General features: G+C 35.4%; 4 protein-coding genes and 1 non-coding gene across 6 annotated transcripts; 4 read left to right on the top strand and 1 right to left on the bottom strand.

The window, feature by feature from the left end:
* The first annotated feature begins 10898 nt into the window (after positions 1–10898).
* On the top strand, positions 10899–12573 carry LOC112733395 (uncharacterized). Its single transcript, XM_025782338.1, has 2 exons — positions 10899–11697; positions 11750–12573. Exons 1-2 carry the CDS (start codon positions 10899–10901, stop codon positions 12571–12573), a joined length of 1623 nt encoding a protein of 540 aa, XP_025638123.1.
* Positions 12574–15037: 2464 nt separating this feature from the next.
* LOC140177545 (serine/threonine-protein phosphatase 7 long form homolog) lies at positions 15038–16402 on the bottom strand. The gene is made up of 3 exons (XM_072210666.1): positions 15699–16402; positions 15597–15624; positions 15038–15445 (listed from the first exon to the last, which is right to left on the bottom strand). Exons 1-3 carry the CDS (start codon positions 16400–16402, stop codon positions 15038–15040), a joined length of 1140 nt encoding a protein of 379 aa, XP_072066767.1.
* A 3985-nt stretch (positions 16403–20387) lies between these two features.
* Positions 20388–21632, top strand: LOC112737985 (uncharacterized). Its single transcript, XM_025788186.3, has one exon. The coding sequence runs from the start codon at positions 20634–20636 to the stop codon at positions 21393–21395; it is 762 nt and encodes a 253-aa protein (XP_025643971.1). The 5' UTR covers positions 20388–20633; the 3' UTR covers positions 21396–21632.
* A 19349-nt stretch (positions 21633–40981) lies between these two features.
* On the top strand, positions 40982–45931 carry LOC112737984 (uncharacterized). Of its 2 annotated transcripts, none has more exons than XM_025788183.3 (7): positions 40982–41494; positions 42222–42305; positions 43275–43415; positions 43968–44033; positions 44318–44485; positions 45034–45363; positions 45504–45931. In XM_025788183.3, exons 1-7 carry the CDS (start codon positions 41198–41200, stop codon positions 45615–45617), a joined length of 1200 nt encoding a protein of 399 aa, XP_025643968.1. In that variant the 5' UTR covers positions 40982–41197; the 3' UTR covers positions 45618–45931. The 2 variants fall into 2 exon arrangements, with proteins under 2 accessions (XP_025643968.1, XP_025643970.1); XM_025788185.3 differs by having other exon boundaries at positions 41045–41494; positions 42235–42305.
* A 20284-nt stretch (positions 45932–66215) lies between these two features.
* Positions 66216–66323, top strand: LOC112738620 (small nucleolar RNA R71). The gene has a single exon (XR_003169570.1). It is a non-coding gene; the product is annotated as a small nucleolar RNA R71 (small nucleolar RNA).
* The last annotated feature ends 2113 nt before the right edge of the window (positions 66324–68436 follow it).

Genomic DNA, 68436 nt, shown 5'->3' with positions numbered 1-68436 from the left:
TCCTTTTCAATATCTAAAAAGAATTGGGCCGGTGGTGTATCAGATAGCTCTGCCACCGCATCTTTTGAACTTGCACGACGTATTTAACGTCTCGTAGTTTTGGAAGTACACTTCTGATGTCAGCCATATTCTAGAACCAGAATCAGTTCAATTGAGAGAGGATCTGACACTTCAAGTAACTCCGGTCAGAATTGATGGTACCAGTATTAAGCGATTGTGCGAAAAAGAGGTGCCATCAGTTAAAGTTGTTTGGAGCCAGGTTGGAATTGAAGAACACACTTGGGAACTCGAATTCGAAATGAGAAAGGACTATCCACACCTCTTTTCAGGTAACTGAATTTGAATTTTGAGGACAAAATTTTTATTTAGGTGGGTAGGATGTAAACCTTGCGTAATTAGAAAATAATTAGCCAATAAATTATTTATTAACCAAGAAAATTAGAAAGTTAAATTTTATTGATCCAGAGAGATAGAAACATTAAAAATATGAATTTTGACATTAATTTTAAAGATTTTGGCAAAAAACTGGGCCAACGGGCCAAACTGGTTGGACCAAGCCCAAATTGGGCCTAAAGCCCATCATATGAAAAGCATAATCAACATCTCTTCCCCAAAAAAATCAATGGAATCACGCTGAAGGGGGGGGGGAGCCACAGCCAAAGAACCCTAACTCAAACCCTTACTAAATTTCAATCTCATATATCTCTCAATTTGGAGCTTCGATTACCGCACTATTTTTGGCCACAAGGCCACCACGTCGAACTCTACAAAACCATCCAAACCATTTGGTAAGGAAACTTCAAATTCACACTTAGTCTCTCTTCCCTTAATTTCAAAAATTTAGACATTTGGGTATCGAGGTTTGTGATATTTTGGTGTTTAGGATCAAACTAGCTTGAGAAAATTATTGGGTTTTATTTAATTGATACATGAGTAAAGTAAGAACCCTCAAACCCTTTGTAGAATTTTTATTTAGTAAGATTTGATGTTGATTATAGTGGTATGCTGTGGAAATAGATTGAATTATGTTGATTTAGAAGTCCATTGGTGATATTGAAAGCTTGAAAATTAACCTTGGAGGTTGGGTTTTCGTTTGGTGAGAAGCTAGAATTTTGGGACTTGAGAAACAGTGAAATTTGAGGTGTCTTCGGCATTAGAGAGGAATTGGCCAAGGTATGGTTTTGGTTTCTCGTAGATAATATATAATGTCACATGAAAACTTAGGCTAGTTGACCGTAGGATAAGTTGAATTAGGTAGAATTGTTAAATTTTAGTGATTTTATTGCTAATGTTGAGCTCATTATAAAATTGTGTTTATTAATGTTGTTGATGAGGTATGGTGAATGATAATTGATGATTGTGATATTTGATGAGGATAATAAGTGGTGAAAATGATAGTTTGTGAAATTCGTTGAGTAATACATATATGTAATTGTGCAATACTTGAATGGTTTGGATGAGGATATGTTGTTGAGAGGAATGAAAGTGTGTGTATATGTTTTGAATGACTTTAGCATTGTTTTGAAGTATAGCACATTGGTTTTGAAATAGAAATTTGGTAAAAATAGAGGTATAACAATTTTTTGTAAAACTTGATTTTTAACTAACTTTGACGAGCCATAACTTAGCTTCCGAACTCTCAAACTTTATCAAACTTGTTTTAAATGAAAATTAGATCTGTGAAGTTTATGCCGTTTGAAGAATGGACTAAAAATTATTTTTAACAAAAAAATTATGTGCGTTGAAAATTTGGGGTGTAAAAGTATTTTCTGCAGAACTTAACAGCATTTTACCACATTTTATGGGCTTGCGTACGTGAACACACACGAGACGCGGACCTTGGACTCTGTCCAGATGTCCGGCATATGCGGAAGTGTGCATGCGTACGCGAAATGGGAAGAATACAGGCTCGCGTACGTGGGTAGTACCATGCGACACGGGAAGGCTTCCCTATCCAAGGGGCTCACGTATGCAGATACAGGTCGAGTACGCAAGATGGGCAAATTTACACCCCCACATACGCGAGACATGACATGCATATGCGGAAGTCCTATTTTGGAAAAAGTGTATTTTTGTATTTCAAATATGTTTTCTAACTTCTAAACCTCTATAGTTACCTTCTAAGGTCCCAAATTTAGTTCCTAATTATAGGAAGAGAGGTAAACCTAGAGAGGGAGTTAACTTGGTAATGAAGAAAGATTATGAAGTGATGATTTAAGCTTGAGAAGTGTAGAAATATTGAACACGTAATGAATAAAGGTTGTGATGAACATGAATGATTGACATTGAATGATTATATGGATTATTGCACTTCCATTATCTGAGATACGAAATTCCCTGGGTAGATGCAGTGGCTAGCCACCACTCGCTCCAGGTTGAGACTCGATACTCTGTTAACTCTAAGTTACAAGATGTGATCGGGCACTTTAACGCCCCAGAAATTTCCCCAATGAGATGGAATTTGATGATTGATATATATAAACATGCATAGACTCTTGGGGATGCTGGTGCAGATTTCAAAAACCACAAACTAACCGGCAACTGCATCGGGTTGTACCAAGTAATACCTTAGGTGAGTAGGGTCAATCCCACGATGATTGATGGATCAACAACAGTAATTGAGTGATTTACTTAGTCAGACAAACAAAAAGGAGTGTCCTGAGTTCAAATTGTATTAAATAGTAATTCAGAAGAGAGAAGAAAGCAAATAGTAAATTGGTTGTGAGAATTATATGAGAAAACAGTTAAGGTTTTAGAGATGTTCAGATTTTAGGATTAACAATTCTTATTATCTAATTTGATTATGCAAAGATTCAATACACAGCAAACATTAAGTGATTAGATTCCAATTCCTTGGTAATTTAATCCTCTTCTAACTTAATCAACCGCCAATTCCTTAGTCACTTAATCTAATTAGAGGGTTTAGGTTCAAATCCTAGTTTATAAGCCACATAAAACCCTAATAATCCAAAGATGATATGATTATATGTAACGTATCACATTAAGTTCAAATAGTTAGAAAGTTATGAAAAATTAGTTTCAAGCTATTATTTAGGTGAGATAACTTTTCCAAGATTCAACAAGAATTCAAGTTAGAAAAGAGTTATTTTCCAATATACTCTAATCTGTAGGATGAAGAACGAAACTGATTCTTGAATGTAAATCAATGCATTAATCCGAAGTAGAAAACAATAGTTATTAATCCATCCAAATAAACAGAGCTCCTAACCTTAACAATAGTGGTTTAATTGCTCTTGGTGTGAAAACCCTAGCAGAGAAAAAAATATAAAGTGCAGAAGAGGAGAAGAAGAAAACTAGGTCATGATATCTTCTCCTTTTATATCTAATCCTAATAAATATAAAATATAATTTCTAAACCCAAAAAATATCTTTTCTTAATTCAAAACTTATTTTAAAACTAAATTAAATCAAAAGATTTGATGTGATTCACGCAGAAGGCCTTCAATTTCAGTATGCTGGCGCCAAACTTGAGCTGGGTGAAGTTTGGCGCCACGTTCATATATGAATGCACGCATTCCAACATTCTTGGCGCCAAACACCGGGCGCCACTATGGCCGAAACAATTTGGAGCTTTATTGTGATCCTGGCGCCAAACTTGGGTTGGATGAAGTTTGGCGCCACCTTTTACATGAAATTGACTTCTTTTCTTCTTTTTGAATTCTGCCAAATTTACCCGAATGCTACCTGAAATCAATCAAATTGTAAAACAAATCAAAGTAGCATTTATGGTGGCTTAAAACAACTAAAATCTTGATTTATTTCAACAAATTCAAATGCAAATTCACTAAGAAAAGATAAGAAAGATGCTCACGCATCAGATGCGCGCACGAAGGGACTGTCCGGGGTTAGCTACAGAACATGTCGAGTTTGGCTATATAACCAACAGATGAGACTCATCAGCCATAGGACAGGTATACATCATGTGTATTTGTTTATTTTGTTTGAGTGTGCATTACTTGAGTTTGCCTATTTGATTAACTATACCTATATGCTATATGTCCTACTTGCTATAACTGCATTCTATCTGTATTTTTTTTGTCTGTATTGTATGTCTATAAAACTGAAAGATCTCTTGTCTAGCGAAGGAGTGACGAGGGTAGTTTCACCGGTGTTTTGGAGGGCTAGAGGAAGCAGAAAGTGAAGTGTTGAGTTAGAATTAGATTTATAACTTGAAAACCTTAGATAGTTTACCTAATATCTGGTTTAGTTTATCTGTTAAGTTTAATTCTGAGTATTAGAGTTCTAGAATTGCCTCTGGCTTTTCCAGGACCTTATATATTATGTACGTGGGTACCTTTACCATGCTGAGAACCCCCCGGTTCTCATTCCATACCTATATTGTTATTTTCAGATGCAGGTTAAGAAGCACCTCGCTATGCGTCTGGTGTTTCCTGTGCAAACGGAGTTTGGCTTTTGGGATTGTTGTATTTTGTGCTTATATTTTGTACATAGACTCTCCTTTGTATATACTTTATGTTTGTCCCTCTTAGAAGTGGCATGAAGAAACAGGATTGTCAACTTTCTCTGTTTTGGAATATTTTGGGTTATATATATGTATATATGTATTCTCGGATCGGCCTTGACTTCGCAGGTCGAGTCTAAAGCTTGATACTTTGTATTTTTGCATACTCTGCTCTTTATATATATATATATATATACCTTTTCTTTCTGTTCAAGTTTCCGTTCACATCGATGCGCTTTTCTCTTTGCTTAAATTTTTTTTCAAGACTCCTCGATTATGATTTTTTTTAACTATTATTATGTATATATTTTATTTTAGAGGTCGTAATATCTTACCACCTCTATTTTATGACTTAACCGTAAAGTTCTGTGTGATAAAGTGTTACAGAATTGCTCCTTGAATTTCCACCAATGTTTGAACTTGATATGTTTTTCAGAGTCCCAAGTCATGTGTTCCAAATCATGGAGAATTCTAATACAAGTAAAGAGTCTCCAAAATTATTTGTTGAATAAGTTCATTTTGGGGTCCTAAACTTTATAAGGCAATCCACTTTCTTGTTCCTTATTATACTTTATTTGGAATGGACAAGATCCTAAATATTTATTTAAACTCCATATCTTAACCTTGACTTTTTGAACTGAGCTTTGTACCATTCTTGTACCTAAAATCTTGACTTTCTACTCTTATTGAATCTTGATTCATATTGCCACCCAACATCTAATTCCTTCTTGCTTAGCATTTCTAAGAAGAGTTTTAAGTTGGCCATCCATTTCTAATAGGACATATTGATGTGGATCAAGAAAGTTTATGAAGAAGAGAGTTATCCCACTAAAATTGTATTTTGGATGGTGACAACTTAGAAAGAGAGATTTTCAATGGTTGTGCTATGGTTGTTCCTACTTCCTTTGACTCTTGCTCATCAGTCATCAATTTTCAACTCTTTAAAAGATTTTTCAAGTTTCATTTCTTGTTTGAAAACTTCCTCGAAGCTTTCCTCCATATCAAGAGATATATCCATTGGAGGGTATGTACATCCTCTCCAATAGAATCTTTACCTTGTAATAGTGAAGGGCAACAAGGTCTTTATTATCAAGCTTGCTTGCTATCTCAACTTGTTCCAAGCCTTCAACCACCTCACAGTCAATGCACTTAACATTCTCATCTTTTAGCAATGAATTCTTCAACTTCTCCGTTTCTAATTAAGAACCCAAGCTTTCTTCCACACCACTCTCTTTGGTTGACTCTATTTTCGCACATTTATCCAATGATAGTACAAGAGAATATAAGGTAAATAGGCTTGTAGCAAGGACCACTATATCTATTGGGATGGTATGCACCATAGAGAGGATTCTGATCATGGTAGTATGGAGGAAGTAGATGACATGAAAATTGTACATATGAATGTGTCTCCCTCCTCAAGTGATTTTCTATCTCATAGTGTAAATCATTATTTAAGTTATTATTTTCTGCAACACACTCACAACCATACAACTCAAAGGCACAAGCATGAAAATTCATGAAGAATAAAAAAAATTGAGATACGATAAAATAAAATGCAAGAGCTAACTAAAGATGATTATAAATGACTAATAAAAATATGCACAAAAATTAGTGGATGATGTGATAAGAAACAAAAGATAAAAGAGGAATGAAAATGTGAGAAAAATACATAAAAAAATAAAAATAAATTGAAAAAGTGGTAAAAAACGATGGAATTTTGCAAAAATGGGCTGGAGCTTACATAGTGAATCTTGTTTAGAATGTCCAAAAATCTTGGAATACCAAATGTTAGAAAAATCTGGGTTGGTCGAAAAATCAGACAACACCTATTTATGCATCAAATACCAAAAAGTGATCGAAACAGTAAAAATTCATATGCATACATGAATGGAGAGCAAAATACAAGTATATACATACCTACTATATAACTAGACTATAATATTTTTTAATTTCAAAATTTTCTATTTATTTTCTTTTGTAATAAAAGTGAAAAAAAATGTATATTAACAACATTCATATTATCTTAGGATATCAAGAAATAATAAGAAAACTCCTAACTATCAACAAAAATCAAGAAAATAAGTAAAAATAAGTTATTCACACTATTCACATATTAACAATAGTCAATAATAAGCACACATTACAAATTTTTTAGTAACGACGCTAAAAACTTGATTAGTGCTAAAAACCGGTTTACAAAATTTATAAATTTAAAAGCTCAAATTCATTGTAACTCTACACCAAAATTTAATACTCTCAAAATTTAGTTAGAGAAATATCACAATTCCAATCAATAAATGAGAGTTTAATTTCGAGCCGTTTTTCCTTGGAATCACAATGTAGTGCATGATCGTTGGATATGGAGAAATCAAATTTAAGTGCAATTGATAAAAATTTAAGTAGCAAGAAGTTAAAAGTATAATTAAAGATTAAATGAAAAAGACATTAAATTAATAGTAATTAAAGCAATTAATTAAAAAAAAGTAAATTCAAATACTAAAAGATCTTGGCAAGAATTGATGAGGGTTAAGAATCATTATCTTTGTCAATAACCATAACATGATAATTACAAAGAGCAAACTCAATTTGTCAATTTCTACCAATTGAGGAAAGTTAATTAGGCTTAATTAATCCAAATTCACAAATCCTAACCAACTTACTCATTGAATTAGTAAAAGATTGTCGTTAGTGAAAATATAAGATTAATTAACATCTCTCAATTACCAATCAAGTTGGATATTAGTAACTCAAAATTACCTAAGTTTCCAACTCAAACCAAGAATGAAAATCTACTGTATAACTTAGTCAAGCATTTTATAAAACACCTAGAGTACATAAACATAAAACTTTACAAATTACAAGAAATAGTAAAAATTATGACTACCAATTATAAAAATTTAATGATAATAACTCAATTAATCAATAATAAAGCAGAAAACATCAAATTTATAAATCAAAAATATAAATCCAATAGAAATTCGTAAACTAAATGACATAACAAGAAACTAACAAAAAAGTGCTAATGAATTAAGATAGTAGAACAAGAAAAATATAAATAAAATTAAACTAAAATAAAATTAGAAACTAAAACTAGAAAAAAATTGATAAGAAATTAACTAAATTTATCCTAATTCTAGAAAGAGGTGAGAGCTTTTCTCTTTAGAAACCTAAGAATATCATACTAAAACTAATCCTAAACTCTCTTCTTCTTTTTTTCTTTATATTTTTTCTTTAAATACTAAAAAAATTTGAAATTTTAGATTTGGATTCTCTAAATTTAAAATTTCACTTTAGAGAGTAAAATATGATCTTTCACTATTTATTTTATAGGTGTGACCAAGAGAAAATATGGAAGAAAAACTATTTAAGGATGAAAGATCACATTTTATCCTCTAAAGTGAAAATTCAAAATTTAGATGATCTAAATTCTAAAATTTTGGGCCTTTTAAAAGCCTAAAATATGAGTCACATAGTTCATTAATAGTGTCATGTGGGGCTTGATTCGCGGCGCAAAAATAGTGGCCTGCGTAGCTCATATTCAATGTTCACTCTAAGGCTTAGTTTAGTAAAGTTTTTACTTTTTTTAAAGTAGCTTTTAAAAGCTAACTTTTAAAAGATGACTTTTTAAAATTGTAACATTTATGTTTGGTAAATTAAATTAAAAATTGATTTTAATAATCACAAGCAACAACAATTATATTTGGTAAAATAGCTTTTAAAATTTAAAAATACTATAATAAATATAAATGCAAGCATTAAATTTAAAAATGAGCTAACATACGAGGTTATATTAGACTTTTAAATTTTGAAAAGCACAAGCCAACTTTGAAAAGCTCTATCTTAGGTGCTTTCAAAAGTATCCCAATCTTTTAAAAGCTGCAAGCACAAGCACATGGTCTTTTTTATTTACCAAATACAAAATGAGGAACTTGAGCTTTTAAAAAGCACAAGTACCTCTTCGAAAAACTTTACCAAAACCAAGCCTAAATATATGCATATCATTTTAAAACTCCGAATGTTAGTTTTTAAATATTATTAGAATAATCTCGTTTGAATATCTATAATTTAAGTTATAATCAAATTAGTACGAAGAGATTAAAATTACAGCATCGAAACTAATTCTTTTTTATTTTCGGTCTTTTAAAAAAATCTTTTTCTATTTTTCTTTAGCTTAAAATTAATGTTATATTTTTGTTCTTTTCTTAAAATTGATGATTATGCCTTTTAACCTTATTCACCTTTTTAACTCAAATCTTTCATATAATGACTCCTAAGTTCTGAAACTTCAAAAAATTCTTTCTTTATTCTTAGTCTTTTCACAAAATAACCACTATGTCCTCTAATTTTTTTTTTTTTATCATTTTAGCCTTAATATTTTTATGGAATAACTTTTATATTTGACGTAGTTGCTAATTAACTTGGGTCGACAGGTGAAACAAGAGTCAAGTTCGCTGCGCTGTTGTTTTGGGTTAACATGAATAGAGTCAGAGACTGAGGGACTCGCTTTTGCCATTTGCTAATAAACTGACGCCATATTTAAGGGTGCACTACGGTGCCACATTGGGTCTTTTTTTTTTTTGTTATGGAGGAGGGTTTGGTATTGTGCTGCGATATGGATAGAGTGGGTGCTACACTTGAATGTGGGACAGATTTTGGTCAGATATGGAAACGAAGTAATCGAACCCTCCGATTTCTATATTATGAAAATTTTGCAAGCAAATCGGAGGGTTCGTTTTGCACATGCACAAAAAAAAAATCGGACCGTGCGAAATCACCCCAGCAAAACGGTGGGTCCGATTTCTTTGTGTGAGATGTATTTGGTTCGTCAAAGTAATCGCTGGGTCCGTTTTGTGGTTGAGGAAATTTTTTTTTTTAATTTACACTGATGAAAATCGGACCGTGGGTTTTTCTTATTTAATAATTTTTTTGAATTAGGGTATTCACCACTCGGACCGTCCGAATTGTGTGTGTATATATAGGTGCTCAAACCTGCGAACCAAAGACAGCCGACCAGATCCAACTTTCTTCTTCTTGTTCGAGTTCTCTTCTTCTTTCTCTGGTCTGCAATGGGGTAACTTGGTTTGGGAAGAAAAATTGATGCTAAAATTTCTATTTTTGTTTAAGTGAGTGGGAAGAATGGATGATAGAGTTCTTTTGAAGGTTTATTATTTTGGTCAGATTTTATTGCAGACACCTGAAGGAGTAAAATTTGTTTGTGAAGATCCATTAGATGTTGTTATTCCCTTCACAATTTCATTTGAAGAGCTTAAAGGAGTGATTTGTGAGAAGATAGATTCGGAGATGTCAAGAAAAATATCATGTATTTTATACAAATATCATGTACCAGTATTTGGTGGATTCGTCCAGTTTCAGACTAAGTATGTAACCGACGAAGCAAGCATGCAAGAGATGTTTTCAATGTACATTGAAAATCGTGGTCAAATTTCCTTCATCGAGTTGTACGTTGAATTCGAACAATCTGAGACCGACCGAAATATTTTGCGAGAAGACTACAATAGTGACAGTGAGGAAGAGTTTGAAAGCAATTACGAAGTTGTCGGTGAAGATGGAGATGTAGATCCAGCCGACGGCGGTGTGGCTCCGAATGTGGCAGACGTTGCAAATGCACTCGCGAACGAAGAGCCATTTGAGGAGCCATCTTTCATGTGAGTTTTGGATTTAGAAGCCATGCATGCTCCGGAGTTTCCAGACTATATGAGTGCAGGTACTCGTTTAGCATTTGCAAAAGAGGTTATTTAGAGAAGTTCAAAATAAAAATACTTTAAGTGAATTAGTATTTAGGGTCCAGTATTCATTTAGTTAATAAGTTAGGTAGGATTCATTAATAAATATTTCTTAGAGTATTTTCGAAGATAATTTGGGATTATTTAGTTAATTTATATTTATTTAGTTACTTAGTTAATGAGGAATTATTTATTAGTGAATTTATTAATGAGTATTTATTATAGTCTTGATGAAGTTACGAAGCCGGTTAGCATTTAATTTTAGTTATTTAGTTACTTTGTATTTACTTAGGTGTTTAATAATTATTTTTAGTTATTTGTTTAATTTGTATTTATGTAGTTATTTCGCTAATTAGGGTATTATTACTGATTGTTTGTAATAGTATTTATGAAGTTATCTGGAAGTATAGGTATTTATATTTAGTTATTGAGGATAATTTGTTTTAAATACTAACGGTGTGGTTGCCTTCTTGGCAGAAGTTCTTTTTTTCGCAGATGGTGAGTTCACCGTGGGGATGGAATTCAGTTCCAGGGAAGCTATTATTAAGGCGATGAAGGAGTATACCCTCCGAAGATCTGTAGACTACCGTGTGTATGAGTCGGAGCCGTTGACATTTTATGCGAAGTGTACACAGTATGGGTCAGGGTGTGATTGGCTTATCAGAGTTAACATGACCAGCAGAAAGCACTGTTGGGTTATTAGGAGGTACAACGGCAGTCACACTTGTACCAGAGCAACCATCTCTCAGGATCATTCCAAGCTGGATTCAAATACGATTGCCGAAGCCATAAAGCCATTGGTTGAGGCTGACCCCTCTTTAAAGGTAAAATCAGTTATTGCAGAAGTGCAATCGAAGTTCAACTACACGGTCAGCTATCGAAAAACGTGGTTGGCAAAGCAGAAGTCCATTGAGAAGATATTTGGAGGTTGGGAAGTATCGTACGAAGCGTTGCCCATATGGTTCGAGGCCATGTGTAATAAGGAACCATCAGCTGTCGTCCATTTTGAGACTATGCCTGCATATCAAGGGGATGATCTGGTAACTGATATCCGGGTATTGCATCGAGTCTTTTGGAGCTATTACCCATGCATTAGAGCATTCAGACACTGTAAGCCAGTTGTCCAGGTGGACGGGACTCACTTATACGGAAAGTATAAGGGTTGCTTGTTAGTGGCCGTTTCGCAGGATGGTAACAACAATATTGTCCCTATTGCATTTGCCATTGTCGAAGGAGAGACCTCTGATGCTTGGCACTTTTTCCTCAGTAACCTACGTCAACATGTTGTGACTCGGGATGGTGTGGGTCTGATATTGGACCGACATGAGTCCATAAATGCAGCGGTGGAACGTAGTCACGGAGCTTGGTCACCTCCTAGAGCTTTCCACATGTTTTGCATCAGGCATATAGAATCGAACTTTCTGAGAAAATTCAAGGCACCCTATCTGCAAAAGTTTGTCGTCAATATAGGTAACATTGTCTCTTGATACTTATATGTTGTTTGGTACGTGATATTGTTTAGGGTATTCGCGGACGGTTCGTGAGTATGAACTGCGTTACCAGCGTTTACGAGAGCGAGGCGAGGCGTATACTAACTGGTTAAACCGTATTCCCCGTGAACAGTATGCGTTGGCATTCGACGGTGGCTACCGTTGGGGTCACATGACGACTAATCTTGTGGAGTGCATCAACTCAGTATTGAAGGGTGCACGCAATCTCCCAATCACTGCACTTGTGAAAGCAACGTTCTACAGACTTAATGAGTTGTTCACATGGAAAAGAGCAGAAGCGGAGGCGAGGATTAATGCAGGCCATGTTTTTACGGCGCATGTGACCTCCAAAATTCATGCAAATCAACTTGCATCAGGAAACATTCAGGTTAATTGCTTTGACAGGCAGAATGAGGTATTTGAAGTGCGTGAGATGCCAAGTGGAGTGGTATATGCTATTGATCTCCGTGGTCAGAGATGTGACTGTGGTGAGTTCCAGGTGGACCGGATTCCTTGCCGGCATGTGTTTGCATGTTGTGCAAACCAACGACTAGATTGGCAAGTATATGTGCATGACGTTTATAAGATGGACCAGGTCAGGCGCGTGTATCGGGCTAGGTTTCAGCCATTAGGGAATCCTACTACGTGGCCTTCTTACACTGGTCCCCGATTCGTACCGAACCCGTACCTGAGACGCGTTTCCAAAGGTCGGCCCAGGATGACGCGCTTCTTGAATGAGATGGACACACGTATGCTACGCCGTCCGAGGCGGTGTAGGCAATGTGGAGCTGAGGGACACAGTCGTAGTAGATGCCGTCAGGGAGGTCCTCCAGGTACCGACAATAATGCCCAGTAGGTTTATATGATATTTGAAGTATTGTATCCTATGTCAATGTAATTGTATGATTAATGAATCATTGCTACCTGTGTCATTGTACCTTATGGTAATTGAACCATTGTAATCTGTGTCAGTGAACTTCATGATGTATGACCCGGTTTAGCATCTGTGAGTGTAATTTAAGGTGATCGAGTCATTGTAACCTGTGTCAATGTAATTTATTAGATTTGAACGATCCTACATAGTTGCATGAACTGAACCGATGATCAAACCGGTAACAGGGTCACTAGGTCATCGGGTCATTGGTTCAACCGGTGGATCATTGGTTGAACCGGTTAACCCGGTCCTATGTAAATAAAAAAATAAAATATAGTCAAAAATTTAAAATACATATTTTCACTAAATATTTTAAAATTATCTAACTATTCTAAAACAACATGAAACAGGAACAATAAGTATTTTGTTAATTTTACTCTATCATAAATATTTTTTATTTTTAATAATTTATTAATTACTTTATATCTATTATACTATTATATACTACAAGTATTTATTGAAAAATAATATTAATAGATATTATATAATTATAAAAAAAAATATATGAGTTTATAATTATTGTTAAATAAAGATATAATTAATTTAAGAATGAATGAGTTTATAACTAAAATTAAAATAAATTAAATAGAAGTAAATTATTTGCTGAAAGATATATATATATATATATATATATATTAATTTGCATATAAATTGATAACAAGCTCAACAGCCTGGTGGTTGTGAGTATCATGTTTTTCCTTGAGGAGGGGGATTCGAACCCCAGCTTTAACATTTTGGAAAAATATTGAAATTGAAGCAGTTTGATCGAATCAGTCTTACCAAGTTTGACCGGTTTTGACCGGTTTACTCCTGGTTTGATCGGTTCGTACCGGTTCATTACCTTATTCGGTCAGAACGTCGGACCGGACCGGCTTAGGGTCTGGTTCACCAATTTTTCGGTTGAACCGGTCAGTCCGGTCCGGTTTTCCTAACAGTGGTACAGCTTCACTTGATATTCAACGATTCATAAGTAGTTATACCCGTTCGAACTGGTTTTCATCCTTACATGGTCCAACTGCCGGACCGGACCGATATAGGGTCCGATTTGCAGGATTTTCGGTCGAATAGGTCCGGTTCGGTTCATACCTGATAACGCTGCCATCGTAACCTGCTTCATCGTGTTCTAATGAACATAAGGAACATCAAACTGAAACATTTAAATACAATACTTAGTTGGTACTTATCATACTTTAGTCATACATAAAAAGTTAAAGTAAACATTAAGTATCATACATGATACATAGCCTAAACTAACTACACGACGACTACTTTCTCATTGTCCACTTTCCAAAGTTCACAATGTTCTTGCATTTCTTTGCGGCCTTTTTTATCACGGACGGAGTGTATCGACTAGCGCTACGACGTGGTGGATCAATCCTGAGATTGTAGCCTTTGCCTGTCTCACCTGGAGTGCAGGTGTCACCTGTATAAGCAACCATCAAACCAAGCAACTGTATAGTATAATCAACATAAACCAACACACCATACAAGAACATAATATCATCAATTGAGACAGCAGCCATATCGTATAATCAACCTAACAAAAACATACCAAACATAAACATACTATCATCAATTGGCCAGGCAGGTATATAGTTTAATCAACCTAAGAAAGAGATACCAAGCATAGACATACTATCATCTATTGACCAACCAGCTATATAGTAACATCAACCTTAACCAGTGTACCATACATGACCATAATATAATCAACTGGCTATATGCTTATATAGTTTAATCAACCCTACATAACACCCCATACAAGAATATGATAATATCATTGGACGGGAAAAGCATATAGATAAATTGTACCTGAGGCATTACGGGATTCTTCATCCTGGTCCACGTCCTCGTCATCTTCCTCATCCATGTCCTCATCCTCATCGTCTTCGTCTTCCTCGTCATCTGGCTCATCCACTAAGTACTCAGCAGTCTCATGCTCAAAAGTCTTAGCATTTTCTTCAATCATAGTCATTGATAAACGGTTCGGATTTTGACTATTCAGAACTCCTCGACCACCGTCACTCCTACTAGAATCACTAGATACGAACCCTCCAGAAGCACCTGAGTAGGTATAAAATGGATACCTCGCGTCAAACGAGTACCTACCCGCCAGGAAGTCGGCCTGGTGGTTATATTGTGCTTGGCCGGCATCTGAGGCCATGAACCCAAGTAACTGGCTAAAAGAACCTCCCTCTCCTGAGTCAAAATGTGGCTGATGTATCGGGAACGACGTAGGAAATTGTATCTGAGGTACATACTGGCTTGTGGAATGAGGTTGTTCTTCTGCCGCTGGAGGTGGAGGTGGAGGTGGAGTTGGAGGCGGTGGTGACTGTGCCTCCTGCTCTTCATTACCATCATCCATAACCTGGTCAGCCTCAACATCCTATTGGACCGCAAGATCCGACAAGTTCAAGTGATCACCATACTTTGAACGGTACCAATACATATAAGTATCTAATGGCTGCTGCGGCATCATGGGGTCATCAGTAAGAACGTGACTATACCTGTTTGTCCACTGCATCACCCAAAATGAATGAGTCGTGGCTGTGGCCCAGTTCAGATTCTTAGGACCAGTTAACACTTCTCCGTGTGCGCGGTCTAGACTCCGTTCCTGATGAGGAACTCCCTGAACAAAACCAAACTGACGCCTAAACCTGTCGGTAGCATGCCATTCGATACACTCAAAAGATACCAATGGCACCATTGCACTCCAAATCACTGAGTGCATGTAGATCTCAGCAGGAATTATATCCGGATCAACACGTTCAGCAGAATATGCAACCCAACAAAACTGGTAACAGTAAAGCACGCAAATAATTAAAATCCAAAAAAGTAAATCACTAGACCGGAACCACATGCAATGTAAATATCAAACACACCTAGCCTTTCTGGAGTTCATCCAACGCCTTCTGAAAATGAGCAAGCTTATGATATCTATAGACTCTATCTCCACGCTCCCAGTTTCGCCACCTAATATAACGCATCTCATTAACACAATTGGTTTCTAAACATGAAGATACAAGCTAAACATAAGATATTCTAACCTGTTGGCAAGCGGAAAACTGCGAGGTTCCCTAGGAACCGGTGCTAGATATGGTAGGCGCATCCATGCCCAACACAGTAGAAGTGTAAGCGGACCATCTATTTCCTTACAATCAAAACGTGAGGCCCTGCATAAACTCCTGTACAGGTGTGCTAGGCAGGCTGATCCCCAGCTATACTGTCCAATACTAGCAAACTCATTCAGCAGAGGCAGATACTTCCAGTGGACAGATGCCCCAGACTTGTCTCCAAACAGGATCGTACCGATCAACAACATGATGTGGCACTTAACATACACCTGTATACTGTTCTCATCGGTCAACTGTGACCGTTCTTTTAAATCTCGTAGCCACGTCAGTTTTATGCCACTTCCTCGACAATCCGACTTTCTCGACGCCACCCCAAATTGATGCAGACACTCTGCCTCTAATGCCTCATAACTACTCAAAGTCATGCCAGTCACAGGAAGGCCTTCAGTCGGAAGACCAAAGATCATAGCCACGTCTTCCAGTGACACGGCACATTCACCAACTGGAAGATGGAAGGTATGCGTTTCCGGGTGCCACCTTTCCACCAAAGCATTTACTAGTGCTTTCTGGCATTGAACAACTCCAATCTGACTAACGTGGTAAAACCCAGTTGATCGTAGATGCTCCTCCACTCTCTCATCGTACCTATCCGGATGGACAGGATGATCACATGTCATCATTCGTGAGGCCTACAAAAACATAGCAAAAGCACGAATCAAATTACACAACTATCATACATAATTTAAAAAAGCTAATTAAAGAATATAATTATATTGAATCCGACTTACTAAGTAATAACATTTTCATCTCAAATTTTAATTAATGTACATGGAGCCTATGTTTCTAATACGTACTTTCACTTTCTATGTTTCTAATACTGTTCTGATGTAATAATAGTCAAACCTCAACTAAAACTATAATTAATTATAACAGTTCCCTAATTAACTATAACAGTTACCTAATTCATTATTAAATCTAAAACTATTATAAAAAATTATTAACATGTCATTCTTAATACTACTCTATTATATTGGATAAACGTCTAAACAACAATTATTTATTTTTAAACACACATGTTGCTAACCATTATTTAAACATATAACCATAAATTTTAAAGTTAAACATTACAGTTAACTTCTTAACTCTAATTACAGAAATTATTACAAAAATTTATAAACAAGAATTAATTATATTTAAACCCACTTATGTAACTATTATTTAAATACATATTTCTATATTTCTGAATTTAATTGCAACAGTTAACAACTATAATTTCTAACGCTTTTAATTACAAAAATTTCTAATATTAATTTTTTTGTTTCTAATCTGTTATTAAAAAGGAATCTAAACAACAACTAACCACATTTGAACATATATATATATATTCTAAGTACTATTTAAACATATATTCCAAAATTTCTACAAATAACCATAACTTTTAAATTTATTCCAAAATTTTTTAAAAACTATTTTCTTTATAATTTATTATATTTCAAACTACTCTGACCATTATAACCACTACACATTTTATTTATTTAAACATTTATTCTTAAATTTCTATCAATAAATCTATACACTAATTCATACATATGTTCTTCAGCTCAACTCTTAACAATCATAAACTACTACACTTACACCTTATTTATTTAAAAAATTTATTTTTAAATTTCTATCAATAAATCTATACACTAATTCATATATATGTTCTTCAGATCAACTCTTAACAACCATAAATATCCTAACAACTAAACATAAATATAACTAAATTTAAAAAAAATTAAAAATCTGCAACAAATAAATAAGATTTAAAAAAAAATTCTTACATAATCAGAGTAGCTCAAATATTTTATAATGTGGAGTTCCGGACGATTAACATTTCTAGCTTTAATTTTTTTGGACATTTTAGCTTGGGTTCCTCGCACAGCTGCTGCCCAGAAAGTTTAGGGAGGAAGAAGATGGAGTTCAAGTGTGTTGGTGAGGGAGGAAATGAAACTGAACTCGTTTGGTACGCATGCAGTGGGTTTGGTTGGGATAAAGGGGCACCGTTTGTGGGGAGCTTGCATTCAGCGACGCGTGGCCTCCCTAAGCAGAAATTGGACGGTCCGCCTCATTGCATGCAACTCGGAGGGTCCGAGTACCCCTCTCCCAATCGCTGGGTCCAATTTCCTCATACACTAACACCACAGAGATGTAAAGCTCTCCCTTCCTCCATAACGGTGTTCAACTCATCCCACACCTCCATATAGAAAATAAAAAGTGTGCCACATTAAAGATCATATTTAATTTTGGTGAATTCTAATATGGTGATTATATAAATATTATTAAAATAAAAATCATATTTTTTTATATTTTAATAATATTATATTTAAAAAATATTATTTAACAATAATAAAATATTATTTTAATTTTAATCATATTTTTTAAAATATTATAATCCTAGTAATCACTATAACATAATTATATTAGAATTATCCTTTTATTTTTCCACGGTGGAGATATCCAAGGTTACGATCCAACATAGTAATTACTAATTAATCACTCACTAACTTAAAATATTGAAGACTGAATCTGGCTGACCTGTGGTCCCGAAGGCATAATGATGAACTGAAATGGCCCATTGGACATTGGTTACCCCACAGAAACCTAAATAAGAGACAAGGACTCTTTTCTTATAATAGTTGCTTGATCCCATTGTTGGTTTGGGAGCAAACAAATGAAGCTTTGATCATTAAAATCACGCACCTCCAAATATTTCAATCCCATTTTCTTTTTCTTTTAGACCGTAGGAGGGGTCTTTGGCTTTGCTTCCTTCAGCAAAAGAAAGTTACATTAGTGATCCCACCATTTGTTGGTCTTTCGGAAGAAGACTATTGATCAAACCATATGCCATAGATTTATTAGTAGTAGTGTTCTAGTTGCTTCTTGACCCCCTCTTTTTTCCTAGCTACTTTGTTATTTTTTTTTTCTTTTCCTTCTTTTTCAAGTATATTGGAAAGGGCATATTTGGGACTCTGTGTCCTATAATTTATTTAATCCCAAAAAGCAAGTTGACTAAGATTATTATTGTGTAGTTCATCAGTTCTTCACTATACTCGAGATAAACAATGAATTATTGAAAAATAAATCCACTGAGGATTTTATGTACCTTAACAGCCAAGAGGCAAAATGATTAAGTAGATAACTCTAATTTTTATGACCACTATTGCTGTGGGAAAATGGATTTCTCAATTTTTTTAAACAATTATTGTTATTAAGTGTGATCTTTTTTCATATATATTTTTAAGTGAATCAATTTTTTTTGTGACAAAGAAAAGAAGTAATTAAGTGCATGTGATCTATTCCCTCTTCATGATCCTTATCATTCATTAATTTAATTGAAAATTCATTTATATAATAATAATAATTATTAGTAAATTGCCTATTACCAACTCACATTTATTTCTATTTCTATTTAAAATTTCAGATACAGTTAAAATAATCAAATATAGATGTAAATATATGTATTTAAACAAAAACTGCAACGTAAAATAATAAAGAGAAGGGATTAAATTCAAATTAAAATGGTGGTTCTTTTAAAGTTAAATCTTTCGTCAGCAAATTCAATGGTCTAAATCACATCTCGATGATATCAAATAGAACCAATATAATATCATGAATAACAATATCTAAGCTAAGCTATCAAATCGATTTATCGTCGAGAATGGAATATATATATATATATATATATATATATATATATATATATATATATATATAAATGCTATTTGTACATCAAAATCAACTACTAAAATCAGCTATCAATGTATCTGTATATAAATATATGTGTGATTTAATTTATTTTTAATGTATATTTATATTTCAGCATGTATTTTATACTAATGACTAATTTTGGTAGCTAATTTTAATGTACATATAGCATAACCCAGGTATATATATTGTGTGTAAAAAACACGTATTCTCCTTAGAAAATAAATGTTTATCTAAAAAAAATGTAATATATATTACTATTTTTATTCATATTTTTATTTGTACTATTCGAATTAATCATGAAATAAGAGATGAGAGAATTGTTATTGTACTCATTTAAAAGACTATTTTATATTATTTTAAAAATTAATATGAGTCACATTTATGAATTTTGAAAATTAAATACAGGCAATTAAAATTTAAAAGAATAAATTGAACCTGACGTATAAATTTAAGAACCAAATAATTGAGTATTATTTTTTTTATTATTTCAAAATATTTCAATAATTTTCTTAATTTAATAAAAGTTTTAAAACGATCACTTATTTAAAAATAAAATAATATTTATTTATTTAGATAAAAATAACGCCACATATTAACGCATGTGTCATTTTTTTAATATCTAAAATAAGAATTTAATTTTAATACATTAAAAATATAAATTTTAGAATTTTATAATCGCATCTATTTTTTATATGATTATTTACATTATTAATATATAAAATAATTATTTTTATTGATTCAGTATTACGTAATTGAACATATATGGTAAAATTAAATTTTTAAAATAGTTAACATCTTAAAAAGAGATATTTTTTCTCTTAGTAATAACATCGACACACTGTGCCCATCATATGATACGGACAAACACTTGTTTGTGACACATCACAGATCACACACATGATAGTTAACAACATCATTGCGGTACATATATCCAAAGATGGCAATATTATTTCTTAAGCTGAAGGTTTAGTTGGCATCCATGGTTCAAATTATTTACACCAACCTTATAAAGCCCTCCATTAATTTAATATCAACAAAGAGCCTCTTTCACTCCACATGTCCCAAGTTATTTACACCAATAATAATCTCAAGTCTTGAAAGGAACTAGTATGTATATATAGGTACAGTCGTGAGTCACCAAAACACAAACACGGGTCAATGAAGCAAGGAACCCACTCCGAAGCCACCATGAATAGTCGCCGGAGAAAGAGCAGCTCCGGCGACTCCTTCTCGTTCCCAAGCACCCCAAATCCAGACTCGGACTTTGAGTTCGAGTCTCTTACGCCGGATTCACCGTCCAGTGATCCGTGCAGAACCTCACCAGCAGATCACCTCTTCTTCAATGGCCGTCTCCAGCCTCACTCTTTCCCTTTATTCCAGCACCACCACCACTCGATTTCCACGACGAGCCGAACTAGCAGCATCAGCAGCAAGGACTCTCTCATGTCTTCTAGAAGCAACAGCATTAACAGCAGGGGAAGCAGCAGCTGCAGCAGCAGCGCAAGGACAAGCGCCAGTGACGGCTCAGAGAGAAGGTTGCTCCACAGCAAGCTCTCATCGTTGTCTTCATCGGCATCGCCGTCATGCAAAGGCGTGTATATGGGGAAGAGGACCATGGTTTCAGCTCACCCTCAGGTGTATGGGTGCTCGCAGAGGTGGCAGTATTTAACGCCAGTGCCCGCGTTGAATCGCGACGCCTCGAAGAAACGAACAGGAGAGGTGAAGCAAAAGAAGAAGGAAGACAAGAAAACAAAGAAGAAGAAGATGATGAAGAAGAAGAATAAGGAGAAGAAGGTGCGGTTGCGATTTGGCCGGAAAATTTTTCGGTGGTTTGTGATGGCGTGCAGAGAATGCCACGCCATGGAGCCGTCTAAAATCAAGAAGAAACATATCATGTCTCAACAAAATGTGAATACTTAGCTTCTTTCTTTTAATATTTTCTACGTAGATGGGATTTTGGGTTTGTATATTTGTGAAATGTGGCTACAACTTTCCACATCGAATTGTTTATTTTGATTGTGGTTTTTGATTTTGATTTTTTCTTTTTTAAAAAATAAGTTGGCTTCGTTTTGATTCATCCAAAAGTTTACGAAGAATAGTCTGAATTTGATCATATATGAAAGAAAATCGATCTTACCTTGGAGTTTGTGAACATTATGATGGATGGGTTTATGATTTTTTCCTGAAGGCTAAACAATGAATTTCTGCTTCATCATGTAATTAATTATGAGTACGCCGTTCATATATATTATGCTATTCTCTATTTGTTATCGAAGCCATTATATTCCTGTGGTCCGGGTGGTGTTGATGGCATTCGCGACTAAGAATCAGATGAAGGATGACGTGTATGCAGCGGAAGAGACGGTATGACTGGTGCACCGCTAAATGAGCTGCTTCCCGGCTTTTCTCGCACGAAGGACTACATGTCGGTGACCGTGTTCTTCTCCTGGTCTAGATTGAACTACTGGTGGTCGATGGTCTGCTGGAGACAATTGATCTCCTCTTGTCTCGCTCTTATTGGTAGTGGGCCTTCAGCTTTGCGTATTTCATCCTGTGCTGCTGTAAGTCTCGCTCTAGGTCCAACAATAGTTTTCGGTTGAGCAGGGTAACCTACTCCCTAATGCCTACATTTTTGCTGGCAGTAAATTCAACATCGAAAAATTACAGAGTAGTTGTGTCGGAGACACATTTGAGGCCGTAAACCCTCCCCTGCTTGCAATCTGCGTCCACAGCTCATCCTTAGAGATGGTGGTGTGGTGGCTCTGATGCCCCCCAAGCAATCTGATTCGCACGGTCTTCTTGGGCCTTCAACATATCCGTTAATTCAGGCTAATTTCATATTGAATAAGATTTAACACAATTTAAATATGTAAATGATAAGAATGAATAGCTATATTAGGGTTTGAACTTTGAATAACTTACGGTGGTGTTCTCAGACTTGTCAACCTACTTGGAGTGGTCATTCTACCTTGTATGCATCCTATTGAAGATCTCGCTCCGATGGAGCTTGTGACCCAGCTCGATCTCCCTACAATACAATTTAGAATTATAGTAAGTCATGTATCATTGATGGTTCTATTAGCAAGTGCACTAAATCACTAAATCACTAAATCTACAAGAACTAAAGGATTGAGCATGCGGTCTTCAATTGAACATAATTAGATCAATTAAAACTTTTGTAGAGAATAGTAGAGTTAGCGATAATGATGTATGCAATACTTATAAACGAGAGAAACATATAATAGATGAGACATTAAGATTTCAGAGGGGTTTAGCTGTTAGGAAAAAGAAATTTCATGTTCTCTACTTTTAATTTATGCAAAGATATTTTTATGACAAATTATAAATAATCAAATCTCAATTTTTTGGTAATTTAATTTTTCTTTATCGCACCTAATTGCTAATTTTTTGGTCAATTAAATGGCAAGAAGAGGTTAAACTCAGTTCTAATTTAATGTCACAATTTTTAAAGCTATTACTAGTCAATTGAAATTTGAAAAGTTATGAGAATGAGTTTTAAGTTAATCTTAATATTAACTTTTTCAAGATAATAAAGGAATCTAACACAGAGTAGAATATATTCCAACATTAGGAATAAGAACGAAACTCAATTTTTGAAAAAGTATCAATATATTAATCGAAATAAAAGAAACAATTACCAATTTATAAAACTAAAAAGACCTCCTAACCTTAACACATCTTAACCTTAACACAAGAGAATTAGTGACTTATGGTAAAAAAAAATAAAAAAAAAAGAAGATAAACTAAATAATGAATGTGAGATGTTGGATGATCCTGGATGAATCATTGCATGTTTATTTATAATCTAAATCTTAACCTAACTTTTGAACTTGAACTGAAATCTAATCTTATTTTTTCGGAGAATAAGATAACTAAAACAACAATTTAAATTTAAACTAAAACTATCTCTTATCTTTCTAGAAGGAAACTAACAATAACTAATCATTCAAATCTTGAATCTTTGGTGTGTGTGGGCCGAATCACAATATCCTGGAAATGATACTAGGTTTGGGCACTGAACTTCAATTGCTGGCACTGGGCGCCAGCCCTTTAAGATTCACTGGGCATTGGGCGCCCATTCCTTTAAGCCTCTTGGGTGCTTAGCGCCAGCCTTTGGCTCCTGCCTTTGGTTCTAAGTGTTTTGTCTCAAGAAAACTCTTTAGCATAGATTTTCAATCGATAATCTCGAGCCAGGTGGCTCAAGTTATTGGGTGATGAAGCACCATCGAATTTACTTGTCCAAGTCTTTCCTTAACACAACAACACCACAAGCACTTAACTAGGAAAATCTTTGGTGTTCAGAGCTTTTGGACTCTAAATATTTTATCTTAAGGCAACTCTTTAGTATAGATTTTCAATCAATAATCTCGAACCAGTTGGTTCAAGTTATCGAGTGATAAAGCACTCCTTGAATTTACTCACCCAAATCTCTCCTTGACACAATAACATCCCAAGCATTTAACTGGAAAGATCGTTTTGTGTCTCCTAGACATTAGTGCGCTCTTTCTCTCTCTCTTTCTCTCCCTCTCTCTCCCAAATGACTCTCATAATACTTTTTTAAATTTTTGTTCCTCAAATGTTCTTTCTTTCTCTTTCTTGTAGGATTTGTACATACATATTCCAATCATGTAATCACATTCTTTCATATCACCCACTTTTTCTTATTTAATCTCTTTTTTATGTTTCTTCAGTTAATATCACTTGGATACACTTTGACATACAATCGTTGCTGAAAACAAGCATATAGAAATTAAACAACTAAGAGAAAAAGAAAAAAAAATAAAAAACATGATACAAAAGAAAAAGAAAAGGAAAAAAGTAACTAACCACCAGAAAAAAAGAATTACCACTTTTTAATCCTCATCATCACTGTCTTCGTTCTCGTCCTCGTCCTCGTCTTCCTCTTCTTCTTCGTCTGGGCTTTTCTGTTATGTTCTTCTTGCGTTCCAAAGCCCTTATCTCTCTAGTTCTTGCTGTCTTTGCTTTTGAGCTTCCTCCTATTGCCTCTTTTGTTCCAGATTTGATTCATCATATCAAATGATAGAACTTTTTATGGGTCTATCCTATGAGCGACAATACAAAGATAATTTAACCTTTGAGTTATTTCCAATCAACATAAGCAAGTGATGTGCATGTATGCAAATTGGTTGCATGAAATGATGAGGAACCTTGGAAAGACAAATAACATGATGAAAGTAAAAATAAAGATAAACATGCATGCAATATTTTCAAAAACTAACTAATTGAATTTAAATTAAAATCTATAAAAAAAATTATGAATAGAGATACTTGAAGGGTGCCAAGGGTGGATTATTGGCATTGGACGCCAATCAACATAAGCAAGGAGGGGCATTCATGTTGAGTGCCACGCATTGGCGCTAGGCGCCCATACTTAAGTATAATTTAATGGCAATAGGCGCCCAAACCAGGTGCTGGGCGCCAATCCTTTGCTGCCTTCAAAGGCACTAGGCACCACTCCCTGGGCGCTAGGAACCCAATCCATGGCTTTTGTTGGCACTGGGTGATGCATCCACATCTTTAGTTGTTTTTCTTGCTTTAATTCATTGTTTTCTTAGATTTAATTACAGTTTTATCTTCTAATTTTGTCATTTTTAAATATCTTGTGTCACTAAGGTGTTTGCTAAGTTTTTATAAGGAATTTTGATAAAAAGAAAGCCAAATCAAGCAAAAAGGAAGAATGAACAAAGGAGCAACAAAGTAGAACCTGTGAGGAGTCAGAAGGTGTGCATATGAGCGCACACACTAATCAGGGAGCAACTTTCAGCACATGCATACGCACTAAAATTTGAATTGATTTGGAAATATCTTAATCATTCTGATTAAGATAAGATTAGGTTTGAATTTTGAATTAGAAACGGTAGGCATAAATAAGTGAATTGAATTCACACAGAGACACACACCGCCTCCGTAACACTTTGATTTGGATTTTTCACTCTTCATGAGTAACTAAATCTTTCTCAAAGGGTGAGGTGGCGCCCACTTGTACCCCTTTTATCCCATTCGAAGGCTCTGGGCGCCACCTCCTAGGCCTTGAACTCCACCTTGTTGGCCTTTAAGGGAACTAGGCACCAAAGCATGGCACAGGGCGCCAAGCATTTCCTTCCTTACAGACGCTGGGTGCCCGTGTTGGCGTTAAACACCACTGCCTGTTTCTTTAAGGATCTTGACACAAATGTAAAAATAAACTGAATAAAAGAGAAAAATTTAATGGAAAAGAGAAGAAAAGGATACTAACTGATTGATTTGCCTCCCAATAAGCACTCTTTTAACGTTACTAACTTGACTCTCAGCATTTTCTAGGATAGAAGTTGGATCAATTTTTGTCGATCTACTTCTTCTCAAAGATAGTGCTTCAATCTCCGTCTGTTGACTATGAACCTTCTTCTAGTGCCTTCCTCCATTACTTCAATGTGTCCTTATGGAGACACTTTGCTTACTACAAACAATCCAGACCACCTCCTCTTTAATTTTTTGGGGAATAACTTCAACTGTGAGTTGAATAACAAGACTTTCTATCCTAGTTTGAAGTCTTTTGAGATAATTTTTTTTATCATGCCACCTCTTTGTTCTTTCCTTGTATAGCTGGACATTATCATACGCTTGACTCCTGAACTCATCAAGCTCGTTGAGTTGTAGCAGTCCCTTTTCACCCATAGTCTTGGCAATGAAGTTCAAGAACTTGATACCTCAGTATGATTTGTGTTCCAGTTCAACCGGTAAATGACATGATTTTACATAAACCAATTGATATGGTGACATGCCGATTGGAGTTTTGAAAGTTGTCTGATAAGCCCAGAAAGCATCATCGATTCTCCTGGACTAATCTCTCCTAGAGATATTTACTATCTTTTGTCGAGAATCCTCTTGAGCTCTCTTTTGGACACTTCAACTTGTTTATTGGTTTGTGGATGATATGGGGTTGCAACCTTGTACCTCACTCCATATTTTTTATGAAGAGCTTCTAGTTGTTTATTACAGAAGTGGGTTCCTCCATCACTAATCAATGTTCTGGGGACCCTAAATCTATTAAATATTGTCTTCTTCAAAAGACCAATCACGACTTTAGCATCATTGGTAGGTGATGGCATGGCTTCCACCCACTTTGATACATAGTCACTGGCCATAAGTATGTAAAGATTTGAGTATGAGGAGGTGAATGGTCCCATAAAATAAACTCTCCATACATTAAACAATTCTACCTCGAGGATGGAATTTTGTGGCATCTCATACCTTCTGGATAGGTTTTCAATTCTTTGGCATCTGTCACATCTCTCAACGAAGGTTGGGACATCTTTAAAAAGTTGGCCAATAATAAAGACCACTCTGAAGCACTTTAGCTGTCGTCCTCTCTCCATTAAAGTGGCCACCATAATCTAAATCGTGACAGTGTTATAACACACCTTGTACCTCTTCTTTAGGAATACACATTCTAATTATGCCATCCGCACACCTCTTGAAAAGGTGTGGATCATCCCATAGAAAGTAACAGGAATCATGAATCAGTTTTCTTTTTTGATTCCAATTGAATTCCTTTGGGATAATCCTCCCTACCTTATAGTTATCCATGTCAGCAAACCATGGTACAACCCTAATTTCCAAGAGTTATTCATCTGGAACTTCTTCTTTTACTGGAACCTTAGGCGGCGCTTATGTTTCTTCAAGTTGGATTCTCGATAGGTGATCCGCCATAGGATTTTCTGAACCATTCCTATCCCAAATTTCAATGTCAAATTCTTGAAGTAATAATACCCACCTTATCAATCTCGGCTTGTCATCCTTCTTAGACAAGAGATACTTAAGAGCAGAATGATCAGTGTAGACTATTACTTTTAAAACTAATTAAATAAGATATGAATTTATCAAAAGCAAATACTACAACTAATAATTCTTTCTCAGTTGTTGCGTAATTCTTTTACGTACTGTTCAAGACACGACTAGCATAATAAATTACATGCAATAACTTGTCTTTTCTTTGTCCCAAAACTGCGCGTATAGCATAGTTACTAGTGTCACACATTAGTTCAAATGATGCGGACCAATCTGGTGCGACAATTATTGGTGCAGACACAAGCTTGGCTTTCGAAGTTCCAAAGACATGCAAACATTCTTTAACAAAATTAAACGAGCATCTTTAAATAAAAGACTACGTAAGAGTTTTGCAATTTTTAAAAAGTCTTTTATGAATCTTCTGCAAAAGCCTACATTCTCAAGGAAACTTTAGATTGTCTTCACATTCACTGGTGGTGGTCATTTTTCAATTACCTCCACCTTAGTTTTATCAATCTCTATGTCTTTAGTAAAGATTTGATGTTCAAGAACAATACCCTCTTTGACCATAAAATGGCACTTTTTCCAGTTCAAAACTAGGTTGGTTTCTTGACACCTTTTTAAAATCAAGGATAAGTGGTTCAAGCATGTGTTAAAAGTGTCTCCAAAGATAGAGAAGTTATCCATAAATAGCTCAATAAATTTTTTTACCAAGTCAGAGAAGATGAAAAGCATGCACCTTTGAAAAGTGGCAGGTGCATTACACAACTCGTAGGGCATCTGACGGTAAGCAAAAACTCTATAGTGGTATGTGAAGGCTGTCTTCTCTTGGTCAAGGGTATCAATTGCAATTTGGTTGTACCCCTGGTACCTATTCAAAAAATAGTAGAAAGCATGGCCAGCAAGTCTCTCCAGCATTTGTTCAATGAACAGGAGAGGAAAGTGGGCCTTCCTTGTTACTATGTTTAGCTTTCGGTTGTCAATGCACATCTTCCAGCTGGTGACCGTCCTTGTAGGAATTAGCTCATTCTTCTCATTGGAAATTACGGTGATCCCTCCATTCTTTGGCACAATGATAGAAGATTTTATGTCGATCTAGAATTCCTCAATAAAATTGAATCACTTCGTTGTAAGTATAGTCTAGACCAACAACCAATCCTCCATCAAAGTTTAATTTTGGTTGTCACAAGTCCAACCCAATAAAAATAACCGAGAGTATTAGTCCCAGGTCATTCTCCCTAGAAATTACAATCGAGTGCTTAATTATTGGTTATGAGATTCAAGGGTTGGGTTGAAAAAACAAGAAATTAAAAAAGGCAAGAAATGTAAATGACAAGAAAATAAAGCAACCAACTAAAGATAACAAATGCTAAAAAGAGGCATTCATGGCAAGGATTGAGAATCTAGGTTTTCTATCCTAGTCATTAATCATAACATAATAATAAGCAAGAGCTAATCCTATTAAGTCATCTTCAACATCGGAAGAAGGTACAATATTATATTCAACATAGGAAGAAAGTCAAATAAGACTAGTTAATCTCAATCCAAAAGTCCTAATCAACTCACTAATTGAATTAGCAAGAGATTAGAGTCAATGAAAATAATATTAACTAACAACTCTAGATCACTAACATAAGTTGGGTGTTAATGACTCAAGAGCACCCATTTTCTCTTTCCAAGTCAAGAATGCTCAAAATCTACTCTAACATCCAACCAAGCATTTTGTCAAACACTTGGAAGGCATAAAAGGAAAGCATCATAAAATTGTAATAATAATAAAATCTACAACTACCCAATGCAAGGAATCAACAATAACAACTAAAGAAAGCAACATTAAACATGAAATACCTCAAATTGAATTAAAAGAAATTGAAATTGACAAGAGTGTTCATAAACATAAAAATGACATAAAAGAGAAAATAACAAAAAGAACTAAGAGAACAAGGGTGTAGAAAAAAGAAATTGCAAAGAAAACTAGATGAAAATAAGAATTAAAACCTAGGTCTAAGAGAGATTAACCTAATTCTACCCTAATTCTAGAGAGAAGAGGGAGCTTCTCTCTCTAGAAAACTACCTAAAGTATGATCCTAAACTAATCTAATTGCTCCCCCCTGGTCCAATCTTGAATTCTGCATTAAACAGCCTCAGAAATGAGTTGGATTTGGGCCTGGAAAGCTCAAAAATCACCCCCAGCGTCTTCACTTTAATGAGGTCACATGACCAACATCACACGTACGCGTCGCTTGTCAAATTCCCTTATCACGCGTATGCGTGGATGACGTGTGTGCGTCACTGGCAGATTTCCTCCTCACGCGTACGCGTAGATGACGCGTGCGCGTGGCATTGAATTCTCCAAATGCTCATTTCTTCATGAATTCTCCACTTTGCATGCTTTTCTCTTCACTTCTTCCATCCAATCCGTGTCTTATAAGCCTGAAATCACTCAACAAATATATCAATGCATCGAATGGGATTAAAGTGAATTAGATTTAGCTATTTTAAGGCCTAAAAAGCATGTTTTCACTTTTAAGTACAAATTCAGCGAGAATTACAAAAGCATGCTATTTCATTGAATAAATGTGAGATAAGTTGATAAAACCCACCAAATTCAATACAAGATAAACCATAAAATTGGGGTTTATCACACAACTTGCACCAGACTTACTCATGGACTGTTAGAAATAGGATAGATAATCCCATCATCCCACAACTTCATTATTTCCTTGTGAACAACCTCCTTCATTATTGGATTAAGCTTTCTTTGTGCTTGTGCATCCCAGAATCTTATGCATGAACATTGTGGGTTTATTCCCTTGAGGTCACTGATTGTCCAACCAATGGAGGTCTTGTGCTCCCTTAGTACTCGAAGTAATCTCTCTTCTTCTAATTCACTCATTGAGACATTGATGATAATTGGATAAGTTTCATTAGCTACAAGGAATACATACTTGAGAGTTAGAGGCAAAGGCTTCAACTCTAGCTTTAGCGGTGCTTCTCTCTCCTTGGTGATGTCTGTGGTTGTCTTCTCTAGTGAATGCACATCTTCTAGTTCTTCCACTTTCTCAGAGCTTGAGTACTGTGTAAGTTCCAGTGAGTCCACGAGAGCTCCTTAATCATGAGCTTTCTTGGATCAATAGGTCGATTAAATCAACCTGCATATAACTCTCTAATTCACTTAGATATTGCATGGCTTTAAAGACATTGAAAACCATTCGTTCATCATAAACCCTCAGTGTTAGCTCACCTTTTTGGACATCTATGAGAGCTCATCCGATGGCTAAGAATGGCCTCCCTAGGATAATGGAAGCATCTTTATCTTTTTCCATACCAAGGATTACAAAATCAGCGAAGAATATAAATTTTTCCACCTTGACCGATGCGTTTTCCACTATCCCATGTGTGGAAACTTTATTGATCTGTTAGCCAATTGCAAAGATATCCTTGTTGGCTTTACTTTTTCAATTTGTATCTTCCTCATCATGGACATGAGCATAAAGTTAATGCTTGTCCCTAGGTCACACAATGCCTTCCTAATGATGATATCTCTAATAGTTCAAGGGATTTGGAAACTTCCTGGATCTTTCAATTTTTGTGGAAGTTTTCTTTAAATAATGGCACTGTATTCCTTGGTGAGTATCACTGTTTCATCTCCTTGATGGTCTTTTTCTTGGATAGCAACTCTTTCATGAATTTGGCATAGAGTGGCATTTGTTCTAAGGCTTCTGCAAAAGGAATATTGTTCTGCAGCTTTTTAAACACCTCTAAAAATTTGGAAAATTGCTTTTCCTGATTCTGCTTCTGTAACCTTTGAGGGTATGGAATTCTCGGTGTTTAGGCTTTTACATTCTCTTTTTTTACTTCTGTTGGTGCAGGAGTGTTTTCATCCTTTGGTTTCTCCTCCTTTTTTATTTCTAAAGGCTTCTCAGCTCGTCCCTCATCATTCTTGGGAGTCTCTTTGCTGACTACTCTCCCACTCCTCAGGTTGATAGCCTTGTATTCCTCTCTAGGATTAGGTACTGTGTTACTCGAAAAAGAATTTATTGGCTTCTCTGCTAATTGTTTAGCAATTTGTCCCATGATGCGTGAGCATATTTTCTCTATTTTCTTATTATTTCATATATAAATTTGTTGAGTTTTATTGAGATTTTAGTGTTTGAAGCCTATTTGGATGCTACTTTGAGGTGCATTGTGGTTTTATTTATTTTAAAAAAAATCAGAGCGAGTTTGGCAGAGTTTGTGCAGAAGAAAAAAGAAGAAAATTTATGCTGCCAAGATGGCGCCAAAGGCATTTGGCGCCAGGTGCCTCGTAACGTGTGCAAGCCCTCTGTGAAGCTGGCGTCAATAAACGCCAGGTGCTTCGTAATTCATGCCCAGAACCACACGCTAGTGGTGCCAAACACCGAGCTTGGCATTTAGTGCCAAAAAGACAGCAAACTCACAATCCTTCTCTGTCCCAGTGACACTAAACGCTGAGCGTGACGTTTAGCGCCAGTAGCGTGTACATGGACTCTAGAGAAGGGCTTCGTTGCCTGAGGATTTAGTAATTATTATTTTTATTTCATTTTATTTTGTTTATTATTATTTCAAAATATAATCTTTTAGGTTTAGATTTTATTACTTTATTTTATTTTTAAATCAAATTAGGTTAGATATAAAAGGAAAAAGATTTAGCCCTTTGGGCTCTCTCTTCTCTTTCTTCCTCATTCCACACTTTACACACTTTTGGAACCCTAGTTTTCTCTGAGCCATGAGAAACTAAACCTCCTCTGTTAAGGTTAGGAGCTCTGTTATTTTATAGATTAATACTATTGTCATTATACTTTCAATCAATGTACTGATTTATATTCAAGAATTACTTTCGTTCTTCATCTTAGGAATTAGAGTTTGTTGGAAGATAACACTTTTTCTACTTGAATTCTTGTTGAATCTTGGAAAAGTTAACTCACTTGAATAACAGCTTGAAAGTTAGCTCACGTCCAACTTGCCCTCACACACGCCCAACTCATGGGCTTTCCACCCTCCAGGGCTTTTTGATTTCCTTTACTAATCTCTAAGTATTTAAGCTTAAATGAGGGGTTGAAGATTAGGCACAAGGCCCATGTGATCAAGCATTGATTGAGGACCAATTGGAGAAGGATCGAAAGCTTGACTTAAGATGAAAAGCATTAATTAATTAGATTTGATTATGTTTTAGTTTGATTCTGTTTTTGAATTTTGAATCTTAGGTTTTAAGGTAACATATATAAGGAGAGGAGCCATATACGTGAGCTCTTCTCTTCCCTCTTCGGAAGTTTTAGGACAATTCATAATTCTAGATTTTCTTTTAATTATGAACAATTAATCTCCTTTGTTAAGGTTTGGAGCTCTGTTCATTTTTTTATAGATTATTAATCTAAGTGTTTTACTTTATTTGAGGTTTATGCTTTGATCTATTTCATGATTGAGTTTTTGTTCTTCACCCCTACAGATTTAGAATTGTTGGAAAATATTCTAACTCCATTTTGGATTCTAAATATTGTTTTGGAAAAAGTAATATTTGAATTAGTTTGAAAACTCTTTCTCACTACTTTTTTATTTAACTAGGAATAGTTTCAAAGAGTGTGCAATACTTTGTAAGTTTCAATTGTTTAGGACTAGTTTGAATAAATGACATATAATTTAACCTAAGGACTATTTTTGAATCTTATTTGAAATTCAATTAGAATTGTGCTTCATCTCTTTTCTTAAATAATTGACTAAGGAATTAGCGATTAATCAGGTTAAAGAGAAGTTGAATTGCCAAGGAATTGGAATTTGATTATTTATGATTTGTCGTGATTGATCATTGCATGCCTAAAGTAAATTAACATAAGGATTGTTTTCCTAGAGAGTGAAAAACTCTGAGACCTTAACATCCTCACCATCGTTGTCTTCACACTCACTGTTTGCTATTTATTGCTTTGCCTCTTTACACATTTGAATTTTCATCTCTCTGATTTTGATTTGTCTAGTTAGAATAGTCAACTAATCATTGTTTCTTAATCTATAAATTCTTGTGGGAACGATAATTCACTCACCGTGATATTATTTAATACAATTTGATGTACTTGTCAAGTTGTGGTTTTGCATAAATTATGCATCAGTTTCAGAGATGTTTAGCTATTAGGAAAGGAAAATTTCATGTTCTCTACTTTGATTTATTCACATATATTTTTACAACAAATCGTAAATAATCAAATCCCAATTATTTGGCAATTCAATTTCTCTTTATCCCACCTAATCGCCAATTTCTTAGTCAATATAGTGACAAGAAGAGGTTAAGCTCAATTCTGATTTAAAGTCACACAATTTTCAAAGCTATTCCTAGTCAATTGAAAAGTTATGAGAATGAGTTGCAAGCTAACCCCAATATTAAATTTTCCAAGATAATAAAGAAATCCAACATAGAGTTAGAATATTTTTCAATACTTCTAATCATTAAGAATAAGAACAAAACTCAATTCTTGAAAAAGTATCAATGCGTTAATCGAATAAAAAAAACAATCAATCACCAATTTATAAAACTAAACAGAGCTCCTAACCTTTACACAAGAGAATTAGTGACTCATAGCAAATAAAAAGATAAACTAAAACTAATGAATGCGAGATGCTAGATGGTCCTAGATGAATCATCACACGCTTATTTATAATCTAAATCTTAACCTAACTTTTGAACTTGAACTAAAACCTAATCTTATCTTTTTGTAGAAAAAGACAACTAAGACAACAATTAAAATTTAAACTAAAACCATCTCTTATCTTTCTAGAAGGAAGCTAACAATAACTAATCATTCAAATCTTTAATTTTTGGAGTGTGTAGGCCGAATCACAATATCCTAAAAGTCATACTGGGCCTAGGTGCTAAACTTCGGTTGCTGTCGCTATGCGCCAGCCTTTAAAATCCACTAGGCACTATACGCCAATCCTTTTGTCTTTTTGGGCGTTAGGCGCCCATTCCTTTAAGCCTTTTAAGCGCTTGGCTCCGGCCTTTGGGGCTGGGCGCCAACACTTATATTACGTTCCTAGACTTGTTCGTTGAGCACTAGTCTTATTTTTTCTTTGAAGGCGTTGAGTGCCAAGGTTAGGTGATGGGCATTGGACCTTTGGGAGTGAAAAATTTGTGGGCATTGGGTGCTAAATGCATTGGCGCTGGGCACTCGATCCTGGCACTGGGCGCCCAATCCTGCCGCTAGGCACCACCTTCTTTCTCCTTCGAAGGTGCTGGGTTCTACTCCCAAGACGCTAGGCGCCACTTTCTTGAGTTCCTTCACAGGCGTTAGGTGCCAGATTATGGGTTGCCTCTTGGGTGCATTACCTCATTTCTTCCTTTAACCTGGATTCTTTAAACAATAAGCCTAAACACACAATAAATCTAAAACAACTCCAAATAATACCGATTAGCAATAAAATCTTTAATAAAACATAAGAAAACTACCAAAAAAAAAGATTGAAAAATTACGAAAGATGCCTAGGAATCAATCATATTTATCAATAATTATGTAAAAAAATTTAAATGATACCATCCATTTTCTTCTCTGTTGCTCTCTGGGTAGTGGATCGTCCGATGTGCATGGATCCACCGATGATCGACTGGCTTGTGTCTTAGCCTGGATCTGCTGATAATCCTCTGTGTTCCAGTACTCCTTTAGTTGGATGAGGATATCGTTCAATTTGTATTTGTTCACAACTCTCTAGTTAGACCTAGACCTTCTGGGGTATTTCATGGAATACACTTGATGTGCATTTTGTGCTAGGATGAATGGATCATATCTATCATACCTCCTAACATGATTAATCTCGATGATCTTATACTCTTTGTGCGTACGAATGCCTCAAGGCCATGCAGAATCATACCATTCAAATTGAATATTACAACATGTTTGATTTGTGCACCGGATACTCAATTTCTAAAATTTATTCAACAACCCAAACTAGTCATATTCACCTTGCCCAGCATCGCCCTTAAAAAATACCCTGTGTTGTACGTTGTTATTCCTTCAGCATTTTCTAGTGTGTGAAATTTCATTCCATCAACCTTTACTATAAGAAGAATGCTAAATACCATCGGATTTATCGACGGTCATGGGAATAAATTCGTCAATTCAAGTTATTATCGGCGAATTTACATTTTCGATGGTAAATTTTCCAGTAATTATTGGAGGGAAAACTAAAAGAATAAGCACAAAAGCTAGCGAAAAATTTATTGTCGGATTTATCCGCCGATAAACTCATTTAGTATAACATTGCATTTTGGTGCACTAAAATATATTACACACTTCTCTCTCCATCACTCTCCTCTCTCATCTCTCTCCCAAACAACTACCTCTGGCAGCCCCTCCAGCCACCCTTTGACAGTGCTGGCCACCCATATTATTTTCCAAAGGATGCATAGAGTCACATGGATCTTGTTTCGTCGTCTCAAACGGAGTTTCTCTCTCTCTGTCGCCGAAACTGCGTCTCTCCTCCATTTTTTAAGTAGGCTGCCTCATCCCTCTCCTTATTCCATCTCTTTTTCTTAATAAAGAAACCTTTACCCCTTTTTAAATGACCATTCAGTTCAATTATCACGTCGTCGCTGCCACTACCATGTCGTCGCTGCTGCCACGCCAGGAAGGTATGCATACTCTGATTGTTACATTGAGCTTTGATTAATGGGTTTTGTTTAATTGGATTATATTTTATTTGATAGTGGATTGATTTAATCAAATATTAGATAATAAGAAATATTTTAAATGCATTAGGTTGAATTTAGTTTATCATGTATTAATATAATTAATAGTATTAGTTTAAATCATAAAAATAGGGTTTTGTTTTATATGAGACATTTTCGTAGATAATGTTTGATAAACTTTGATATAAATGGTGCTTTGTAAATTTCGTAAAGTCTCCCTTAATAGTTCCTGAGATTCACGTGATTACCCAATGTGGTCGTCGAGATCTCAATTTTATTATTGTAATCTTTCAGATAGAGCTTCGAGCACTATAATAGTCCCTAAGCATCTTTTCGGTGATGAGTCAGCTATCACCCCGCTAACTTGGCATTACTTTGCCACGCTGGAGGGTGCCAAAACGTTGTCATTTTGGTTTAGCACCAAGATTTGGAGAAAACAACACTGTATGTATTAAATTTAGCATGTAAAATGATTTTGATCAAACACAATACTTCACTTGTCTTTTCCACTTTCACACTCCCTCTTCTTATTCTTCTTATCTTCATCAATGGCACTGCTATAGAATTCTGTGGATGTGGTCAATCATTTTGAGACAAGAAGACATCTGACTTAAGACTGAGTTAGTCGTTCGTCTCATCTGTTGCAAACAAGAGGTTCTGCCATTTTTTGTTGTTAGTAAAAGTAACTCTTTTGTTATTTTTTTTATTTTTGTTTCAATATAATAATGGTTCTTCGTTATATTTGTTTGTGAGTGTGGTTGAAATTTTCTATTTTTTTTTGTCAGTTTAGTTTTTAGGGTTTAGTGATGTTTAAGTTAGGTTAGAGTTTTGTGTGGATGCTCTATTTTAATTGAATGGAATAGGGCTACAATAAATGATGGTCATATTGTTAAAAAAAATAGATGGCTAGTGGTGTTGATTTTATTTTATTTTTATGGTGCATAAATAGTTCACAAAAATCTGTTTGAGTTCAGGGTAATTATGAAGCAATGGATTTTGAATTTTGTAGATAAAAGAGATATTGGACATTATGTTTCATTATGGGGTGATTTCAAAAAAAAGAAGAAGAAGAAGAAGAAGAAGAAATAATGGTATATTCTCCAGATAACAAAGTTTGTCTAGGTGATCTAGATGTGGATACTCTAGATGTCTTCTACCTGAAGAACTATCATAAAAAGTTTAGATATAATGAAATAAAGTAATGCTGTTGGCATGTACCTAAAAAAGGTTTGGAGAACAGATTGAGAAACTTGAACAATGACAAAGTTATAAGAGAGATCGTGAATTGTGCTAAGAAAAATGATGGAATAATTGATATATATTTGGAGCATGGAGTGTTAGTGCAAGAAATTTTAGTGGACAATGAGATAGTTGTCTACTTGGATGATGATGATGATGCAGAAGGGGGCAATGCTAATATAAATGCTCCTATGAATCTTCCTTCAAATGAGACTTATACACTCTTGGTTACTCCCACCACCAATTACCACTTCTAGATCCAATACACATATTAATTCCAACCCCACCAAGAAGAAAATTTTTCCAAGAAAAATACAACAATCACCTTTAAAAATCAAATTTGTATCTAAAACCAGAGTTAAATAGCCACAAACAACACTAACCCTCTCAAGCTGACCAAGTCCACCAGAGACATCCATTCAACTAAGCCTACCCAGCACACCAAGTCAGATAAGTCAAATAAGCCTAAATAGCCCAACAAATTTAGCATATTTTGGAGACCTTGTGCAAAATCTTCTGCCAGAAGATTCAAGAGCAAAATTTTTACAATGAAATTCTTTTTGAAGTGTCTTCTAACTCTTATGAGAGTGTAGAAAATAGCCTTTTTAAGTCATTCTCTGATGAAAACAGCTCTTCTGAATCTAATACTGTAGAAAAAGATGTCAAAACTAGGAGTGGGAGTAAGGTGAGCAAGGTCCAGAAAGACAAGAAAGAGAGAAACGTTAGTCCACTATTTGAAAGAAAGGAGAAGATCCTAATTGAGGATGAGGCATTGATGCAGGAGATTAGTGATGATGAAGTGGATCTTGATTTTGTTGGTAATTTTGTTGAAGGTGTAGATTATGGTTTAAATCCTAGTGTTGATTCAGATATCACCAATTTATAGCATTCAGAGGAGATGAAGACTCCTCCAAATTCAGAAGATGAACTAGAAGAAGACCATGATTCTAATGATGCATCTAGCGTTTAGGGAAGGTGCAAGATTTGGAGAGTCGCATCTTGAGGTTGGTATGAAGTTTGGAATTAAGTGGGAGTTTAGAGAAGTTGTTCGAGAACACACAATTCAATAGAGTAGACGCATACGGTTGAAAAAGAATGATATCATAAGGTGCATCACAGTTTGTAAAGTTAAGGAGTGTCCTGGGATGATTTATGCATTAAGAGACTATGATAATACTTGTTGGCAAATCAAAACTTTTAATGACAACCACACCTGTCTTAGAAATGATAGAAATAAGGCTACCAAAAGAAACTGAGTCTGCAACAAGTTTCTGAAGAAGATTAGGAAATATCTTAATTTCAGACACTATGAGACTTAAGGGTGAGCACGGGTAGCGGGTATCCAATTACCCGTTCGAACCCAAACCGAACCAATTAAATTGGTTCTGGAACCAACGGGTAATTGGGTCCAACCCGAACCAAATCAATGACTCTCTCTAATAATTGTTTTAGATAACGGTTCTGGGGGTACAAAACTCGAACCAATCCGTAGACCCGACCATATATTAATTAAATAAAAAAAATTTTATGTGTGTGTGTGTGTGCCTTTTAATAATTTTGAGTTTTTCAGTTTTCACCCAGTAACCCTAACACTAGCAGTGGCACCCTCTCACCTCATGGAGTAAATCCTAGCAGAGGCAGAGCTTCCTCAAACATCACCATCTCACCATTACTCACGCAACTAGGGGTGCACATGGGCCAGGTGAAGCCGGATTTGATGTGACCCAGACCCGGCCCGAAATATACACCGGGTCTATTTATTAGACCCGAAGCCGACCCTAGACCCGATGAAACCAATACACTTTCGGGCCACAATAAAACCGGGTGAAAACCGGGCCATTAACATTACATTACGTTGATACCTTCTTGTAAGCTAGCATGTAAAAATATCCAAATTTCCAAGACTCCAACCATTATTTAACATGGTAAAATTCACTTAGAAAAATATAACAAGAACTAACCCTTCTTCAAAATTAAAGCATAACCACAATCAATACTAAAGCATAACCACAATCAATACTAATATTGTCTAATAATATCAAATATTTAAATAAATACAAATAACACAATATTATGCATTAGTCTAAAGTCTTATGCATTCTAAATATAAAACATTAACTTATAGTCTTATAATGACTAATAACACAAAATATTAAGGTTTACAATACTTAAATTCCACATAAGAATAGTCATGATCCATCACTAATAACACAAAATATTAATTGTGTATGATGACCGAGCCACCGGGCCGACTTCGGGTGACCCGAGCTATGACCCAGACCCGACTCGAAATAATGACCGGGTCTATTTTTGAGACCCTTACCCGGCCCTAAACCCGATGAAATCAAACCAAATTAGCCCCTAAAGTGTTTGGGACCGGACCGAACCTTCGGGCCGGGCCGGGTCATGTGCACCCCTACACGCAACCAGCTTCCTCTCCGTCGTCGGTGTCTCCGTCGGCATCTTCGTCAGCAGCATCGTCATCCGCGGGATTGTCAGGCGTCAACATCGTCTCCTCCATCGTCTTTTTTGGTAGCGGCAGTGACGCAGCAAGCAACTTCCTTTCTGTCGTCGGCGTCTCCGTCGGCATCTCCGTCAGCATCATCGTCCACGGGACCGTCAGCATCGTCTTCTCCATCGTCTTCTCTGATACGGTAGTGATGCAGCAACCAGCTTCCTCTCCGTTAGCTTTCGTCAGCGGTTCCCTCTCCAGCAGCCAGCTTCCTCCAGGCTCTAGCGTCGTCTTCTTCGATCACTCAGTCAGGTAAGTCTCTAATTTTTTGTTTATGTTATTTGTTAAAGTGTTAATTATTTTACTTTCTATTCAATTTTTGTTTATGTTATCTGTTCAATTTTTATTTATGCTATCTGTTGAAGTGATAATTTTTTGTTCAATTTTTTCACTAATTATTTGTTTGTTGAATTACTTTCAATTAATCAATTTCATATATTGACATTAGCTAATTATATGCTAATTTTTGGAAGGTCACAACTCTCTTGAACATGCTTGGTTAATGGAATGAAAGATTATGGAGTGAAGACTTTGAAAGATTATTCCTTTGAAGGATTATTTCTATTGCACTTTTGTATTTAGCTTCTAATGTGTGTGGTGTTTAACATGTTTGGATTTAATGTATTTAGTGTTTAATATGTTTGGATTTTAATGTGTTTAGTTTTTAACTTATTTGGTGTTTAACATATTTGAATTATTTCTATTAATGTTACATGTTTATTGTACTTATAAAATTTTTAAGATAAAAATTTCATTTTTTATTTTTTATTTTTTTATGAATTTCTATTTCATTGGTACTCAATTATCTGAACCGAACCAATCTATTTTTAATCGATTTGATTTTGTTCGGATATATACACAAAAAAACGTAAATCCAAACCAAATCGAATCAATTACAATTTAATTAATTCGAATCTAATTTTACCTTAAACCTGAATTAATCCGACCCGTGTTCATTCCTAGTGAGACTACAATTTATTTCAAGATATGGTTAATTTGACATTAAATAAGAACTCAATTTCAAGAACTTTGATGGTGGACGAATAAAACTTCCGATTGTAGTGCTTTCACCACCCATTATTGATATAAAAAAAAAAAGTAAAAAAGAGTTTATAACTTTTAAAAGATTTTGGAAATTAAGATTAAATAAAAAAAAGACACTAAATTGAGTTCAAATTACAATCTTATGAGTTAACTTAGTCATTGTATCCTCTAGTATAACAAAATGATGTCACATAAGTACGGCAATAATTGACTTATTACTGAGAAGATGACCAGAAATTATTATAGTACTCAAAATTCTATGTGAAAGACTATAATTGTAAAATTAGAATATTGAAGACTGCGAGGTAATCTGGTGAGTATGAGGACCACTATAGCCTATAGGGATAAATTCAAAGTGGTCATGGAATACTTTGTCCGGCCTAAGCTTAGATAGGCGATTTCTCCACCATCGGTTACCTTTGCAAAGAAATGATGAAGGCATGGCATTTCCTCAAGCATCTGAACTGCACACCCGCCGCCGCCTCCCTCTCTCTTCACCTCCTACGCTCATCCTCTTTTTCTCTCAATCGTTACTTTCCATCGCATTGCTTTCTCTCTGTCCACACCACCGCTAGTGACCACTGGCCAGCACGTGGCCAAGTGACAAACGGACATGCAAAATTTTCCACAGCTTCTTCTTCTCTGGCAGTTCATTCAATGGCTTCACCTGTTCCTGTACCTGCAAATTATGTTTCAGTTCTAGTTCGATGTCATAAGGATAATTCAGTAAGCTTCCTTCCTTTTTCTTTCTTGTCTCTTTTCAGCATTTTGCTTGTTCTTAAAACTATACCGAGCCACACTAAGCTTGTTCGACCCTGAACCTGTTAAATTTGCTTTCAATAATTTCTATTTCGATTATTTTTTGTTTATTTATTTATTTATTTATTGTATTTAAACATACTCCAGCTTTTGTGCGCGCGCGTGTGTGGATATATTTTCTAGTTCAATCGTGATTTTTTGCGGTTCAGAAATAAACTCATTTGATTAAACCAACTGAATCAACAGCTGCCAGCTCAGTTTTTAAAAGATTAGTTTATCTTTAACCATTGTATTGCTGCATTTTCCCTCCCTAATTCAGTTACTATGTAAATTGAAGAGCTAAATCAGTTGAGAACTTTTCAGGTGACCATGTCCTGAAATTGGTGTTTCATGGCTCATCCTATACCTTATTAGTGATTGTAGTGTTTGGAAATCTGATTCAACTTTTGTTTGTTTAGTCTGAGTTTTAGTCTAGTATTTGTAATGTTGGTGCTATTGGGATTTAGTCATTTAGGTGCGTTTTGTTATTTAGTTAGTATTCATGATTGTTTGACACTTATTTAAGAGTCTTCTATGTGGAAAGAAGTATCAGTAAGAGACTCATAAGACATTTAGCTACATTCGGAATCATATTATAGCATAAGAACTTTGTTATGCTGCCTAATTGTTTGACCATTTTCTTTATGCTGACAAGGATATGCTTGCAGAAGCTATTTTAAGCTTTGGTGCAAGTTCTGTTACTATGAATGAAGATGATGTCTGTCCAGATACTGATGAGGTATGCTGTTACTGGAATCTTTTACAGTTATTTTATTTTCTGAAACAGAACGTTCTTATAAAGGTTTATAATACTTTTCATTTTATCAATTTCAATTTGCTGGTTTTGTTAATTATTCATGACAAGGCACAAGGACATTGTTTGATCCCACTTAGTGGGATAAGGCTCTATTGTTATTGTTATTTGTGTTAATTTTAAACTCAGATACTTATGATCGCATGCCAATGAATCAAACTTGGGTAGCCTATCACATTCCTTTTTCAGTTATGCGAGCTCTTTATGAATATCATGTTATTGACTAAATCAATTTGAGCTGGAGGTGTAAGCACATCTTCATTGATAAATTACATTGTTGTTCAGGAAGAGAATCTGTCCATGTACTATTGCTGCACTTTGCCACTTGGTTTAGTAGCATCATTTTCGGTGTATTATGTGCATGAATAATGCACCCAAGAAGAAAGACAAAAGAAGAAAGGAAAAAAAAAAATGAAAAAGTGTGGAAAAGTTATTCATAATGTATGTTTGTTATTCAATCCTTTTAGTGCATCAAGTATGTACAAAAGTTAAATGTATAAGAAATTCCAATAAATTTACTATGGTAAAAACCCCAGAGCTTTTTTGCAACCACAGCTTGATTTATTTTTGAACAACCTTAATTGATCTGAACCACCTATTAAATTTGTCTCAATTTCAACAATAAATATAAGTACCAAAACATACCAGCACAAGTATTTATCTAATCCTGCGTGTTCCAATTATATAAATTTCAGTCTTTATCACTAGACTGCTGCTCATACTGATTACATATTTAATCATTCTCCCTATATCAGGAATAAGTTTTCCATTCTTTATGATATCTATTTGACGTTTTGACTGTATATTTGACAAACACCAGTTTATGGTTAAAAGTTGTGGTTTTAAGGCACTCATTTTATGTGAACTGTTTCAAACACTTCTAAAACTCTGCAGGTTTGTGTTAGTTCCATTTTTCTTGAAGGTGAGGATATAAATATGAGCATTTCACATGCTGCTGATTCTATTGGTTTGAAAGAGATACCAAGATATGAAGTTAAAATTATTGAGGAGGATGACTGGATGAAAGGAGCTCAGGTCAGTTTGCTTCTTTTCTAGATCAATATCATGAAGTTGTTCTTGTGTTGCTTTAGAAGATTGATCTAATATCTACGCAACTTCCTTGCTATTGAAGTTCTGCATTATTATGCTATATTCACATTTCTTCAGCCATCTAGTCTCTGTTCTATGATATTTGGCAAAGTTTTTCATGAGAAAAATGTCTTGGTATGCCTTTCACTCGAAGGCAGAGTAGCTGAAATTTTTGGGTGTATCTTCTAGTGTTTCTGTTCAAATCAATTTTGGAAGGGCATGAGTGAAAATCAGACAGGTTCATCTTTTATGAACTAGAAATCGAGTCAATGAGGCAATGATGCTCTTTATGAAATTGAGTTAGTCCTGTGTTCTAGCTGTTAAATACTAACTGCTAATTGTTTGGTTTCTGTTTAATAGCTATTAAATTTACTGCGTTCTTTACTTAGCATTCTTATTTGGGGAATGATGTTAACTGATAACTTATTCATATTATGGAAAACTGTCAGTGCGAGAATGTTACTGGAAATAAACTTACAAATTTTTCAATGCTTTCAGGAATCATTTCATCCAGTTGAAGTTACTGAAGGCCTTTGGGTGGTGCCCAAGTGGATTACTCCACCTGTACGCATATCTCACACTTATTTTTTTGTCACAGTTTATCTTCCTCTTTCATTACAGATAATGTGTTGCTAAACTTCCTATAGTTGGTAATTATACATTGCAAATCTATTTAAGTATTGAATTTTTTGCATCTTGTTTGAATACCATTTTTAACTTTGACCATTTTTCTTCTTGTTTTCCCCACATCCTTTTTGTCTGAGAAGTGAGAACTATTTGTTCATCCTAAATTGAATATTCTTTGTCAGACTAGTATATTCTAATGAGCAATCTTGAATCTTACACAGGATATTCAAGCAATGAATATAATTCTTAATCCTGGACTAGCCTTTGGAACTGGAGACCATCCGACTACCAAATTATGTCTATTACTCCTACATGGCCGTATAAAAGGAGGAGAATACATCTTGGACTATGGCACTGGCACTGGAATTCTAGCAATTGCAGCTCTAAAGGTATTTTATTGATGATCTGCATATGTTAAGAACTTAAAGTAAAATGAAAAAGCTATTTGGAACTGGGATACCTACTCCGGTTTCAGTTAGCTAGAATGCCTTTGCTGTACAGTAGAGTTCATTTTCATTCTTACTTTGTTTCCTTGAACATCTGTGTGTGGAAAGCTAAATATTATAACCGTCTCTATCATATTCACATATTTTAACTGTCTTTTTTGGTTAATTTTTTGTGGTAGCTTCGATGTAAGGAATTTTTTTTTTTTCCATAGCATCGATTAGAAAATACCTGGGTTATCAAATTAGTGAAAACTTTCAGGAGTTAATTGACAGAACATATGTCAGATATGAATTTTCAGAGACATTTTGATATGACATGTTCTGTACTTGTTGGGCCTTATATAGGGTTTAGGGTTTAATTATTAAGTTAGTATAAAAGAGCATATTATTGATTTAATAGAATCAGTTGAGAAATTAATCAAATGAGAGTTCAGGAAAGCAATTCTAAACCTTCTGCAGTTTCATATTCACCAATAATAGACCTTTTGCAGTTTGGTGCTGCCTTTGCCGTTGGAGTCGATATAGATTCACAAGCAATTGCATCAGCATCTGAAAATGCTACTCTGAATAACATTGGACCAGACAAGCTGCAACTGCAGTTGATTGCAAGCCAAACTTCTTCATCCTGCAGGGATGACTGGCCATCTAGAGTTGTCGAGGGAGAAAATGCTTTCGAGATAGACAGAGTCACTCACAAGGATAAATATGATGTGGTCATCGCAAACATACTTTTAAATCCTCTGTTAAATCTTGCTGATCAAATTATCTTTTCTGCAAAGCCTGGAGCAATTATTGGTCTCTCTGGAATCTTAAGTGAACAGGTAGTTTAATTAATTCTCATTATCGATTTTCTTTATTCGGAATGCAGCCATCTCTTTGCGGCCAAATGCAGATTCTTGTTGGTGGAAATGCTTCGAATCGCATTTTCCTCTTAAATTCATCTCCGTTGTTCCTTATGCAGGTCCAGAACATATTACAAAAATATTCACTATTCTTAGAAGACATAGAAGTGTCGAAAATGGATGACTGGGCCTGTGTGAGTGGCAGAAAAAGAAAGAATATAGATATCTGCTGATCGTTGCTGTAGATGCTTTGTTTGGAGGTTTAACTTTTCTCATCCAATCATTTTTTGCCGTTTTAATGCCACCCAGAATGTTTTACAAGAAGCAGCTTTGAACCTGCCACTGCTAGCTGCTATTGACATTCTCTTTTAAATTATCAATGCTGCTATGTGTTTGGCTGTAAATGTTTATTTGGGAAGCAGAAATTAGAATCAGAAGGTGTAGCTAGGCAGAATCGCTGCCTTGATTTTTAGGTCTTACAAAAAAACTGCATGTGTCCTTTTGAACTTATATTTCTAAATTTGAGAGAAATGTACATTGTCCCAAACATTTAGATCCAGCTACAAATGGCCTTAATATTGATGGGAGAAAGAGAGTTATACCGCGCTTGAAGAAATAGATCGATTTTCTTTTTCATTTCCTTTTACACTCTTTAATCCCTTTCCCTCTCGTGGTTTCTTGGGTGTCCACCATCCTCATGTTTGCGAATCATTTCATTTTTTTTTTTTTTTTGAATGAAAGAGCTCAACACAACAAGTGGAGCAAAGAGAACAACAAAAAAAAAAAAACCACCAAACTAGGCAAAAAACCATACAACACAACTACATGATACCCACTGTCATCTTCGGCATTGCCATCAACAACAAAAGGGATCCACACATAACCACTCCTTAAAGTTATTGAAAACCAGGTATATTATTTCATCAACTCCTTTTCCATTATTCTGAAAGATCCTCATATTCCTTTCAAGCCAGATATTCCAGATTATAGCACAGAAAGATACCATCCACCTTTTGCGTTCCTGCTTTCTAGTTGATAGCTCAGTCCAACTCTGAAAGTGTTCTTTCATCGACCCTGGGCATGACCATTGCCTTCCAACAAAGGATAGCCATGCACACCAAACCTGCCAAGAAAATTCACAAGCAAGAAACAAGTGGTGGCTAAATTCAACACCTTTATTACACAACACACATGCCACATCCTCTTGGTTAACTACTCCCAATCGACTCGGCCTTTCCTTTGTATTGACCCTTCCAGTCAAGACAAACCAGATAAACAGTTCAACTCTTGGTGGCACAAGACCCTTCCAAATTGTCCTAGTAAAGCTGAAACTCGCCATATCCTCCGGGAGCAGTTCCACCTGCAATTCCTGCACAAAGGAGTTAGTAGAAAATACACCCTGTTTATCAAACTTCCATACCACTCTATCCTCTCTGTCATGAACAAGGTTAACCAGCCTTAGTGTTTCATGCAGTTGGTGCACTAGGTCCAACTCCCATTGGAATAGCTCTTGCCTCCATTGGAAGTTCCACCTCCACTCTAACCTGTCCCAGAACCCACAATCCCCTATGACGGATCCTCTTTGGTTTGAAACTGAGAAGAGTCTCGGAAAATTATCTTTCAAGGGCCCACCATGCAGCCAGACATCATCCCAGAACCGAGTGCCTCTCCCATCACCAATCTCCATGGATAGCCCATTAATCATCTTCTGTCTTACTCGTTGATCCTTGAACTGTATTTGGTAAATGTCCTTCCATGGTCCCCCCGAGTGGGTAATACTTGGGCAGACAGCATCACACTGGGATTCAGATTGTTGCACGAGCATACCACCTTCTTTCATAAGGGACAGTCCTCCTTCGAAAAATGCCACCACCACTTAAATAAAAGGGCTGTGTTACGCACCATGGCATCCCCGACACCTACTCCACCTAGCTTCTTGGGAGCCTGTACCACCTCCCACCTGATCATGGCCATACCAAACCTACCATCCTCCTTACTCCATAGAAACCTTCTCTGTAGGAAAATCAGTTTCTCTGCAACAGCTTTTGACATTTTATACAAACTCAAATAATAGACAGGCAGGCTGTTCAAAACAGATTTAATAAGCACCAACTTACCAGCCTTATTGAGTACCTTAGCTTTCCAGAGGCTCAGTTTCTCCTCCACTTTTTCTATGATAGGTTTCCAAGTCTTCACCAACCTCGGGTTTGCTCCTAGTTGGATCCCCAAATATTTCACCGGGAGAGATGCTTCCTTACAACCCAGTACACTGCACATACGCTGTACCCACTGAGCATCACAGTTAATAGAAATCAAGCTAGACTTATCATAGTTGATACTCAGCCCCGACATAAGTTCAAAGCAGCGAAGGATCCTCTTGTAATTCTTTATAGTCTCTTCCTCTGGGGGGCAGAATAGAACCGTATCATCTGCAAACTGAAGATGTGACAACTCGACATGCTCTCTACCCACCAGTAACGGCGATAATCTCCCATTTCTTATTGCCTCTCCAAACATCCTATGTAGAACGTCAACCACAAGTACAAATAGAAATAGAGACAGCGGATCCCCCTGTCGCAATCCTCTTTCCATCTTAAAAGGCTTAGATGGCGATCCATTTATCAGCATTGACATGGAACTCGTACCTACACACTCCATCACCCAACTTCTCCATCTATTGCCAAACCCCATCTTCTGTAACACAAGGTCTAGAAAGCTCCACCTGACTCTATCATATGCTTTCTGGAAATCTAACTTTATTATTACCGCCTCCTTCTTTCTTTTCTATTTAGTATTTAGTCTAGCATTCTTTCTTTTCGAGTTCTCTCCTTTATTTTCCTTTTTCTTTAAAGTATAAATAATTATTGTAGAGTCAAAAGGCTTTAATGGCAGGTCATAGAAAACCCAAAAAGGTAAAACATAATAAAGATGTTTTGTTTCATAAGGAACCAAAGATCTCCTTGAGACTCGTGGCTCGTGGGCAACGGTTGAGTTGCTTCTATTGATTTTGATTTCAAAGTCACTGGTTTAATTCCTAAAATAGCTGCTGAAACTTTTATCTTAGGCTATTGCGTACAATCCTTTATCGAATTCTATGCAGGATGCTTTGCCCTTTGGTAATTCATCATGATTTTTTTTTAATATATCAATGAATTACCTGAGGCAGTGCTGCGCCTAGTGTATTTGTCATCAATCGCCTTCCCTTATTTGATTTTTGTGATGCACAGACACAATACGATATGGAATATGCTGTTACATGAATTTTAAAATCTTATAATACACGGAAACACGGCATTATATAAAATATAAAGTATTTTTTAGATAAATTTTAATGATATTTTGATATTTTATTGATATTAACATATAAAATAATTTTTTAACTGCTTTTAATATCTTCTTTTAATTATTAAAAGTATTTAAAATATTTTGTATTTTAATAAATAATATATATATTATTTCTAAACTCATTTTAAAAATACAAATTAAGAATAAGGTTGGATATGTTGACACGTGATGGTATTTAGGTGAGTCCAAGTGTGTCTAGAGAAGAATTTTTTATTTTTTATTAAGACAAGATTGAACACATTAGACATGCGCGCCGGACGAGTGTCAATGAGGCTGCGTTTGGTTGATGTCTTGAAATAATAAAGACATAGACACAAATATATATGAGTACATAGACATAAAAGACACTCAATTTTTCATCTTGTTTGGTAACTTAGACACAACAGAATATACAACTCAAAATTTTACTAAGATGTCAATTTTATCCCCATCGTTCTTCTCTATCACTATTTTTGTCCAATCCTTTCTTTCAGAGTTATCATCAACATGAATACCACTATAATCTTCAACCAAATACAAAAGCAACAATATGCCAATCTAAATTAAATTTAATAAAATCAACAAAAATTTTAATTTGTTGCATATCTGTACAATAAAATACACAGATAATTTTTTTTAATAAAGGGATAATAGAAGTGGAAAAGATCAGAGACGTTCTTTCTGAAAAGGATGAACGACGTTGGTAGAGAGAGGATGTGGAGGGAAGCGCCGTCGAAGCTTGAAGCCGCCGGCGAATTTGGATGACGATGGATCTGGACTCCCGTAGCTCGAACCCTTCGAGAGAGAAGGAGGAGCAGAAGCAGCGGTTTTTGATAGAGGAGCAATGGCAATCGACAGCAAAAAAAATGAACGCAGAACATTTATCTACATAATAAAATTAATTGCAAAACCAGAACATTCATCTACATAATCCCATAACAAAACAAGATTTACAATATATATTCTAAAAAAATTTAAAAATAAAAATAAAGAAGCACAAGAAGATAGAAACAAAACAATGGTAGTATAATGATACTCACATTAACATTAATCAAATTACAACAAATTTAGTATCAAAATTTAACAGTCAAACTAAACTCAAATAACCAAATCTGTGTTCAAATATTATTATCTAAAAAAAGAAAAAACCCTTGAGATAAAGTTGAAATAGATAGAACAATGGGCACCTGCAGCACCCACATTGACGGCGAGTCCGAAACGGTGAGGGAGGGGCGATGCGGTGAGACCCGTGACAAGGGGGGAAGGAGGCACGGCGAGATGCAGAAGCGCAGAGGCAAGAGGCAGAAGAGAGACAACACAATGGTGAGAGGAGAGGTTGAGTCGGCAGAGTTCCAAGTGAGGGATGCGGCTAGCAATGGCGGCAAGGAGATTGAGGAAGCCTGGAGGCGAGATAGTGGTCTGCCTTCTAAGAGAGAAGAAGAAAAAAAAAGAAGAAAGAAAGAAAGAAAGAAGGAAGAAGATCTGGAAAGAAGAAGAAGGGGGTTGAGGCACTGACGGAGGAGAAGAGAAGGGCCAAATGGTTTGGATAAATCTGAAATTTTCAAAAAATACTAAGGATATATTTGTCCAAAATTTTAGTTTAATTTGTGTCTCAGGATGAAAATTCGTGTCTCATAATTTGGGAGAGACACAAAATACACGTATTTTATGTACTCTTGTGTGTAACCGTGTCTCCCTTTTTTGTGTCTCACAAAACAAACAACACACATGTACTCCTGTGTCCATGTCCTTGATGCACAGGAACACTAAACAAACACTACCTGAGTGTCCAAATGTGTCTGGAGAAGAACTTTTTATTTTTTATTAAGACACGATTAGACACAGCGGACACGCGTGCCGGACGAGTGTCAATGAGTGTCGTGTCTGAAATGTGTCTGACACGCGGACACGACAACTCAGCGAAGTGTCCGTGCTTCATAGCTTATTTGTCATTGATTTGAGTTCTATTCAAGGGTTTGTCGCTGGCCAATAGATAAGGGTGACAACATATGTCCTATCTACAGGCACCCAACCCGAACTAACCCGGTCGGGTAGAGTTGAGTGCGGAACTGGTTTTCGTGCGGGTCGGGTCTCAAGTCTCAACCCTACCCGACCAACCCGCACATTATATATGTATATGTTATATACTTATATAAAAATATGTTTTAGGTAAGTTTTAAACCAAGGTCATCAATTGATGACTTAACATGTCTTTTTTTATATAAAAGCCAGTTCTATTTTAGTGATATATAAATACAAAATTATATCAAATGGAATGTTCATAGACTTACATTAATTTTATTTGTGTTTGTGTTAGTTTTAGTAAAGACTTTTATATAAAATTGAACATGTTTTATGTTGTTTATGGGATGATTCACGATTGTGTTATTTGTGAGATAATTGTGTTGTTTGTGTTGAATTTTTAATTTGTACGTTTATCAAGTTATATAATAATATTGCATCTTTTTGGTAACCCGCGGATAGAGTTGAATACCTGTGCGTGTGTTTGGATTTGCGTTGGAGAAGAGAGAAGCGCGCTTGAATTTCTTGAACGCTTCGTCTTTATGTTTGGCAACGTTTTTATCCTCTAAATACAGAAGTGATTTCTATCTTCAATCCACGTTTATCAAGCAAATTCTAGCTTTTCCGTTCACCTTTTCACGTTGGATTGAAATTTATGTTTTATGTACCAATTATATCCTTCATTATTCATATGTTTGTTGTTTATTTTATAATATTTTTTTAATACTCTCTTATGCATATTATTATTTTTTATAAAATTCTATTTTTTTATGAGTTCTTTTACTGTTATTGTTATTTCTTTTTTGTATGGAATATTTTTTTTTACTTTGTATTATGATTCTATTAATTCTATTATAGTACTGAAAAATACTGAGAGTACTAAAAAAGGAATATTAAAATTTATTATTTAAATATTTAAAATAAAATGATAAGATAACATAAAATAATTATTTAAATTCATATCTTTTTCTGTAATTTTTCATCTAAAAGTGATTTTGAACAATGTAATCCAAACAATATTTAGTTTCCTATAATCCATTTTGAATAAAAATTACCAAACATAAATCACGTTAATACTAACTCACTCTTGATCAAAATCAATTTTACAAAATCAATTTTATACAAACCTCTATTTGCAAACGGTAATCCAAACACACACCTCAACCCGCGGGTAGGACAGGGTTGAATTTAGGTAAAAAATTCAACTCGCAGTTAGGATTAGGGTTGGATCCAAACACTACCTACCCTATTCATTACTATCCCTACCAATGGGTTGCTATAAGTACAAGACGAAATTCGAATTCTCAACAATTATTTAAGCAGATTAGTAAACTAATTACTAGACAAACCCAATTTGATTTAAAGTGTTTGGATATGCTTTTTTTTTTTAATCAAATGAATATCTTATACCAACTTCATATCTTAAGCCTCCTTTTGATGATTCTGTTTCAATCTTTGAACCTACTTTTGTTGAATCATTAGTTAGTTTCACACTAGAAGCAACCACTATTGTTAAGCAACCTATGTAGAAACACTTACAAGTCCAATTTGGTTAAGAAACAAACCTTAGTGTTAGCTCTATACCGCAAATTGGATTTTGATAATTAACAAATAGTAAATATAAGCTAAAATTTCTAATAATTCATTGCTACTGGTTTTCTCAATTCTAAAATATTAAGGAATTTTTCTCTGAGTAATTATTGCAAACAAGGAATGAATAAGGGAAGAGTATTTACAAATTTAAAGAATTAATATTATTAATACTATTATTAATATTAATTAAGAGTTAAACGATTATTAACCATTTGTTGATTATTCAAATAAGAGGTAAACACTAAATCAGTATCCAAAAGATTATGGCGCTGACAAAATGATACCCAATAGATATTATTGACAAAATAGTTTCTAGAAAAAATTAAAATTTGACAAACGTACCTCTGAGCTTGTCGTAGCACATATTTGATGAGAACGGTGTTGAAGTGGCCACCGTATTTTTGATGACATAAAAACTTTGGTAACGTATATACTTAGGTGGAATTTTGATTAATTAACCAAATCCAACCTGAAAAATCCCCAAATCATTCTATGTTTGCCTTAATTTCACAACTAGAGTTATGAAACTACCCTTATTACTAGTTACTATGACTAACTCTCCCATTTTTCACTAAGAGTTAAACTCAAAGGGTACATAGAGAGTGAGAGATGTTGTTGTGAAAGTCGTTCTTGGTGCCAAGGAGAACGAATAATCGACATGAGAGCCATTGTCGATTGTGGAGCTTCGAGTGCAAGGAATTGCAAGGAGTATCATCATGATTCCATTGTCTAGTGTGGACGACCTTATACAAAGGTAGATTTTGCTTCATTCCATGGTTTTATGTACATTACCTCTGGTATTGAACGAGGAGTGATGGTTTTGGTAATTCACCATATTTGTTGCTTTTTTTTTCGTTTATAATATTGCAATAGACGTTAAGGATTTAAACCCTTTCTTTTTTGCCACTATCAAAGAACTAGGGATGTGCTTTTGGTTTATTCATTACATTTTTCTTTGGCTATTTTTGAGATGGATCCTGTTATTTCATTTGTCTATAGTCACATGGGTTCCTTGCAAAAGGATGGGAGGGTAATGTGACATATGAAGAGGGTTTAGTAACTGAGATACATATGGTGGATGTGGAGACATGTCATTTATTTTTTATTAAAGGGTTATTTCTAGACTTGGGTTATAATAGCTATAATGAAGTATATTAGTTGGAACCTGGTCTAGATTTAGCCAAGGAGTTAGGGTTAGTTACGAGGAATGTTGATGCTATGAGGATGTGTGAGAGTATTCTAAAGAATGACAACATTGTGCATTTTTATTTTGACCATCCTATTGATGACCTGATATTATTAAGGAAGAGATAGTCTTTGATAGTAATTGTAAGAGTGCATATGAAATCAATAAACCAGTTGATAATGTAGATGATGTTGATATTACTAATAAAGAAATTAGTGAGACTAATGAGAAATTAAATGAGGATGTTATTGGAGTGAATGAGGTGAATGATGGTGTGACTGAGACCATTGCTAAAGCTAATAGGTCTGCTGAAAACATGAATGAGAGGATGTAGGAAGCAAATGATGAACATGATAGAGTAAATAATGTTGTGAATAAAGGTGTAAATAAAGTTATGAATGAAGGTATGAATCAAGTAAATGGGAATAATGAGACTGAAACAACAACAACTCTAGAGAAGGGTGCTAAAAAGGTTAGAAAGAGGCATCCTTGACCACCATCAAGTGGACTAGCGCAATAAAAAAAGGCTAGAAAAACTGATGTAAATGAGAGAGGAACTGAAGCAGAACATGACAAGGATGCCAATGAAAAATGTAAAGCCATTACTTCTCATGATGCTAATGAGAGTGGTAATTTGGAGCAGCTGTTTTGGATGAAATCGGGACAGAAGAGAATGTTTCAAAAAATACAACAGGTATATTTGTTTAATTTTTCTTAAACAGTTGTTGTAAAATATATTGCATCATTTCCTAAGCTAAATGATTTCCTAACCTTTTGTAATTAGTTTTGTAATAGAAGGTGATGCACAACAAGCTAAGAATGCAAACAAAAGAAGAAACCACCCAAGGCCTCAACCTTCTGAACAGAGAATTGTCTTTAGAAGGGTGAATGAAACACCAAGGGTTGAGATGCCTAATTTGAATAGAGAAGCCGGAGAAGATGGACTCAAAATGTATCAATATGAGTCCGAAGAGCTTTTGTAGCCCACCTGAATCAGATGACGAAGGAGAAAATGTATTTCCTCAACATAACCCCAACACGCTTTATGGTCAAATTACTCTGGAATTGAACATGGAGTTCGAGACCATGGAGCAGTTCAAAGCAGCAGCAATGAAGTACAACATACAAATTGAGAGATAAGTCTTCTTTCTTAGAAATGAGAAGAAAAGATGCAGGTCATATGCTATGATTCCAACTATCCTTGGCTATATTACTGTACTAGGACCAACTATTCACCGTCATTTCGGATAAAGATCTTTGTACATGAGCATACTTGTCTAAGAAGCAACAAATATAAATCAGTCTCATGTGCATGGGTTGCTGAAAAGCTGGTGTCAAAGCTCAGAATTCATCCTAACATGTTGCAGAGAGAGGCATAGGAGTGGTTTAAGGTGGAGTATGACATTTCTGTTCGTCAGAGGATGATGTATAAGGCAATAGAAAAGGCAAAAGATGTAATTGAAGGCATGGAGAAGTAATAAAGGCTAATCCTGGGTCAAGAGAAAACATGGGAACCACCCGACAACCAGTTAGATTTCCAAAGTTTTGAAACTTATATGTTTGTTTGGCTGTTTGCAAGAATAACTTTAGGGTAGGGTGAAGACCTTTTGTTACATTGGACGGGACATTTCTGAAAGGTTACTTTGGAAGACAAATTGGTGACAATTGTTGCATAGGACATGAACAACCAACTGTTTCCAATTGCATATGGGGTTGTGGATGCTGAGACAAGAAAAAATTGGAGATTTTTCTTGAGGAATTACATGTCAACATAGGAGATTATAGGGAAAATCGCTGGATTTTTATGTCTGACCAGCAAAAGGTGATGTAGAAATAGTAAATCTTAATTTCTACCATATTTCGTTAAATTATTTCATCATTAGCTTCTAATAACTTGTTGTATTCGTCGATATAGGGACTAATTCTAGCTTTACAAGATGTAATTCCGGGTGTTACATGATGCATGCGCATCATATTGTGTTTTTCTATGTTTTTTCATATAAGAAATAAATGCATAATGCTTAATTATGGAGAGTTTCAGTGCTTAAATTGGATATTACTTTGATCGCCCTGGTTACATGATTCTTGTAGAGAAATGTTAGGAAAAGAGAAGCAAAATAACAAGGAAGAACCAAGAATTAAAGACAAGTACAAAGAGAATTCGTGGATGCTGTCAACCTTGACCTTTTCACACTTCAATGGGGATGCCTTGAGCTATGGAGATCTAAATGACACAGTTCTAACAGCATTGAAAATCCAACTTCCAGAGCTTTCCAATGATATATAATAGTCTATACTTTTTTTTCTGGCATCATGGCGCCAAACACCAAACCGCGTCCAGCATCACCATTCCATGCGAAAGTCCCAGCGCCAAACGCCAGAATCTCAAGTTTGGCACCAGAACACAGAATTCGTTGCTGTCCACCTGGAGCCAAACGCCAGAATCTGAAGTTTGGCGCCAGTAGCGCGAGCCAGAATGGTCCCCACGTGATTCTGCACCAAATCTCTTGCTGTAATCTGATTTTTTTTTATCACTTTTAAACTAAGAAAAGATATTTTTAGGTTTTAGAAAATATTTTTTACATTAATTAGGATTAGATATAAAAGGAGAAGATATCTTGACCTAGGCCTCTCTCCTTCCCTCACTTCTCCTCTCTTCTCCTAATTTTCATTATGCACTTTTTACAACTTTTCTTTGCTAGGGTTTATTTTCACTATGAGGAACTAAACCTCCATTGTTAAGGTTAGGAGCTCTATTTATCTTGATGGGTTAATATTATTTGTTTCTCTACTCTTTGATTAATGCATTAAGTTATATTCAAGGATTGATTTTGTTCTTCATCTTATGGATTATAGTATATTGGAAGATAACTCTTTTTCTATTTGAATTTCTTTTGAATCTTGGAAAAGTTATATCACTGGAATTATAGTTTGAAATCAATTCCTCGTAATTCTCTAATTATCTGGATTTAACGCGATACGTGACATATAATCGTCTTAGTTTTGGGTTCTTAGGGTTCTTAGGAAATTATGTGGTTTATAAACTAGGATTTGAACTTAAACCCTCTAATTAGATTAAGTGACCAAGGAAGTGACCAAGGAATTGGCAGTTGATTGAGTTAGAGGAGGATTAAATTTCCAAAAAATTGGAGTCTAGTCACTTAAAGTTTACTATGAATTGAATCTTTGTATGATTAAGATAGAAGACAAAAATTATTAATCTGAAAATTTAAATATCTCTGACACCTTAACTACCTTTATCATATTTCTTTCTTAACCAATTTTAGTTTGCTCTTATTTAATTTTCTGTTTTTATGTTGTTTGCTATTGAAACCCTAAATTTTGATTGTTTGGCTAGAATAATCAAATTAACTATTGTTGCTTGATCCATTAATCCTCATGGGATCGACCCTCAATCACCTGAGGTATTACTTGGTACGACTCGGTGCACTTGCCTGTTCAGTTGTAGTATTCTAATTTCGAACAATTTTTAGCGTCGTTGCTGGGGATTAAATGTGATTGATAACTACCAGTTATTTGATTACCTAGATCAGATAATTTTTCTTTTTCAATTAGTTTTCTTTTATTAATAAATTCTATTTTCATATTCTTTTTCTTTTTTCCCCTTTATTTTCATCCCCCTCCCCTGTTTTCCTTTTTATTTTATTTTATTATTTAGTTTCAATTTTAATTTTTCTTTCAAAAAAATTCATTCTTTTTATTTATTTATTTTTCTTTTAATTTTTATTTGTTTATTTTCTCAATTATTCAATTTATTCTCTTTATTTTGTTTTTCTTTTATTTTTGTTTTTTTACATTTTATTTTATTTTATTTTTGTTTTTTATTATTTTTATTTTTCTTTATTTTATTTCTTTTGAAAAAAATATATATATATTTTAAAAAATAAAAATAAAGTTCTTCATGTTCTTTCTTCTTTGCTTTTTTGTTTACCACATGGTGCGTTTAATTCTGTTTAGTGTTTTGTGCTTAGAAATATAATGGAGAGAGATCACATGGGTTACTACTTACACCCAATGAGTGATTCATATTATTGTGGATGGAGGAGCTACCCGAATTTTGGTTGGCAAGGTCAAGAGCAAAGAGATTTCAATGTCCTATATCCTATCCATCAAGAGCCATAATCTTTGGACATATTTATGCAAAATTGCCCAACCACACCTCCTAATTTTTTATATTAAAATTCTTTACCACTTAAGTATGCCTCAATACAAAATTCATTTTAAAATCCGTATAGTTCTTTTCACCACCAACAAAACTCACTCCACTATACACAATCCCCCTTTTAAAATTCACAAAATTCATTGCATAACCCACAAAATCCATATCAATTCTCTCAAAATAATTTTACCACAACCTATGCATCTCTACAAGCTCATCAAAAATCCTATTTGACATTTACACTAAAACAATTCTCCCAGACATGCGCCTCAACTGGCCAATTCATTGAGTTCTTAAGGAAAGAGAGTAGAGAAATGATTGAAAACATGAAAGCCTCAAGAAGAAATCTAGAAGTGCAAATGAGCCCAATGACACAACATTCTGCTAAGAAACATACCAATGTCTTTCCTAGGCTAGGGGAAGAATACAATGCCATAAGCTTGAGGAGTGGAGTAGTGTTTAGCAAGAAGGATGAATACCAAATTGTGAGTGAAAATGAGAAAGTGGAACAGCAAGAAAAAGAGGCCCTTATACCAAGTGAAACCCCAATGAAGAAGGAGGTTGTAAGGGAGGAAAACAATTATGGAAATCTACATTCTAATGTAGCAGAGAGTGACATAGAGGGTGAGTTCATTGAACTACCAATTCAAGAAGTTCTTGATGAAGGGTACACTCCAACCATCACACAACACCCAAATTTTGAAATAAAAAAAGTGAAGAAAACCAAGAAAAATACTGAAAAAGGGATTGTGACTAAGGAACAAAAGACCACATCCATGAAAGAAAGAAGGTCAACAAAAAGCAATCCAACTCCTACTCCAACAAGTACTGTGAATCAAGTTAATAATAACAAAATACAACTTGTTAGGAGAAATTTAAATCCGGGGGCACTAATCTTCTCCTCTTCTCCCTTGAAGTAATTTCTCTTAACCAACTGGAAGAAGAGGAAGAAAATTCAATAACCAACCGTCAAGCTAGTGACATTAAAGAAGTGCTTGTTGAAAGGCAACCCAATGTTTGGTATTTTCTTTTCATTCTCTTTTTTTTTTTTGCTTAAGATTGTGTATGTGTTCATGGATTAAGTTTGGTGTGTTACACCAAATTTGCATCCCACTGGATACTTAGCCTAGTTTCACATAGATTGTATCACACTAAGTTTGGTATCCTCACACCAAATTTGGTGTTGCCACAATCACCATGAAACACATTAGCAATCTAGCTATTTTATACTATTTTATTTTTTTTTGAGTTTTGTTTTAATTTGATTAGTTTCTTTTGAATAAGCCTCTGCATTGCTTGATTTACTTTTACTTGCTAGTCCTATTTACTCTTATTTCCATCACCATTATTTCTCTTTTTTTGTTGCTTGAGGACAAGCAACCATTCAAAGTTTGGTGTTGAAAGCCATGCTCTACATAGCTTAAAAGGGGATAAAGAAGAATATGATGAAGAGAAAGGCAGAGAGAACTAAGGTTGTTTCGTTCCTTTTTAATTATATGCATGTGTGTTCTTCTTTTTAGATAAGCATAATATAATTTTAAATTGTAACATATTGCTTTTACATCATAATTATCATCTTAAAATTTGTGAGTAAAAGTAATTAAGCATCACGATCATAAACAAACAGGGTAATTAAAGAAGAAGCTAGCATGAGCATATGAGTATTGGAAGGCTAGCATGACTATTTTTGCTCAAACAGATTTGAATTTTGTTTGATTGAAATTTTTATCTATAACACTTTATAAAATCTTTGAAATTTTGAAAACCTTAAAGAAGCTTGTCAATTAATGATCAAGTAAAGAATAAAAAAGTAAAGAAAAAGGGAAAATGAGAAAGCCGAAGGTCCTGAGTACCAGTGACAACTCATTAGTTAAGTACTTGTGGTGTTTATGTATCAAGCAAAAAGCTTGAAAATAAAACACCTAGAGTCAAGGTTAGGCTCAAATACAAAGCACACCCTTAAAGCTCAAGGCTCTGAGCATCAATGATTAGAGAGTAAAGAAAAGAAACAAAAGCAAAATGGTATGCGAAATCGTGATCTTCAACAATGGCGCCAATGGCTTGGTGCTCTCAAACGTGAATCACACTTTGTCACAATTCCGCACAACTAACCAGCAAGTGCACTGGGTCGTCCAAGTAATAAACCTTACGTGAGTAAGGGTCGATCCCACAGAGATTGTCGGCTTGAAGCAAGCTATGGTCACCTTGTAAATCTCAGTCAGGCGGATTCAGATAGTTATGGAGATTTGATAATTAAAACATAATTGAAATATAAACTAGGATAGAGATACTTATGTAATTCATTGGTGAGAATTTCAGATAAGCATATAGAGATGCCTTTCGTTCTTCTGAACATCTTTCCTGCTGTCTTCATCCAATCATTCTTACTCCTTTCCATGGCAAGCTTTATGTAGGGCATCACCGTTGTCAATGGCTACATCCCATCCTCTCTGTGAAAATGGTCCAATGCGCTGTCACTGTATGGCTAATCATCTGTCGGTTCTCGATCATACTGGAATAGGATTTACTATCCTTTTGCGTCTGTCACTACGCCTAGCACTCGCGAGTTTGAAGCTCGTCACAGCCATCCCTTCCCAGATCCTACTCGGAATACCACAGACAAGTTTTAGACTTTCCAGATCTCAAGAATGGCCGTCCATGGGTTCTAACTTATACCACGAAGATTCTAATATCTCGGACTCGGTCCTCTGTATTAGATATCTAAGAGATACTCATTCTAGCTTGTTTGCATGTAGAACGGAAGTGTTTGTCAGGCACGCGTTCATAGGTGAGAATGATGATGAGCGTCACATAATCATCACATTCATCATGTTCTTGGGTGCGAATGGATATCTTAGAGAAGGAATAAGCTTGAATTGAATAGAAAAACAGTAGTACTTTGTATTAATTCATGAGGAACAGCAGAGCTCCACACCTTAATCTATGGAGTGTAGAAACTCTACCGTTGAAAATACATAAGTGATAAGGTCCAGGCATGACCGAATGGCCAGCCCCAACCCCCCCCCCCAATACGTGATCCAAGGATCAAAAGATAATCCAAAAGATGTAAATACAATAGTACAAAGTCCAATTTATGCTAAACTAGTTACTAGGGTTTATAGAAATGAGTAAATGATGCAGAAATCCACTTCCGGGGCCCACTTGGTGTGTGCTTGGGCTAAGCATTGAGCTTTACACGTGTAGAGGCTTCTCTTGGAATTGAACGCCAGTTTGTAACCTGTTTCTGGCGTTTAACTCCACTTTGCAACCTGTTTCTAGCGTTTAACTCCAGAATGCAGCATGGAACTGGCGTTGAATGCCAGTTTGAGTCGTCTAAAATTGAGCAAAGTATGGACTATTATATATTGCTGGAAAGCCCTGGATGTCTACTTTCCAACTCAATTGAGAGTGCACCATTTGGAGTTCTGTAGCTCCATAAAATCCACTTTGAGTGCAGAGAGGTCAGAATCCAGCAGCATCTGCAGTCATTCTTCAACCTCTGAATCTGATTTTTGCTCAAGTCCCTCAATTTTAGCCAGAAAATACCTAAAATCACAGAAAAATACACAAACTCATAGTAAAGTCCAGAAATGTGATTTTTATTTTAAAACTAATAAAAATATACTAAAAACTAACTAAATTATACTGAAAACTATGTAAAAACAATGCCAAAAAGCATATAAATTATCCGTTCATCACAACACCAAACTTAAATTGTTGCTTGTCCCCAAGCAACTGAAAATTAAATAGGATAAAAAGAAGAGAATATACTATAAATTCCAAAATATCAATGAAACTTAGCTCCAATCAGATGAGCGGGACTTGTAGCTTTTTGCCTCTTGAATAGTTTTGGCATCTCGCTTTATCCATTGAGGTTCAGAATGATTGGCATCTATAGGAACTTAGAATTCAGATAGTGTTATTGATTCTCCTAGTTCAGTATGTTGATTCTTGAACACAGCTACTTTATGAGTCTTGGCCGTGGCCCTAAGCACTTTGTTTTCCAGTATTACCACCGGATACATAAATGCCACAGACACATAACTGGGTGAACCTTTTCAGATTGTGACTCAGCTTTGCTAAAGTCCCCAATTAAAGGTGTCCAGAGTTCTTAAGCACACTCTTTTTTTTTTTGCTTTGGACCTTGACTTTAACCGCTCAGTCTCAAGTTTTCACTTGACACCTTCACGCCACAAGCACATGGTGAGGGACAACTTGGTTTAGCCGCTTAGGCCAGGATTTTATTCCTTTAGGCCCTCCTATCCACTGATGCTCAAAGCCATGGATCCTTTTTATTACCCTTGCCTTTTGGTTTTAAGGGCTATTGGCTTTTTGCTCTTGCCTTTTGGTTTAAAGAGCTTTTGGCTTTTTCTGCTTGCTTTTTCTTTTTCTTTCTTTTTTTTCGCCATTTTTCTTTTCTCTTTTTTTTTCTGCAAGCTTTTGTATTCACTGCTTTTTCTTGCTTCAAGAATCATTTTTATGATTTTTCAGATTATCAAATAACATTTCTCCTTTTCATCATTCTTTCAAGAGCCAACATATTTAATATTCATAAACAACAACTTCAAAAGACATATGCACTGTTCAAGCATACATTCAGAAAACAAAAAGTATTGCCACCACATCAAAATAATTAAACTAGTTTCAAGGATGAATTCAAAACCATGTACTTCTTGTTCTTTTGTTTTTAGAACAGTTTTCATTTAAGAGAGGTGATGGATTCATATTCATAACTTTAAGGCATAGACACTTAGACACTAATGATCATATAGTAGAGACACAAACATAATTAAACATGAAGCATGGAAACTGAAAACAGAAAATAAATAGACAAGGAGATTAAGGAATGAGTCCACCTTAGTGAGGGTGGCGTCTTCCTCTTCTTGAAGAACCAATGGTGCTCTTGAGCTCCTCTATGTCTCTTCCTTGTCTTTGTTGCTCCTCCCTCATAGCTCTTTGATCTTCTCTAATTTCATGGAGGATGATGGAATGCTCTTGGTGCCCCACCCTTAGTTGTCCCATATTGGAACTTAATTCTCCTAGGGAGGTGTTGATTTTCTCCCAATAGTTTTGTGGAGGAAAGTGCATCCCCTGAGGCATCTCAGGGATTTCATGGTGAGGAATTTCCTCATACTCTTGTTGAGGTCCATGATCTCTTGTTTTCTCCATCCTTTTTTTAGTGATGGGCTTATCCTCTTCAATGAGGATGTCTCCCTCTATGTCAATTCCAGCCGAATTGCAGAGGTGACATATGAGGTGAGGAAAGGCTAACCTTGCCCAAGTGGAGGACTTGTCAGCCACCTTGTAAAGTTCTTGAGGTATAATCTCATGAACTTCCACCTCCTCTCCAATCATGATACTATGGATCATGATGGCCCGGTCTATAGTAACTTCAGATCGGTTACTAGTAGGAATGATTGAGCGTTGAATGAACTCTAGCCATCCCCTAGCTACTAGTTTGAGGTCATGCCTTCTTAGTTGAACCGGCTTGCCTCTTGAGTCAATTTTCCATTAAGCTCCTTCCTCACATATGTCTATGAGGACTTGGTCCAACCTTTTATCAAAGTTGACCCTTCTTGTGTAGGGGCGTGCGTTCTCTTCCATCATTAGCAAGTTGAACGCCAGCCTTACATTTTCCGGACTGAAATCTAAGTATTTCCCCCGAACCATGGTAAGCCAATGCTTTGGATTCGGGTTCACACTTTGATCATGGTTCCTAGTGATCCATGCATTTGCATAGAACTCTTGAACCATTAGGATCCCAACTTGTTGAATGGGGTTGGTGAGAACTTCCCAACCTCTTCTTTGGATCTCAAGTCGGATCTCCAGATACTCATTCTTTTTTAGCTTGAAAGGAACCTCAGGGATCACTTTCTTCTTGGCCACAACTTCATAAAAGTGGTCTTGATGGACCTTTGAGATGAATATCTCCATCTCCTATGGCTCAGAGGTGGAAGCAATTGCCTTCCCTTTCCTCTTTCTTGAGTTTTCTCTGGCCTTAGGTGCCATTGATGGTTATGGAAAACAAAAAGCAATGCTTTTTACCACAGCAAACTTAAAATGTTTGCTCCTCCCGAGCAAAAGAAGAAAGAAAAATAGTAGAAGAAGAAGAAAATGGAGGAGATGGAGGGTGAGGTGTTTTCGGCCAAGGGTGAATTTAGGGTTGTGTTGTGTAAAAATGAAGAAGGAATGAGGGGTTTATATAGGAGTGGGGGAAGGGTGAAGTTTCGGCCATTAGGGTTGGGTTTGGGAGGGAAATTAGTTTGAATTTGAAGGTAGGTGGGGTTTTTGGGGAAGAGAGTCATGAAAAGGTGTGAAGAAGAGAGAAGAAAAAGTGGGGATCCTGTGGGGTCCACAGATCCTGAGGGGATCCTGTGGGATCCACAGATCAAGTGGGGTCAAAGACTTAACATCCCTGCCCCAATTAGGTGTGTAAAACACCCTTGCTGTGCGTTTAACGCCAGACTGCTGCCTGTTTCTGGCGTTAAACGCCCAAATGCAGCTTGTTTCTGGCGTTTAACGCCAGCTAGATGCTTGGTTCTGGCATTAAACGCCAGCTTGGTGCTTGTTTCTGGCGTTAAACGCCAGACAGATGCTTATTTCTGGCGTTTAACACCAGCATGCCTCTCCTCCAGGGTGTGCTATTTTTAATGCTATTTTTCATTCTGTTTTTGATTTTTTTCAGTAGTTTTTGTGACTCCACATGATCATCAACCTAATAAAACATGAAATAACAAAGAGAAAATAAAATAGATATAATTAAATAACATTGGGTTGCCTCCCAACAAGTGCTTCTTTAATGTCAATAGCTTGACAGTGAGCTCTCATGGAGCCTCACAGATAATCAGAGCAAGGTTGGAACCTCCCAACACCAAACTTAGAGTTTGAATGTGGGGGTTCAACACCAAACTTAGTGTTTGGTTGTGGCCTCCCAACACCAAACTTAGAGTTTCACTGTGGGGGCTTTGGTTGACTCTGCAGTGAGAGAAGCTCTTCATGCTTCCTCTCCATGGTTACAGAAGGAGATCCTTGAGTTTTAAACACAAGGTTGTCCTCATTCAGTTGAAGGACTAACTCTCTTCTGTCTACATCAATTATAGCTCTTGCTGTGGCTAGGAAGGGTCTTCCAAGGATGATGGATTCATCCTCTTCCTTCCCAGTGTCTAGGATTATGAAATCAGCAGGGATGTAAAGGCCTTCAACCTTTACTAGCACGTCCTCTACTAGTCCATAAGCTTGTTTTCTTGAGTTGTCTGCCATCTCTAATGAGATTCTGGCAGCTTGCACCTCAAAGATTCCCAGTTTCTCCATTACAGAGAGTGGCATGAGGTTTATCCTTGACCCAAGGTCACATAGAGCCTTCTCAAAGGTCATGGTGCCTATGGTACAAGGTATTAAGAACTTTCCAGGATCTTGTTTCTTCTGAGGCAATGTCAGTTGATCCAGATCACTCAGTTCATTGATGAGCAAGGGAGGTTCATCTTCCCAAGTCTCATTACCAAATAACTTGGTATTCAGCTTCATGATTGTACCAAGGTACTTGGCAACTTGCTCTTCAGTAACATCCTCATTCTCTTCAGAAGAAGAATACTCATCGGAGCTCATGAAGGGCAGAAGGAGGTTCAATGGAATCTCTATGGTCTCTAGATGAGCCTCAGATTCCTTTAGGTACTCATTGAGGGACTCTTTATTGATCACTGAGCGTCCCAAGAGGTCTTCCTCACTGGGATTCACGTCCTCTCCCTCCCTTGTAGGTTCGGCCATGATGGTTAAATCAATGGCCTTGCACTCTCTTTTTGGATTCTCTTCTGTATTGCTTGGGAGAGTACTAGAAGGAGTTTTAGTGACTCTTTTACTCAGCTGGCCCACTTGTGCCTCCAAATTCCTAATGGAGGACCGTGTTTCATTCATGAAACTTACAGTGGCCTTAGATAGATCAGAGACTATTTTTGCTAAGTTAGATGGATTCTGCTCAGAACTCTCTGTCTATTGCTGAGTGGATGATGGAAAAGGCTTGCTATTGCTAAACCTGTTTCTTCCACCATTATTAAAGCCTTGTTGAGGCTTTTGTTAATCCTTCCATGAGAAATTTGGATGATTTCTCCATGAGAGATTATAGGTGTTTCCATAAGGTTCACCCATGTAATTCACCTCTGCTATTGCAGGGTTTTCAGGATCATAAGCTTCTTCTTCAGAAGATGCCTCTTGAGTACTGTTGGATGTAGCTTGCATTCCATTCAGACTCTGAGAAATCATATTGACTTGCTGAGTCAATATTTTATTCTGAGCCAATATGGCATTCAGAGTATCAATTTCAAGAACTCCCTTCCTCTGAGGCGTCCCATTACTCACAGGATTCCTATCAGAAGTGTATATGAACTGGTTATTTGCAACCATGTCAATGAGTTCTTGAGCTTCTGTAGGCATTTTCTTTAGGTGAATGGATCCACTTGCAGAATGGTCCAGTGACATCTTTGATAGCTCAGACAGACCATCATAGAATATATCCAGGATGGTCCATTCTGAAAGCATGTCAGAAGGACACTTTTTGGTCAGTTCCTTGTATCTCTCTCAAGCTTCATATAGGGACTCACCTTCCTTTTGTTTAAAGGTTTGAACATCTACTCTAAGCTTGCTAAGCTTTTGAGGAGGAAAGAACTTGGCTAAGAAGGCCGTGACCAGCTTATCCCAAGAGTTCAGGCTATCTTTAGGTTGAGAATCCAACCATATTCTAGCTCTGTCTCTTACAGCAAATGGGAAAAGCATAAGCCTGTAGACCTCGGGATCAACCCCATTGGTCTTAACAATATCACAGATCTGCAAGAATTCAGTTAAGAACTGAAAAGGATCTTCGGATGGAAGTCCATGAAACTTGCAGTTCTGTTGCATCAGAGAAACTAATTGAGGTTTAAACTCAAAGTTGTTTGCTCCAATGGCAGGAATTGAGATGCTTCTTCCATGTAAATTGGAATTTGGTGCAGTAAAGCCACCAAGCATTTTCCTTGCATTGTTATTATTTTCGGCCATGTCTCATTCTATTTCGAAAATTTCTGTCAGATTTTCTCCAGAGAGTTGTGCTTTAGCTTCCCTTAGCTTCCTCTTCAGAGTCCTTTCAGTTTCAGGATCAGCCTCAACAAGAATGTTCTTATCCTTGTTCCTGCTAATATGAAAAAGAAGAAAACAGAAAAGAAAATATGGAATCCTCTATGTCACAGTATAGAGATTCCTTATGCAAGTATAAGAAGAGAAGAATGTATGAAGGAGAAGAGGTAAAATTCGAACACGGAGAGGAAGATGGGGTTCGAATTTTGGGTGGAAGAGAAGTGTTAGTAGATGAATAAATAAATAGAAGGAGATGAGAGAGAGGGAATTTCGAAAATTAATTAAATTAAAAAAATAAAATTTAAAGTTAAATTTCAAAAATTAAAATTGAAATCAAATTAAATTAAAAATTAAAACAATTAGTTAAAAAAAGGGAATTTTGAAAAAGAGGGAAGGGATTTTCGAAAATTAGAGAGAGAGAATTAGTTAGGTAGTTTTGAAAAAGATAAGAATCAATCAAAAAGTTAAGTGGTTAATTGAAAAAGATTTGAAGATCAAATTTGAAAAGATAAGAAGTTAGAAAAGATTTTGAAATTGATTTTGAAAAAGATGTGATTGAAATTTATTTTGAAAAAGATTTGAAAAAGAAATTTAAAAAGATTTGATTTTGAAAATTAAAGTTAATTACTTGACTAACAAGAAACTAAAAGATATGATTTTAAAATTTAAAGATTGAACCTTTCTTAATAGGCAAGTAACAACTTAATATTTTTGAATCAATCACATTAATTGTTAGTATTAAATTCGAAAATATGAAATAGAAATAAGAAAAAGATTTTTGAAAATCAATTTGAAATTTTCGAAAATTATGAAAGAAAAATGAAAAAGATTTGATTTTTTGAAAAAGATTTGAAAAAGATAGAGTTTTAAAAATGAAAATTTGATTTGACTCATAAGAAACAACTAATTTTGAAAAATTTTTGAAAAAGTCAACCCAAATTTTCGAAATTTTATGATAGAATAAGGGAAAGATATTTTTTATTTTTTGAATTTTTAATGATGAAAGAAAAAAACATCAAAAAGACTCAATGCATGAAAATTTTGGATCAAAACATGTGATGCATGCAAGAACACTATGAATGTCAAGATGAACACCAAGAACACTTTGAATGTCAAGATGAACACCAAGAACTTATTTTTGAAAAATTTTCAAGAAAAGAAGACATGCAAGACACCAAACTTAAAAATTTTTATTCTTTTGACATTAATGTTTCAAGAATGCATATGAAAAACAAGAAAAGACACAAAACAAGAAAATATGAAGATCAAAATAGAAGACTGGCCAAGAACGACTTGAAGATCATGAAGAATGCAATGCATGAAATTTTCGAAAATAAAGATGCAATTGACACCAAACTTAAAACTTGACTCTAGACTCAAACAAGAAACACAAAAATATTTTTGATTTTATAATTTTATAAAAAAATTTTTTGGTTTTTTCAAAAATTATTTTGGGAAAAACGAAAAAGAAAAAAAATGTGTATTTTTCGAAAATAAGAAATAAAAAGCTAAAAATTAAAAAAAAAATTACCTAATCTGAGCAACAAGAAGAACCGTCAGTTGTCCAAACTCGAACAATCCCCGGCAACGGCGCCAAAAACTTGGTATACGAAATCGTGATCTTCAACAATGGTGCCAATGGCTT

Source organism: Arachis hypogaea, chromosome 13, assembly GCF_003086295.3.
Source record: "Arachis hypogaea cultivar Tifrunner chromosome 13, arahy.Tifrunner.gnm2.J5K5, whole genome shotgun sequence".
In the NCBI taxonomy this organism is placed as follows: domain Eukaryota; kingdom Viridiplantae; phylum Streptophyta; class Magnoliopsida; order Fabales; family Fabaceae; genus Arachis; species Arachis hypogaea.
Note: the sequence above shows the minus strand (reverse complement) of the source record. Positions and strands in the feature narration are given on the sequence as shown.

Coding starts and splice junctions, on each gene's coding strand:
- LOC140177545 (XM_072210666.1), bottom strand. CDS start 16,402: ATGACATGTGATCATCCTGTCCATCCGGATAGGTACGATGAGAGAGTG. Junction 15,625..15,698: donor AGTTTTCCGCTTGCCAACAG/GTTAGAATATCT, acceptor GCGTTATATTAG/GTGGCGAAACTGGGAGCGTG. Junction 15,446..15,596: donor ACTGGGAGCGTGGAGATAGA/GTCTATAGATAT, acceptor TACTGTTACCAG/TTTTGTTGGGTTGCATATTC.
- LOC112737984 (XM_025788183.3), top strand. CDS start 41,198: ATGATGAAGGCATGGCATTTCCTCAAGCATCTGAACTGCACACCCGCC. Junction 42,306..43,274: donor TCTGTCCAGATACTGATGAG/GTATGCTGTTAC, acceptor AAAACTCTGCAG/GTTTGTGTTAGTTCCATTTT. Junction 45,364..45,503: donor CTGGAATCTTAAGTGAACAG/GTAGTTTAATTA, acceptor TTCCTTATGCAG/GTCCAGAACATATTACAAAA.
- LOC112733395 (XM_025782338.1), top strand. CDS start 10,899: ATGACCAGCAGAAAGCACTGTTGGGTTATTAGGAGGTACAACGGCAGT. Junction 11,698..11,749: donor AAAGTTTGTCGTCAATATAG/GTAACATTGTCT, acceptor GATATTGTTTAG/GGTATTCGCGGACGGTTCGT.
- LOC112737985 (XM_025788186.3), top strand. CDS start 20,634: ATGAAGCAAGGAACCCACTCCGAAGCCACCATGAATAGTCGCCGGAGA.